This window comes from Petaurus breviceps, unplaced genomic scaffold (genome assembly GCF_028583685.1).
Source record: "Petaurus breviceps papuanus isolate PSGF00001 unplaced genomic scaffold, PetGlider_PUasm1.0 80, whole genome shotgun sequence".
In the NCBI taxonomy this organism is placed as follows: domain Eukaryota; kingdom Metazoa; phylum Chordata; class Mammalia; order Diprotodontia; family Petauridae; genus Petaurus; species Petaurus breviceps.
The window spans coordinates 5412825-5484913 of NW_027186540.1; the positions used below are offsets into that span (position 1 = coordinate 5412825).

General features: G+C 39.0%; 1 protein-coding gene across 2 annotated transcripts; it reads right to left on the bottom strand.

Annotated features, from left to right (window-relative positions):
- Window positions 1-16047: 16047 nt before the first annotated feature.
- On the bottom strand, window positions 16048-31970 carry LOC138175998 (phytanoyl-CoA dioxygenase, peroxisomal-like). Of its 2 annotated transcripts, none has more exons than XR_011172140.1 (9): window positions 31745-31970; window positions 28230-28288; window positions 27577-27687; window positions 26933-27101; window positions 23809-23890; window positions 22469-22650; window positions 22036-22217; window positions 19553-19684; window positions 16048-17339 (listed from the first exon to the last, which is right to left on the bottom strand). XR_011172140.1 is itself a non-coding variant. In XM_069106669.1 (9 exons), the coding sequence occupies exons 1-9, from the start codon at window positions 31853-31855 to the stop codon at window positions 17286-17288; spliced, it is 1050 nt and encodes a 349-aa protein (XP_068962770.1). In that variant the 5' UTR covers window positions 31856-31966; the 3' UTR covers window positions 16048-17285. The 2 variants fall into 2 exon arrangements, 1 of the variants encoding a protein (XP_068962770.1); XM_069106669.1 differs by having other exon boundaries at window positions 22068-22217; window positions 31745-31966.
- Window positions 31971-72089: the final 40119 nt, after the last annotated feature.

Genomic DNA, 72089 nt, shown 5'->3' on the forward strand with positions numbered 1-72089 from the left:
AAAACATGTCTCAAATCTCCGGGATTTAAGTTTGAAGATAGTTGGAAGAGGCAGCATCTTAGTTGAGTACTCCAGCTGAAGCCAGAAGTGGGAAGCAGAGAGGAGTTCTGCAACCCGAATGTAGAAAGGACCAGCTGAACACTGTTAAGCAGATAACAGCAACAAGAAACATCACTCAGCGGAGACCATATGCCCAGAAGACATGAGGCTGACAGGGAATGGGACCAATGGGAGTAGTTCCATGACATCAACAGAAGTTATGATTGGTCCTTTTGCATCAGAGTCTACATGTGTGCCCTAGGCACGTGTCTTTTTCCTTTTATGTATAACCCTCTCCATGAGTCCCCTATGTGGGTCCATTCTTCCCAATGGTAGTGTGTTTGGGGGGGAGAATGAGGCCCAGGTTGATGGGAGAAAGGTTTCACTGCTACTTTTTTAAACTCTACTATTTCATAAGTTCAGGAAACATAGCTGAGGGCAGCCTGCATGTGAAGTGATCTACTAAGAGGGAGACTTTTGAGAACAATAAATATCATCACCTTAGAGTTCCCTAAGAAAAGCAAAAAAAGGAGGTCACTGTGTTAATTGTATTATTATTTAGTTGCAAAGTGTGGGAGAAAAAAGGTATCATGCTGCCTATCAAACTGAAGGTCTACTGAAATGTGCTGACCTCATTGTTGGGTGCCTGTGAAATCTGGACAAGCCAGGAATCTAAATCGCTTCCATTTGAATTGTCTTAGGAAGATTCTGAAGATGACCTGGCAAGACAAGGGATTAGACACTGAGCTCCTTTCTTGAGTTAAACTGACAAGCATTCAAACTCTACTGCAGAAAGCACAATTCCATTGGGCTGGCCATGTTGTTTGAAAACCAAACATACATTTGCCTTAAAGATTATTTTATGGAGAACTCATACAAGGCAAGTGCTCAACATGGAGGTCAGAAGAGATACAAGGACACTCTAAAGGTATCTCTGAAGAACTTTGGTATCAATTGTGAGACGTGGGAGATACTGGAAAAGAACTGCCCAGCATGGTGTGCTTGAATCAAAGAAGGTACTGTGCTCTGTGAGCAAAGCAGAATTACAGTAGCTCAAAAGAAATGTGAGATGCTCAAATTTAGAGACATCACCACTCCAAATGTTCACGTGGACTATTTGTGCCCAATCCATGGTAGAGCCTTCTGAGCTCCTACTTGTCTGATCAGCCACAGTCAAACACACTACACCTTGACTCCAACATCCTAAAGTTGTTTTGGTTCTCTTACAGAACGGACAACAACCAATTAATTTAGTTGCATATCTCTAAAAGGTGAATGTTGATTAGACTGATTAAGACTAATTCCAGTCTGTTCAAAGTACTACTGGCAAAGTATTGTAGACAAATAGCTAAGGCTCAATATATGGACTTCCTGACATTCTAAGCCTCCTGTGCAAAAGTTTATAAGAAGACAAAGGCAAAACACTCTGTGCTATTGGATATATCTATGAACTGGTTCAGCCATTCTGGATATCGGTTTGAAAATTTGCAAGTAAAGTGACTAAATTGTTTATCCCCTTTAACTCAGTGATCTTACTCCTGGGTACATACCCCCAAAAGATCAAAGGCTGAAACAAAAATCCAATATATACTATTATATTCATAGTAGTATTTTTGGAGATCCAGAGAATTAGAAATAAAATGTATGTTCATCAATCAAAGAATGGCTGAACAAAGTGTGATATATAAATGCCATATTGTGCAGAATAAAAAAAACCAAGATAAAACATTTGGAAGAAAAATCAAGAAGTATAAATATTAGATTAACCAAAATACTCAAGGGTCTCATTCAGCACAGCACCAGCCTTTATGGCATTTTTTTTGGTCAGCAATAACCCTGACATCCCAGTAACCATGTCAGAAGGAAGCATAGGTGGCACTGATCTTGGTACCACATATTCCAGTGTAGTAGTCTTACAACATGGGAAAGTGGAGGTTTTTGCTAATGACCAAGGAAAGTGGACCACCCTGAGCTAACACAGAATATTTGGTCAGTGATGCTGCAAAGAACCAAGTTGCCCACTAACCCGTTCTACAACATAGTGTTTGATGCCAAGGATCTTGTGATCTGATGATTCAGTTGTACAGACACAAAGCATTGGCTTTTCATGGTGGTGAATAATACAGGCAGGCCTAAGATCCAAGTGAGAAAAAGAGGAAAAACCAGAAGCTTCTATCCAGAAGAAGCATTATCTGTGGTCTTGACAAAAATGAAAGAACTTGCTGATGTCTTGAGAAGATTGTTGTGAATGAATGGGTGTTTGCCTCAGACAAACTGAGACCTGGGAAAGACCTTTGCTTAAAAAGGCCAAAGTCTGCCACTGCATCCTGGGTCACGGTTTGTCTTCTAGACTTCTGTTTTGCCACTGGACTCTAAAGGACTGTGGAGGAGAGAATGAGGCTGATGATTGTGCAGCTCTGCCTCACTTAAATCCAACTCATTAGTTAATCAAGACATCACTCTCATGATGTCATTGGTCCTTTTTGAGAACGAAGGATGAAAAACCACAACAACAATCAACCTACCGTGATGATCCCCAACATCAGGCCAGCAAAGATGCTGGAGCCTTTGCTAGATTCAGTGTGCTCCAAATCAACAATGAGCCCATTGCTGCTGCTGTGGTTGCTGCCTATAGCTTGGAGAAGATACTTAATACCAAGAGGAATGTGCTGACGGTTGATGGTTGATATTTGTAAAGCATTTAACACAGTGCCTGGCACATCATAGGAGCTTGATAATTGCTTTTTTTCTTTCCCTTCCTTTCCCCCTTCCCCTTTGACCTCACGCGTGATTCTGTCAAGGTCTCTGTCTTCACCAATGAAAAACTTTGAAGTTAAGTCCACAGCTGAGTATGTTCATTTGGCAACCACAAGGTCAACCTTTTAGTTGCTGAGTTTAAGTGCAAGCACTAGAAGGGTATCAGTGAAAACAAGAGGGCTGTCTGCCACCTTCACACCTGTGAACGTGCAGACTTCCTCCTTTCTTCCAGTACGCAGGCCAGTATTGAGGCTGACTCCCTCTAAGCTTCTATGCTTCCATCACAAGTGTTGTTTGGAATACCTGAATGCCAACATTTATATGGCACACTGAACCCAGTAGAAAAGGCCCTTGTTTTCTAGTCATTTCAATCATGTCTGACTCTTCGTGACCCCATCTAGGCTTTTCTTGGCAAAGATACTGGAGTAATTTGCCATTTCCTTCTCCAGCTCATTTCACAGGTGAGGAAACTGAGGGTTAAGTGACTTTCCCAGGGTCACAAAGCTGGTAAGTGTCTGAGGCCAGATTTGAACTGAGGAAGATGAGTGTCTCTGACTCCACTCTATCCACTGTGCCACCTACCTGCTCTAGAAAAGGCCCCAAGGGATATCAAAGCAGATAAATCACAGATTTGTGACTACATCATCAAGATCCATAAATGTCCATAAAACTTCTACAGTGGGCCAAGCAAGATGGCACAAGCCTGTGATCTCTACTGTTTTAGAGGCTGAAGATGGTTGGTGGATGGCTTGAGTTCAAGAGTTCTGACCTATAGTAGGGCTAAAGCTGATCAGATGTCCACAGTAAGTCTAGCACCATAAGGCAAGCCCACAAGAGCCATGGGGCTGCCTAGGGAATGGTAAATTGGCCCACTCAGAAAAACAGAGCAAGATCCTTGCCAATCAGTAATGGGATCGAGTCCATGAGTGGCCCGGCCACTGAACATCCAGCCTGAACAAGAAAGAAGACTTTGTCTACCAAAAGAAATATTAATAAATTCTTTGCAGGAGGATGTTCTTTCATAGTAAACATAGTAAAGTACATGGAGTTTTTTGTAAAGTTCAGTCAACAGATAAGAGAGCATATTCTAGGGTACAAAACACTGAACTATGTCCCCACTCAGGACTCGTCACGTACACATGAAAAAATCATCCCGTATAAGGCAGTGCATGGTGCCAGATAAAAAAACACACATAGTTAATGCAGAAGAGAGACATCACTTGGCCTAGCTGGTCAGTTGAGTCTTAAAAGATGGGCAGGCTCTTGATAGGTAGAAGAAGGGCATTCCAGGCAGAAAGAAAAACGAGTAACCTCAACAGAAGCAGCTTTGACTTCAAACAAAAGCCACTGATTTTCTCCTACAGTTTTAGGTCTCAGAAAGAATAATAAATGCAGAGTCAGAATGTCTTTAGGGGGTATAATATAAACGGTGTGCCCGACTTTGTCCTGATGTATCTGTAATTCAGTGGAGTTTCTACATAGTAATATTTACTTCAAAAAGCATGATCACAAAAATTAAAGATATCTATAATCACATAAAAATACTCTAAATCACTATTGATCAGAGAAATGCAGCTCAAAACAATTCTTAGATACCACATCTCACTGGTCAGATTGGCTAACATGACAAAAAAGGAAAATATCAGATGCTGGAGAAGATGTGGGGAAAACTGGAACACTAATGCATTGTTGGTGGAGTTGTGAACTGATCCAACCATTCTGGAGAGAAATTTGGAACTATTCCCAAAGAGCTATTAAAAATGTGCAAACCCTGGGGCTGCTAGGTGGTGCAGTGAATAGAGCACCAGCCCTGGAGTCAGGAGGATCTGAGTTCAAATCCAGCCTCAGATATTTAACACAAAACTAGCCATGTGACCTTAGGCAAGTCACTTAACCCCAATTGCCCTACCTCCCCCCTCCAAAAAAAGCAAAAAAAAATGCGCATACACTTTGACCCAGCAATACCACTGCTAGAACTGTAATCCAAAGAGATCTTGCAAGTAGAAGGACCTGTATGTACAAAAATATTTATAGCAGCTTTTTTTGTGGTGGCAAAGAATTGGAAATCAAGGGGATGTCCATTAATTAGGGAATAACTGAACAAGTTGTGGTATATGAATGTAATGGAAAACTATTTTGCTATAAGAAATGAGGAGTAGATGAACTTCACAATAACTTGGAGAGACTTCTATAAACTGATGCTGAGTGAGGAGAGCAGAACCAGGACAACATTGTACCCAATTACAGACACATCATATTTGTGATGACTGACTTTGATAGAGTGGGCCCCCCTCAGCAATGCAAGGTTATAGACAACTCCAAAGGACTTATAATAGGAAAGGCTATGCACATCTTGAAAAAGAATTACGGAGTCTGAATGGAGATGGAAGCAAACTACTTGCTCTCTCTCTTTTTCATTTTGTTTTGCTTCTTCTTCCTCGTTGTTCACTCCATTGGTTATAATTCTTTACAACTTGACTGATGTTTAATGTGAAGGTATTTGTAGAACCTATATCAGATTGCATGCTGCCATGGTGGGGGGGGGAGGGAGAGGGAGAAAATTTGGAACTCAAAAGCTTGTGGAACTAAATGTTGTAAACTAATAGTAAATTTTAAAAAATCAGGAGAGCAAAAAAAAAAAAGCGTGATCACAAATATAGAGATTTATTTCCCCCAATTAGTAGGAAGCAAAATCCCCTCTCCCCACTACCACCACTACCACCACTACAGCAGTCTCTGCGGAGGGGAAGGGGATTAGGGTCATACCTTTTTTCTGTTCCCATAGAGCACAGTCCCAGTTCCAACTCACCAAACCCTGTGGGGCTCGAGTCCCAGGCATCCTGGCTTCCATGCTGAGATGGCTGGCTACTGTGCCCTTTCCTGGCCACCCTGCAATTCTGGCTCCAAAGTCACTACTGCTTGAACTCTCAGGCCTCCTAGCCACCTCAGGCACCTGAACCTGAGGAGGGCAAACAACACAAAACAAAAACACACTCGAGCCCATTTCTTGGAACTGAGGCAAAGGCCAGGTAAACAGTAGGGGAAGACGAAGCTCTCCACTCTCACAAGTTCTGCTGGGCACCACCAAGTAGTAGAGAAGGGCCTGGCAGAAAAGATGATTAAGAAAATTGCTGCTGGCTTGGTCTCCCCAAGGTAGGCAACCAGCCAGGGGGGCTCCCCCCACCCACGTGGTAGGGGACACAGTGAGCTCCATGTTAGATAAATTGGGCATGCTCAAAGGCAGTTATATGGGTTAAGTGAGGAATATTTTAAAAGTTGAATTTGGTGAGCAGAAATAGAAGCTGTCCCACACACTTGACCTCTAAGACCCAAACACTTCGGTTTACTGGTATTGTATAGTGACCCCTTATAATATACTACTTGCAAATGTCTGGGGAAAATTAGGTGAAGAAAGGGAAACTGAAATGAAACCAAGGTGAAGGTTAAGAAGAAACTAGGTGGATATGGGCAACTTAGATTTCAAGTCTCCTGGGCCAAGCTCTTCTGCTTGGAAACACTAATCCTATGCTATCAATTTTAATTCTGCTTTTGTAAATATACTCTATATGAGAGTACATAATACTTTCATCCTCAAGGAATGTTGGGAAAGAGATTAGAATCTCAATGCAAAGGAGATAAATAACTGGAGGTTTATAAATTAACATTTTAATTATTCATAGCCTTAGAGAGATCAGGGGAAGAACTGGGAAAAGCTGAAGTCGACAAAAACTGGAGTTCCCGATTAAGATGGAATTTAGTACAGATAAAGTCTTAAGCTTAGGTTAAAAACAAATCAACTGCACAAGTATAGGACAGAGGAGACCTAGCTAGGATTCATGGGGAAAAAACGCTGGGCTTGGGGAGTGTGGAAGGTGTAAGTCAACAGTGCAATAGCCAAAGAAATGAATGTTAATCATAGGCTGCCTTGACAGGCAAATGTCCAGAACAATAGAGAGATGGGACTGTGGCTGGTATGCTGCCCTGGTCAGACCACATCTAGAATGCTAGAGTACTGACCACAGCTAAAGTACTATACATTTTGTCAGTCAGTCAACAAACTTTTATTCCATGCCTATACTGTGCCAAGCATTGGTTTTAAAAGAACACCGAGAAACTGAATCAGCTCCAGAAAAAGGTGAGCAGGATGGTGAGAAGTCTGAAGAGCATGTTCTATGAGGATGTACATTTTGGAGAATCAATCAACATTTCTTAAGTGCCCACTATGGACCAGGAATTAGGCGAAGTGCTGAGGGAAAAAAGAAGAAAAAGATGGTCCCTGCCTTTAAGGAGTTCACAATTTAATGGGAAGAAAAGACAGGGGAGACATATCTTGAATGCAAGGATGAGGAGACTGAAGTTTATCCCGTAGACAATAGAGACCCATATAGATTGTTCTGTGAGAGAATGCCTTTTTCTTTTTTTTTTTTTTGACAACTGAGCAAGTAAAGCACAGATTTGTCTTGCAAGAGTTGTCAATTTTCCACAAATCGATCTATAGTGGCTGCTCCTTTTCTTTCCTTTCCTATTCTACCGCCCCCCCCCCCATCTCTCTCAGGAGCATTCAGTTACATCCCCTACAGAGTACACCCTGTAGTACAGGGTGCACCCAAGTACGTATTACCTGTTTAGGGAATGAAAGATTAAGGAAATGTTCAAAATTGGGAGCAGGCATGATTCAGCAAGGGATAATCCCAGAGCCCACAAGCACAAAATGCTGGCATATGCCATCTCCACAATACTTGTCTAGAGCGGAGGAGTGCCAATTGTTCAGTCTTCCAGGCTGATTTTAACCTGATTATTTCCTCCTTAATTTTAGCCTCAGCCTCTTCTATGTCTCTGTCTCCTTACATAGTTCAGAGCCTGGAGTTGGCCCCAACCCTTGATGCTACTATGACTCTGATGGGGCCCATTCAGATGTCATGCCTGTCATCTGCATGACCCTAGGTGCTGCTAGCCCTTTCTTCCTGCTGTGGCTCACAACTTCTACAATATTAATGGAAGTTTTCTCAGACAATTCTGGACTGCTTGTCATTTCTTCTGGTACAAGGTATTACATCACAATCATTTACCACAATTTCTTTAGCTATTCCCCATATAATGGACATTCCTTAAATTTCTAATTCTTGGCCACCACAAAGAGCTGTTATAAATATTTTTGCATATGTGGGTTCTTTTCCTTTTGTGCTTTTGGAATATACATCTAGTTGTGTTATTGCTAGATCAAAGGGTAGGTGTTGTTTTGTAGCCCTTTGGGCATAGTTCCTAATGTTTTTCAGAAAAGTTGGACAAGTTCACAACTCTACCAACGGTGCATTAGTGTCCACATTTTCCAACATCCCCTCTAACATTTGTCACTTTCCTGTTCTGTCATGTTAGCCAGTCTGATAAGCATGAGGTGGTATCTCAGATATTTTTATTTGCATTTCTCAACTCAATAGTGATAGAGTATATTTCATATGTCTATAAGTAGCTTTGATTTCTTCATCTGAAAATTGCCTCTTTCATATCCTTTGACCATTTGTCAATTGGGAAAGGACATGTGTTCTTGTAAATTAGACTCAGTTCGCTATGTATTTGAGAAATGAGACCTTTATCACAGACATTTGCTATACATTTTCCCCCCAGCCTTCTGTTTTCCTTCTGATCTTGGAGCATTGTTTTGGTTTGTGAAAACCCTTTTTAATTTCATGTAATCAAAATTATCCATTTTACTTCCCATGATCCTTTCTATCTCTTGTTTCATCATAAACTCTTCCCTTATCCATAGTTCTGACAGATACATTTTTCTATGTTCCCCTAATTTACTTATAATATCATCCTTTGTGTCTAAATCACTTATTTTGATTTTTTTACCTTATTTTGGTTTATGGTGTGAGATGTTGATCTCTGTCTAGTTTCTTCCAGATTGCTTTCCAGTTTTCCCAGCAATTTTTGGCAAATGCTGAGTTCTTACCCCAAAAGTTTGGATCTTTGAGTTTATCAAACACTAGATTACTATAATCATTTATTGGTGTGTAATTGTAATGGAAATATAAATTTTTAAGATCTTTCCTGCCCTGAGGCTAAAGTGCACCTGGAGCCTGGGGTGGGAGGCAGAAGGTTGTTACATTCTCTGACCCAGGAGAAGGCTATATAAACCCTGATTTGAGGATTTGTTTTGGGGCTCACTTGAGAAGTGTCCTGTGATTTGATCAGATGAGACTATGGGAAGCCGTTGTTGAGAGCCCCCCAGCTTTGAAAAATCCAGATGTTGATTTGGTATGGATGTAATGGTTGGACAGTTTGGAAACCTGTCTACTTGATCTGTTTCTCTGCCTTGATAATTCTGTCTGTATACTCTGAAGTTTGGGGTGCTGACCTTTTTCCCCTGAACTAGGTGAACGATACATATTTGACTGATTAAAGTAAGCTTGTTAACCCATTTTGAGTTGCTTTCCTTTAACAAAGCAGATCTAAGAACCTGTGTTGGCAGCCACCCTGGAGACTCTGGGGTCCTTGCTACTACAGTAATCTATTCCACTGATCCACCACTCTATTTCTTAGCTAGTACCAGATTGTTTTAATGATTACCACTTTGTTATATAGTTCAAAATGTGGTACTGCTAGACTGCCTTCCTTAACATTTTTTTCACTGAATTTCCTTGATATTCTTAACCTTTTGTTCTTCCAGATGAATTTTTAGATGATTTTCTCTAGCTCTATAAAATAATTCCTTGGTAGTTTGTTTGATATGGTACTGAATAAGTTAATTAACCTAGGTAGAATTGTCATTTTCATTATATTGGCTCAGCCTACCCATGAGCAATTAATATTTCTTCAGTTGTTTAGATCTGTGTGAAATCTTTATTTGTGTGAAAAGTGTTTTATAATTGTGTTCATATGTGTTTGTCTTTGCAGGTAGTTACATTCAAGTATTTTATACTTTCTGCAGTTATTTTCAGTGAAATTTCTCTATCTATTTCTGCTGGGTTTTGTTGACAATATATAGAAATGCTAATGATTTATATGGGTCTATTTTATGTCCTGCAACTTTGCTAAAGTTGTTTGTAGTTTTTTTTTGTTTTGTTTTGTTTTGTTTTTATATTTTTAAGCAATTGGGGTTAAGTAACTTGCTCAAGGTTACACGGCCAGTTATTTCTGGGTGTGGTGCTGAGTGTCTGAGCCCAGGATTCGATCTCCAGGTCGTCCCAACACTGGAGCCGGTACTCTTACTCGCTGAGCCACCTGGCCTCCCCTAAGCAATTGGGGTTAAGTAACTTGCTCAAGGTTACACGGCCAGGTGTTTCTGGGTGGGTGCTAAGTGTCTGAGCCCGGGATTCGATCTCCAGGTCTTCTCAACACTGGAGCCGGTGCTCTTACTTGCTGTGCTACCTGGCTGCCCCAGTTGTTTGTAGTTTTAACTAGTTATTTAGTTGATTCTCTAGGGTTCTCAATGAGATATTTCACACTGCCTTCTAGTTTTTCATTTGGATCTGTTTTATAGTATCTTGATTTCTCATAAAGTCACTAGCTAGGGGAAACTAGGTGGCACAGGGAATAGAGCACCGGCCCTGGACTCAGGAGGACCTGAGTTCAAATCTGGCCTCAGACACTTAACACTTGCTAGCCATGTGACCTTGGACAAGTCACTTAACCCAAATTGCTCTGCCCTTCCCCTCCAAAAAGCAATAGATAGATAAATAAAAATAAAGTCATTAGTTTCCAATTGCTCCAATCTAATTTTGAAGGAATTATTCTCTTCAGTAAGTTTTTGAAATTCCTTTTCCATCTGGCAAATTTGGCTTTTTAAGGCATTCTTCTCCTCATTGGCGTTTTGTGCTTCTTTTGCCATTTGAGTTAGTCTATTTTTAAAGGTGTTATTTTCTTCAGTGTATTTTTGGGTCTCCTTTAGCAGGCTGGTGACTTGCTTTTCATGATTTTCTTGCATCATTCTCATTTCTCTTCCCAATTTTTCCTCCACTTCTCTTACTTGATTTTCAAAATCCTTCTTGAGTTCTTCCATTGCTTGTGACCAATTCACATTTTTCTTGGAAGCTTTTGATGCAGGAGTTCTGACTTCATTGTCTTCCTTCTTTTCCATGCTTTGATCCTTTTTGTCCCCAAAAAAGGAATCTATGGTCAGATTGCATTTCTTCTGCTTGCTCATGTTGCCAGACAATTACTTGACTTTTGAGCTCTTTGCCACAGTAGAACTCTGCTTTCAGAATGGAGAGAGCTTTGTCCCAAATTTCTGGGGGTTTTGCAGCTGCTGGAGCTATTAAGAGGGTGCCCTCTCCACATACACCTCAAGCTCTGGCACACTGGCCACACACCCCAGGACCACCACCCAAGACCATGATCCAGATGCAAGCAGGTCAAAGCAAGAGCTCTTAGCCTCTGAATGGTTTCTTGGTCCCCCCATGACCCGCAGGCCAGGACCTCCTGAGGCAGCCACGTCTAGTCTCAGCCACTTCTCCCCCAGGGGCAGCCCAGGCTCTTCCATCCACCCCTGTTCCAAAAGAGTTCCCAACTGACCTTCTACTTTGTCTTTGGCATTTATGGGTTGAGATTTTTGGAAACTGCCACAGCTGCTGATGACTCCCTCTCCTGAAGTCTACTCATGCTGCTGCTGATTGTGGCCACCCTGGGGCCAGAACTGTGACTCAGGGGAGACTGTGCTCAGCTCCCAGCATGCTGCGATAGACCTTTCCTGTTGGCCTGCCAGGCTGCCTCCAGAGGGATATTTGTTTCTCTCTGTCACTTTGTGGGTTCTATAGCTTTAAAATTTGTTTAGAGTCATTTTTTTTTACAGGTATTGGAGGTGGTTGGAGCCAGAACCCACACCAAGTTTGTGCTTTTACTCTGCCATCTTGGCTCCGCCCCCCTTCAGGGTTCCCTAAGTAAACTATCATATCATCTGCAAAGAATGATAGTTTTGTTTCTTCATTGACTATTTTTATTCCTCCTATTTATCTTGTTTTATTGCTATAGTTAGTATTTCTAATACAAAATCGAATAATAATGTTCTTACTGTGAAGGCTTCAGGTTTTATTCCCATTACAGTTAATGCTTGCTCTTGGTTTTAGAGAAATACTCCCTTTATTCCTATGCTTTTTAATGGCTTTTTTAAAAACAATAGGAATTAGTGTTGTATTTTGTCAATTGCTTTTTCTGCATCTATTGAAATAATCATGATTTCTGTTGTTTTTGTCATTGATATGGCCAATGATAGTTTTCCTAATATTGAACCAGCCCTGCACTCCTGATATAATCCCACCTGGTCATAGGGTATGTATGACCATATGGGTGACCTATGGCTGTAATCTCCTTGATAGTATTTTATTTAAAATTTTTACACTGATATTCATTAAGGAAATTGGTCTATAGTTTTCTTTCTCTGTTGTTACTTTCCCTGGTTTAGATGTTAAAATCATATTTGTGTCATAAAAGGAATTTTGTAATACTCCTTTGCTTATTTTTTTTTGAAATAGTTTATGTAGTATTGGGATTAACTGATCCTTAAATGTTTGGTAGAATTCACTTGTAAATCCTTGTATCACTTGAAATCACTTGTAAATTTGGTCCTAGGGATTTTTTCTTAGGGAGTTCAATTATGGCTTGTTCAAACCCTTTTTCTAAGATAGGGTTATTTAAGTATTTTATTTCTTCTGTTAATCTGGGCACTTCATATTTTTAATTATTCATCCATTTCACTTAGGAAAGTAGCCAGCTTTTATCAGGTGTATTTTAATGTGAAAGCAGTAATACTTGTATCAGGAATGTTTTAAACTTTTATCGAGTGTTTAAAAGCAGTAAACTATTATCAGATGTGTTTGTGGCTTCGCTTGAGACATCTAGGAAAATGATGAGGGCAGTAATACAAGAGACCAATAATATATTTGGATTATAGTCACTGAAAAAAACAAAGATATAACTAGATCTCTAGAGGGGACGGATACTTCTGGGACTCAGCATACAGAGGGTCGTATTGTTTACTGATGATCCACTGAGAGATAGGTCTCCTAACTTGCCACCCAGGTTCAGTGCTAAAATACTTGGGTCAGTCCATATAACCATCTGCCCAAAGATGTAGAGGAGGAAGAGAGGTTATGTGCAGGGCTTCTACTATGTGCATTAATTGGTTTCGCTATTTTCTCCTCTTCAGTAATATTTTACTTTTTCCCCAGATGCATGTAAAAACAATTGTTAACATTTGTTTGTTTTTTTAAACTGAGTTCCAAATTCTCTCCCTCCTTTCTTTCCTTCCTCCTTCCCTAAGACGGTAAGCAATTTGATATGGGCAATGGTGCAAAACGTATTTCTGCATTAGTCATGTGAAAGAAAACACAAGACCAAAAAGTGAAAAATAGTATGCTTTGATCTGCATTCAAACTCCATCAGTTCTTTCTCTGGAGGTGGATAGCATTTTTCATCATGAGTCTTTGGGAATTGTCTTGGCTCACTGTATTCTGAGGATACTAAATCATTCACAGGTGATCATTGTATGATATTGCTATTAAGTCTCTCCAGGATATTCCTAAAAGCATCCTACTCATCATTTCTTATAGTTTAGTAGTATTCTATTGCAATCATTGGTCAATCATTGCATGATTGATGGACATCCCCTTAATTTCCAGTTCTTGGCCACCACAAAAAGAGCTGCTATAAATATTTTTAAAAGAGATATAGACCTGGTCGTGGTATTGCTGACTCAAAGAGTACGAATAGTCTTATAGTTCCAAATTCCTCTCCAGAATGGTTAGATCACTTCACAACTACACCAACAGTGCATTAGTGTTCCAATTTTCCCATATTCCATTCAACATTTATCACTTTCTTTTTCTCTCACGTTAGCCAATCTGATATGTGCAAATGGGTACCTCAGAATTATTTTAACTTGCATTTCTCGAATAGTGATTTGGATAATTTTTTCATACTAGTATAGATAGCCTTGATTTCTTCTGAAAACTGCTTACTCATATTCCTTTGCCCATTGGGAAATGACTTGTACTCTTATAAATTTGACTCAGTTTTCCATATGTTTGAGAAATGAGGCCTTTATCATAAACACTTTCTGTAAAAAAATTTTTCCAGTTTTCTGCTTTCCTTCTAATTTTGGTTGATTGCTTTTATTTCTGTAAAACCTTTTTAATATAATCAAAATTATCCATTTTACATCTCATAATGCTCTCTATCTCTTGTTTGGTCATGAATTCTTTTTCTTATTCATTGATCTGACAGGAAAACTATTCCATGATCTCCTAGTTTGCCCAGGATATGATCCTTTATGTCTAAATCATGAATCATTTTGACCCTATCTTGGTATATGGTATAAGATGTTGATCTATACCTAGTTTTTTTCCAAACTGTTTTCCAAGTTATCCTATTTTCATGCCATGGGCAGGAAATTTCCATTGATTGATTAGGACAGAGCAAGTATATGGTCCTTATACATCTTGTCCACAACTCTCCTGAGTGTGGGCTGAAACCAGATGACAGTGTAATTGGGAATTATTTAAGAAAAGAAAAAAAAATATGACAAAACATTATGTAACTAAATAATATTATAAAAATAATATTTGCATTTTAAAACTAAGTCACTATGTGACCCACAGGAATCTTTATATATGGTTTAGTAGTCTCTTTTCTATTTGAGTTTGACACAGTTGGGTCAGGAAGTTGTACATTTTTAGTATGGGAGAATCTGGATATGGAAAGTTGCAAAGAAATGAAAGGGTATAGCTATGAAGCAGGGAAGACAAGGCAGGTCTAGAGCAGAAACAACAGCCGATTATAACACGGGCCTAGAAAACAGAAAGTCTTGGGATCTACCAAAGAGGTGCCCTTTGAGCAGTCAGCCATCCCCACTTTTCAGATCCTCTTTTAACTTCAGCCTGTGGTGATATGCTTTTATTCACACTGAGGTAGCCTAGAATTCACAGCAGAAAGTGAGGTACAAATAGCTGTTTCCCAGCTGTCAACAATTTAGGCCTATCCTGTCCATTTTTGCTTCAAAATTCTTTACCTTTACCTATGCTTATTCAGAGGGACATATACCCTAATTGAAGCTGCAATGCCAAAGGACCTAGTGTTCAAGGAAGACAATCTTTGTGACTTTGTTTTTTACCACCAGTGTTACACACAATGTGCAGATGTTTATTGATAAAACAGATTTCAAATATCCAAGATATATAAATAATGCACAAAAACATTTAAGATTATGAGTCATTTCCCACTGAAAAAGTGGTCAAAGGATATTAATAGTTCTCAAAAGAATTATTAACAACTATATGCTCCAAATCACTAATTAGAGAAATTCAAATCTAAACTGCTCTGGAGTTTCACTTCATTCACAGAAAATTGTCAAAAATGACAAATGACAGATATAGATGTTGTATGATGGCAGCAGTGCTGGACAGACTATGGAAAATGGGCACATTAATACACCGATATCAGAGCTCTGAGTTGGGGTAAGCATTCAAGAAAATAATTTAAAGTTAGGGTATGAAAATGTCTAAAATATCCATATTCTTTGACCCAGGGATCTCACTGTTAAGCATATAGTCCAAAGAGAAAGACTGAAAGAAATGCTCCAGGTATACAAAAATACTCACAGCATGTGCTTTTTTTTGTGGTAGCAAAAACTGGAAACAAAGTAGATATCCATCACTTGGTGGAACTGCTAAATATAGGGATAATGATTGTATGTAAAACTAATGAGATATGATATTTACAATAAATATAAAGAATATAAGATAGAATGTGAAAACTTCTATGAATTGATTGAATGGAAGAAAAGCAAGTGCAATCAGGAAAATAATCTATGCAGTAGCTAAAAAGCTGTATGTGTACATGGAAAGAACAAAACACAAAACTAAATGCTATGTAATTAACATGATCAAGCTTCACCCTGCAAGAGCAGAGAAAAAGAACCTCATTCCCTTCTCTGAAGAAGTGGGAGATTGGGAGTATGGGAAATTGCATATATTATCACTTGGTTAATGTGTTTATTGGTTTTATTCAACTGCCTCCCCCTCCCCTTTCTTTTTTATTCTTTGTTACATAAAATGGCTCCCTAGGGAAGTGAAGGGGAGGAATATATGTGGCAATAATAAAGGAAATAAAAGCAAAAGATAACAATTTTTTAAAATTTGATTTTGACATAGAAGAAGATGCTGATAACCCAGCTCTGCTCTCTAAGCACCTGGAGCACCACCATGTAGCAGGCCGTCTTCACATGTATAATGTAGTCTCATGAAAAACAACCACAACTTGTTCATTTGTTTTTGTCCCCCTACGATTTAACTTTATTTAAAAAATATCTTTGTTCCAAAATTGGCATAAACTGGTTGGAGAAATTCAGTATTCCAGAGTGAGACATCAGTCCATCTAGCATTCCTCATTTGTGTTCTCTTACTAGTCTCTTCCATTGCCCAGCTCTCTCATACCGACTCACAACACTTTAATGCCATCATCCATTGAAGAGCTGGGGCGGGGGGTACCATAGGTCTAAATTAGGTGCATTTACAGTTATTGTCCATTAGGAACTAGAGAAAAGCCAAGGAAACATGTCTTTTACTAACATGGCAAGAAAGGAGAGGACAAGAGGAGTGCTGGGAGGTCCGCCATATTTTTCTGTTTCAATACTAGGAAATTATCCTCACCCTGATTGGAAAATGAATGTGAAATAAGGCTCCTTACTACTTTGACCTGGTTTTATAAATGAGGAAGGAAATGGAAACTTGAAGATCAATTCCAAAAAATCGCCACAGGTCATGTTTACTCTGAACTAAAATCAAAATGATCTGATAAGCTCTCCACCACCTAACCCTAACATCAGTCCTAGGTATGAAGATTTTTAGTTCTCTTGACTGAGAAGAATACAAAAGTAATCATCAGAGGATATTACCCTATTCTTCTTCAGGGTCAGAAAAAGAGAAAGGGATAAATGAAATCCAGTTTTTTAAGAGGTAATAGGGGTGTGAGGATGTGCTGTCGGACTATAGTCAGTTGTGAAACGAGGCAAGTTTTTCCTTTCTTTTATTCCACAATCTTCCACTGATTAAAGAACTACCTGCTTAGAACAAGTTCTTATTCTTTGTCTCCCTAAAGAAGCACCTGCAATAGACTTCCCCTAACTATAAAAGCAATCAGCCATCACTTTTTACTGGTACCTACGTAGTTTATAATTATAAAAATTCTGAACTCAGTAGGTTTTCTTTTGGCTAAGAAGTGTTTTGATAGTTCTTCCCCCTCCCACTTTTTTTTTTTTTGAAGACTTGGATTACTCCAAAATTATACAAGCATTTTTATCAGGTGTGACAGTAAGTTAAGCTTTCTATACATTACACATTTTAGTCTTTGTATCTGTCAAAACAGTTTAAGTGCAATGTGCACAATACTGCCTACAACAAAGCGCTTTTTCATATTAATATGTGATAACAAGGATCACTACTTCTCATATAATAACATTCTCCGTAGGCACCTGGTGTTGACTTTTGAGAAACATGTCAAAGATTCATTCTTTCTCCTTTCACAACCCGTGCTCGAAAACTCCAAAGATCCTAAAAATAATCCCAAACAGAAAGAGTTTAAGTTCTTGAATAGCTGCACTGGTTAGCAAATAAAACAAACTCTAACTTGGTCAAGAGTTACAAAGGAATTTAGGATTCATCTAGTCCAACCTGCTCATATTAAAGATGAGGAAAGAAAGGCCAAGAGAGAAAAAATAATCTGCCCAAGACCACAGAGATATTAAGTGTATTAAGTGGCAGGTCTTCTAACTCTTCTAAATTCAGAGATCTTTTCACTGGACCACAACCAAGGAAGGATAAAGTGAAGATTCAACTATACATTGTGAAGAGTCAACTATAGGACCAATATTGAAGAGAAAAAAAGTGAAAGCAAAGAAGGGATAATTAATAGGAAAAGGGATAGAGAGACTAAAGGTTCTAGTGAGGATGAAGAATAGCTTTAGGAAAACAAAGGCAGGCAGAGTTGGAATGATAGGGGCTTTTGATAAGAGAGAGAAATCTCAGTGTTCTTGAAGGGAGTCATGGGTGAGGATGAGAACAATGGTATGGCCATCCCTGTAGGTGGAGTGGGGATATAGGACAGAGAAATTGAGGGGACTGATGAACCAGAAGGCCAGAGTATTTGTGTATACGAAGTCCCCAAGCTTAAGGCAGCAGCTGGAATGGAGAAGAATTTGTGACTCAGATAATGAATTCCTTGAGAAAGAAGAGAGGCTCTTGATAACTACAGCAAGAATTGAGATGCCGTGATACAAGTAGATGGAATAAACCTTAAAGTGGGGAGACTGCTGACTAATGGCAGTAAAGAAAGGGTCTAAAAACAGAAGTGAGAGGGCGGCTAGGTGGTGCACTGAATAGAGCACTGACCCTGGAGTCAGAAGGACCTGAGTTCAAATCTGACCTCAGACACTTAGCATTTACTAGCCATGTGACCTTGGGCAAGTCACTTAACCCTAACTGCCCTGCCGTCCCCCCTCCAAAAACAAAAAAGAAAAAAATTAAAAATGGAAGTGAGGGGCGAGGAATTTGCCTTTTCTTCTTCCTAGCTCCTTTTGCTAGTGGACAAGACAGAAAACACATCCAAAATCTGGTAGCACCTCAATGGCACAGAGGGTAGAATACTGAATTTGAGTTTAAACCCTACCTTAGATACTTAACCAAAGGCATGATCTTAGGCAAGCCATTTAAACTTTATCAGCCTCAGTTTCATCATCTCTGAAATGGGGCAATAATAAAACCTACCTACTTCAGAGGATTGTTGTAAAGATCAAATGAGATAATATATGATCTTAAAGGGCTATAGCCAATATTAGATGTTATTATCATTACTAGAAAGGGTGACCAGGAATCTAATATCTTCTGTAATGAGCCAAGTCTCCATGAGCATTAGAAGATGAGAGAAATATAAGCAGGAAAAAAAAATCTAGAATGCAGAATGGATTAAAAACCAGAATCCTACAATATGTTGTTTATAAGAAACACATTTGAAACACAGAGACACACACAGAGAAAAGGTAAGGGGCTGGAGCAGAATCTATTATGCTTTAGCTGAAGCAAAAAAAGCAAGGGCTATCATGATCTCAAAGAAAGCCAAAAGCAAAAACAGATCTCATTAAAAGAGATAAGGAAGGAAACTGTGTCTTGCTGACTGGAAGTTTGTTCATGACTGAAAGGCAGAGCTAAAGAGACTTGGAGGACTCTCAGGGTAGAGGTAGATGGGAATGAGAAAAATACAAGTTAGGTGAAACGACATTGCGGGGGCAGTTCCACAGTTTGGGAGTGGGAATAAACCTGTGATTTCATTGATACAGGTAACTTCCAGATAAGGAAACACCTTCTACCAAGGCAAGTCAATATCTTCTCTAGAACTTACAGTCTTAGAGAGTTACCTAGAACACTGAAAGGCTAAGGGACTTGCCTGGACTCACACAGCTAGTAGATGACAGAGACAGGACTAGATAGAACCTAGGGCAACTTTTTGCCCCCTATACTATACTGTCACTTCTATGAGAACAGTGTTAAAAATTATCCCAAGAAAATCACTTTACATCATGCTTCTTCCATCATCACAATTAGATTTGGCATCAGAATGTATTAACAATGTTACTGTAAAAGGACAGGGCATCTTAATGCAGGGTCTACCTATATCTAAATTAAATGCCATCAGGAATTACTTTCCATTAAAAAAAAAAAAGAGAAAAAACAAACAGAGTTTTTCACCTTTTCATTTCATATGAACCTACCTTTAATTCCAAATCAGTGACACCATACTTTCTTTCTACTATGTCTCGGAGTTCCTTCTCAATGTTTTCTTGACTGGTTCCCTTTACATCAGTGTAGTAGCAATTAGAACTGGCATAGTGACAGGAAATCGCCTGTATACATTGAGCCAATTAATATAAAAAGAAATCTGATTATCACTAGCCCTAAGGGAGCAAGAAATGAATTATACCACTGTACTTAGCTGCTCTCTTGGACTATGATTTAGCCTGCCCCTGCAGGGGAATTTTAAAAGTACAAGCAGTTCTAAACTATCTAAGTCATTCTTTCCTAAAAAAGAACCCAAAGGGTTGTTAACCACCCACACATCTTGTTCATTCTTAACATTTTTCACATCTCAGTGTTCTCAATCTTCAAAAGATTACTCCATCTCCTTGAAACACTTACCAGTAGAATGGAAGATCTTTGAAGGCATTTGCATTTCTAAATACTGAGCACAGTGCCTGTACAATGCCAGTGTTTGATCGGTATTTGTTTTATTTTTGAGTTATGGCTTATTGCAGTGGGAAGAATGCTGGAATTGTAGTCAGAGGCCCTAGGTTTGAATCCCAGTTCCATCACCTACTACCTGGGTGACCTTGAGAAAGTCACAACTGTCTAGGCTTCAGTTTCCTCATCTGTAAAATGAGGAGGTTTGGCCTTGATGGCCTCTAATCTCCTTCTAATCTACAAATTATGATCCTATTAGCTTAGCCATAGAAGTTATCTCATTGAGTTTACAACAAATTATTTATTTAAGTGGTAACAGTATAATCAAGGTGCTCTATTGGAAAATAATAAACATACCACCAGATTAAAGGAATATTTAAAGGTCTGTTACAATCAACACATACTAATGACTCCTATATTGTTTCTCTCTGGCAGCAATAAATGCAAATTCTGAACTCTTGCCTACACCTAGAAAATGGGAGTGGGAATCTGAATTCAAGTGACTGCAATTAAAATAGACCATTATAAGAATTTTTCATAGTGTGGTGAGAGTAATCACAACCTTCAGGATGAATTTCCTCTCTGCCAGAAATGCTTCAGAGACCTACAGCAAGGGTTATTCACAGAACTTTAGGTAGTGGTTGGCATTAATAACACCTTTTTTCCCATGGTGAAGACAGTTAAGTCCAGCTCTGATGTCTCACTGTGTCATTTAAGTGACCTTGGGGTTCTTGAAGTTCATACCAGGAGAGTACAAGGTAGAAAAATTTCAAATAAGGATCCAGGAAGAGGCTGGTTGAGGACCAGTCTAGAGCTAAGCTCAGAGAAGCTCGTCACCACAAAGTGGGCCAGTAATGAATTAAGCGATAAAATAGAATTATTTTTGACCACAGAAAATCATAAATACCATCTACTAAGGCACAGAGGAGTTACAAGTCTACACCATTGGAGAGAGAGGGTACCCACACAGATCTCTTAGAACATTAGAGGAAGACGCTGCCCTCTCTTTTGTCTTTGGTTAGGTCCACTCAAGATGCCCAAGTCAAAGAATTAATCAGCAAGTATTCATTAAGTATCTGCTACTTGCTGGGACTGTCTTTTGCTTTTTTTTTTAATCCCCAGTTTAGCACAGTGCCTGGCATAAAGTGGGTACTTAAGAAATGCCTCCTGACTATGGTAGGCACTAGGAATACAAATATACTCGAGAGCAGCTTACAATCTAACAGGAAAAATAACAAGAAGGATGTTTACAGGATGTCCCAAAAGTCTTGGTGCAGTTCTATTCCACTTTCTAAGACTTTTGGGATGCCCTGTATAAGTGTGCCTGCATGCAAGTGTATATATATGTATACACAAGGGAAACATGTGTATAATACAAGTAAATAATAAAAAATAAAATAATAAAAATATAAATACAAATAAATTCAATATATATTAAAGAGAATACATTCAAATTAGTCAAATACAGGTGGTCTGAGAGGGAGGACAGTAGTAGTTAGAGGGAGGGGTATTCAGAGAAAGCTTCATGTGGAAGACAGTGCTTGTCTGACATCTTGAAGGAAGAGGGATTCTATGAGGCAGTGGTGAAGAAGGAGTGCATTCCAGGTATAGAGACTGATCCATGCAAAGGCAAAGACAGAAGATGAAATATCAAGCATGAGGAGCAGAGAGAAGGTTCATTGGACTAGACCACAGAGTGCAGGAGAGGCAGTAATGTCCTATAAAAAATTCCAGATTATGCTGTCATGTTTTGGTGATGACGTCATGCATTGTTTGCAGCATATACCAGATATTAAAATGCAAAACAAAAATAAAGTAAGATGTTTTTTCCCCCTGAGGAAATGAATGCCTGCCAATCAATGGGATATCCATATAAGTTGGTTCTTTATTGATAAGGGTAAGGGAATAAGCTTCCTTGTTAATAAAATAGACTAAAATATTCACTTATTGACACCCTGTAATTATAATCAGATTTTATATAGGTTTGGAATGTTATTTTAAAATCTGATTTACAAACCTATTTGCAGTTGGGAAGGAAATTATTGTTACCTTCCGGAACCCTTCAGTTCTATTTCTTCCAGATCCATGAATGAGCAGAGGATGGAAAAAAACAGTATCTCCCTTCTCCATCACAAGGTGAGTTCTGGGTTGGTTTAAATCATAGTCTTGGATACCGTGGAACATAATATTAACTCCCTCCTAGAAAACAAAACAAACAAGCCATATTTTAGACTTAGAAGAAGTAAAATAAATCAAACCAATGACTTGGAATGAGAAAATAATAGTCTTCTAATGTCTTCTCTTTATCCAAATTTCAAAATACAGAATAACACTTTTGGCCAGGAAAGGTCTTTCACTTGTCATGTCTTTCCAAAGAAAAATATCTTCTGAGGAAAATTCTAAGAACCTTTCTTGCTCTATTTTTATACGCTCTCAGCAGGCAGACCTACCTCCCATTTAGGATAGTCATGAGGTTTCAAGACGGTCTTGTGTGTGCCTGGTAACACAACCAGGCAGCCATTGTTTCTATCAATGTGCTCCATGGCAGTCCAAGCACAGACAATGGAATCGGAAGGCCTGAAGGGAAAGTAGTGCAGGTCCTGATGCAAGGGATGGCGTGAAGTCTTCTTACCTGCAATGGAACCCAACCCATATGTTAGAAGAAGCTCTAATCTCAGAATTCCTTTGCTTTCCCTACGCAAACAGCAATATCCACTCCTACAAAGAGTTTATATTATAAAGATATATATATATATATATATATATATGCATCCTAGAAAAAACAGAATATAAAGAAATATAATAATGAGAATAACAATCAGTTCAGCTCCAAAGGTTAAGTATTCTAGTGAGACTTGACTTCAAACACCATATATGACAGTAAGATGCCAAATAGGGAAACATGGCCAGGCAACACCAGATTTAAAGAGAATGTCACTTGATGGGGAGGCACAGAAACTGTTATCAGTAATATTGCACACCTGCCTCTGGGTTCAGCATAGCAGACCTCAGGCCCTTGGCTAAGTTTCTCCTCAGCCTCTGGTCTCTTCCTTCTTGGGACACCCAATGTCCTTGGATAGCCCCTGTAGTGATGATTTGCCTGTTCACTTATAACTCTTTGAGCCATCTTCTCAGAGTCTAGGTTATTAATAGCAGTGGAATATGATCTATTCTTCTACTTTTGACCTACTCCAATGCCTCATTATAGTGTAGCAAGGAGCCTGGGTTCTAAAAAGCAATGCCAATAGAGTACACACTCTAACAATTGCTATCAAAACATGAAAGGCTTTGATTATGGGTCTAATGATGGCCTATGTGCCTAGCGTCCAGAGACCAGTTTTAGCTAGGGTTAGAGAGCTTCGGTACTAGGTCAATCACAGGACAGATTTCTGGCCACAACAACTCCCCTGAAAACCTATGAAGTTATATAAACGTTGTGATCTTGCCTTGGGTTGGAGGCAGCATTTATTCCAATGAAATCATAGATCAAATGAGTGGGTTAGATAAGCACTTAAAGTACTATGAAACCTAAGGAAGCAATAACAGCCATGGTCAAATATCTGAGACTGTCACACTTCGATTTGATAACAATGCAAGTCATTTAAACTTGTATTTAAAAGGACACATCTATGCCTCCAGATTACTAATTGTTAGACTGCTTGCTTCAATTCGTGGAGGTCAGGAAGCTGATTTTACCTTAATTTTTACAATACAACCAGCATATCTTTCCTGATCCCCGTTGCACAAGTCCCCCACCAACTAGCCCCTAATATAAGTAAAAATTCTTTACCAGAATCTGGAGGCTTGTTTATCAGCATTGTATGCATAGCCATGATATTGGGTCCAGTGAAACACTCGACATATTTAACAATCTAAGACAGGAAGAGGAAAAAGCTCATGAGAAATTAGGGGCATAGATCATAGCACAGAATTAAGTTTCAACTATCTGCATTAAATCCAAAATAACAACAGTGTTAGTAGCCCATATTCCTATGGTGCTTTATGGTTCCTCACAACAGCCCAGTGAGTTAAATCCTATTATTATTTCCATTTTACAGATGAAGAAACCAAGTCTCAGAGAATCTGAATTACTTAGGATCACAGATTTAGATAGGAAAGGGACTTCAGAGACCATGGAGTCCAACTCCCTCATCTAATAAATGAGGAAATGAGAGGAGTTAAGTGATTTGTCCTGGATCACACAGATAATTAGTCTTTAAGTTAGGACTTTAACTCAGGTGTTCCTGACTCTAAGCCCAGCCTTCTCTCCATTGTATCACACTAGGTCACAAAGCTTGTAAATGTCTGAAGTGGATTTCAAGTCCCAATTAAAAAAAAAATGATTCCTCCCAAAATGTGTATTTGGCTTTAGGATGTCTTTCTATGACAAGCTATGGGTAATATAAGCAAGATTTCAAAAAAGAACTCAAAGTGGAAATAAGAGTAGGCTGGAAGGGGCAAGGATTTTTACCTTCATTTTAAAATGAATTTTTATTCACATCTTTTGTTTTATCTCACCTCTTTCTCACTGTAGTCTTCTCTCTATCTCATTAGAGAGATTGATCCCTTATAATAAACTATGAAGGATGGAAAATAATTGCATAGAACAACTAAATAAGGTGGTAAGAAAGTCTGACATGATCCACAGTATATCATAACCACAGAACAGGGAAGAAGTGTCATCTCATATCTCTTCTTTGAGGCCAAACTCAGTCATTAAAATTATATAATGAATATGGAATTGTTGTTGTTCAGTCATTTCAGTCATGTCCAACTCTCCATTACCCCATTTTGGGTTTTCTTGGCAGAGATACTGGAATGGTTTTCCATTTCTGTCTCTAGTTTATTTTTACAGATGAGAAACTGAGGTAAACGGGGTTAAGTGACTTGCCGAGGGTTAGTGTCTGAGGCCAGATTTGAACTCAGGAAGATGAGTCTTCCTGATTTGGGGCCTGGCACTCTATCCACTGTGCCACCTAGCTGCCCTGAATATAGAATTACATAACAAAATTAAATAATGATGACAAAATCGGTTTCAATTGTTTTGCTGCTATGGCATAATTCAAACCCCATCATTAAACAATTAGCATATCATAATGTATAATTACTTGTTAATCTTTCCATTCACATTTTTGGTGATCATTATGCATATTGTTTTCCTGGTTCTTCTCATCCCACTTTTGAGCAGTTGTATTTTTACTTTTTAATCCTTTTTAATGATGCAAGGTTCTTCTTAAGCTGGTTATACAAGATGGTGATGTCAAAAAGCAAGGAACTTTCCTTAAGCCCATTTTGGTAACAGTCAGAGTGAAGCAGTTATTGTTGTCAGTCTTTACCCCATGATACACAGACTTGGTTTTGTATCATCAAGAGCACTTGCAGTTATTTTAAAACCTATCATGTAATTCTGAAACCAAATCGATGTTAATCTTCTAACGTAAGAGGAGAAGAGAAGGATGGAAGAGTACAATCAACTGATCAAAAAAATGAAGATGGGGATGGCTAGGTGGCGCAGTGAATAGAGCACCAGCCCTGGGCCTGAGTTTAAATCCAGCCTCAGACACTTAACACAAAAACTAGCCATGTGACTTTGGGCAAGTCACTTAACCCCAATTGCCCTCCAAAAAGCAAAAAAAAAAAAAATGAAGATAGTTCTGAGCAACTAATAAAGTATCAGGGTTGTACAACTCTGATGTGTGTCACAGCTTAGATGTATTGCTTTGTTCTTTACTGCAGGCAAAGGGTTTTTTTACACTACCATTAATGACTTCTCATTATTCTGACAATTAATGCATTTCTCCTCAACTCACTTCTTAGAATTCAGTTTCCTTCAAAACTCACCTGAATGCCATCTGTAGTAACAGACCCTTCTGAGTTTCCTTCACTCATTCTGTTGTTGTGGCTACTGTCCCTCTCCAAAATTACCTTGTATATACTAGTAGATGTACATGTTGTCTCCCCTGATAGAATATAGAGTTCTTGAGAGGAAGAACTGGTTCTTTTGTGTTTGCTTCTGAATCAGTATGTACCTAACAAATGCTTACTAAGTAATGGGAAACTTGAAGGATTATAAAGCACTTTCCTGACAACACTCCTGTGATATAGATAAAACAAATAGCATTGTCCCTGTTTTATAAATGGCGAAATTCAGGCTAACAAAGGTTTAGTGACTTGTCTATGGACATTCTGGTTTTAATTCACAGTTAGACCTCCTGACTGGCAGGAGACAGACTCAAAATGAAGAATGAGACAAATATTTTTTGGACACCATTGAAGGAATTTGTTTTGTTGGTCTATACATATTTGTCAGAAAGGTTTTGTTTTTCTTTTTTAAATGGGGAGAGAAAGAAAATAAATGCTTATTAATTAAAAAATAAAAATACATAGCAAATATTAGGCTAATCATGCTTACTCAAGTCAAACCATACCCTTTTCTCCTCCTTTAGTGACAGTATTTAGAAAGTTAGAGAAGTTCCTAACTCTATAATAAAACCTGGACTTTTAGTGTTTTAAAGTTTACAAAGCACTTTTTTCTACTCCATTCCTGTGAGTAAGGAAATAGAAGTATTATTTCCTCCATTTTACAGAAGAAGAAAGGCTCAGGGAGACTGAGCACAAAGCTAATAATATGATAGCTGAAACTCTAACCTAGGTCGTTCCTCATCCCAGGTCCAATATGCCTTCCGAAATACCACACTGATCTTCAACTTATCATGAGTAAAAAAAAAAGTCTATTTTCCTCCACCACAGAACATTCCCCCAGCACCAATGAAGTCTAAGGTCACAGGTTTAGAGAGTTTCGGAGCCAGGAAAAGATAATAGATCACAAAAGTTGTAAACAACACAACTGTCACTTTAAAAAATAAAATCTGGGTTTTTTTAAAATAAAAATAAAACAAGGCAAAGCTTTTAACCTGAGGCAGTGTGCAGTAGCTGAAGAGTTCTTCATCATTCTGAAAATCCTGGATTTTTGTAATTATTTTCTCATCTAAAGAAGGGGTTGCTTTTGCAATGGTTACATCCTTCATGATCATTAATCCTAGGGGTTTCACTTCATTTCTGCAGATCTTTTCAAAGTGATCCCTGGACAAATCAAATTGAAAATGCCATCACCCTTTGGAACGCCACAGAATTGACATCTTAACAGCACAACACTGCTTGCTGACAGCATCCATTCAAAGATGCCATTGCAGCAGGTACACTTAGGAAATTTTCAAGGGGCCTTCACAGATCTCTTCACCTAGAGTTGATCTGTATTCAACCCCAGAAAGAAATGGTACAAAGATTGGAAAAGAAAATGGCGGATGACTTTGCTGCCCCCTGCTGTCGCACTGATTTAATAGAATCAGGGCTGAAATTCACCACCAGGGCCAAAATGCCTGAAGATGCAGGCGGCAAAGTACTTACATCGGTGTTACCGAGTGACATCTCCTTCCACTAAATGCTTAGAAATCCCGAGATATAAGGAAGCCTCAGAAACCCTAGACAAACTACTGTGAATAATCTTTATTCCATTTGTGTTATATTATTTTTTTAAAATAAAATGGCGATACTGTACCTATAGCGTTGAATATCTGCTTCAGATACTAGTTTTTTTATGACCAGGAAACCATTGTCCTCGTAAAATTGCCTCTGTTCTAGGGTTAAGACGTTATTATCCAGTGTGTACCTATGGGGGAAAGTGGAGAGAAAGAAGAGGTGGTGGGGAGAAGATGACATGAGAGAACGGGGAGAGAAGGGTGGGGGGGAAGCACATCAATAATTTTGAAGTTGATGCATTTTCATTTTGGCTGGATGTGAATTACAGGACTGCATTAAAATGTACTCCATAAACATCAAGAGATCCCCTTTTAAAAAGTAATTTAAGAAGGACAGAATAAAAATATTGCTCAGTGCACTAATATAATCAAGACACAGACTAATTTCAATATCATATTCATCAATCCTGATAGATATAGTCACCATACTACATAGTTGGTGACATTTTCTCTTCCTTCTGAATTATAAGCCATTTCTTGGCAACCAAACTGTTTCTCTAAAAGAACTGCCAGAATACCATATCAATTAAAACATGTCTGATGAGCTGAGATTATGTATAATAAAAATTCTAATCAGGCAAGGAGCTACTTATTTCTCCTAGCATTAACTAATACATAAACTGCAATTACGCACACAGCATTATTTTTAAAAATTAACTAAAACAGCACTTACTGGAATTTCTGAGGATGGAAATTGAGAGGTACAACAGCAGCTGAAGTCGAGTTAGCTGACTAGTATACACATTAAGTTAAATAAAATAATACTCAAAGGCAAAATCTTTCCCATTAACAACATATGCATTCACTTTATCTTTAGAGATGGAAGGGCCTGAGAGATCCTTGAGTCCAGGGCTCCAAACCTTTTTTGTGTCATAGTCCTATATGAAAGTCTGCCAAGTTTATGGACTCTGTCTCAGAATAAAGTTTTTTAAATGCATAAAATAGAATACATAGGACTATTAAAAAAAACAAAATGATATGAAGGTGCAGTGAACAAGATATTTTTTAAAAACAAGTTCATCAATGCCAAGTTAGGAACCTCTGATATTCTATTTCACATTATTTGTTGAACTGATGAAGGATCTAAGGCCAAGAAATGTGAACTGAATAAAACTAAGTCACACAAGAGAGTTCAAAATAGATATTCGAAGCTCCAGTTACACCACATTCATTCTCCTACATCATACACTCCCTCTTCAGTCTGGCCTTGGGTTGGACACAGAAAGATTGCTCTCAGTCCACATTATCTAATCTACCTTTGAATAACCCGAAGAATATAATGTCCTTCCCAAAGTTCCAAATGTTCGACTTTACATACAAGGAGGCATAAACACTCTCTAAATTTGTTATCTAATTTAGTGGGAGTCTAGAGCAAAAAACTAGGAGTAATTAGGCAGGGTCTGAAAAAATAAAAAGTAAACAAGACAAAGATAAACACTCAATGCCAGAACACAATCTAGCATCAGGGAACAAGGTTCTATTTCCAGCTTTATGACTCAATCACTAAATAACTTTATAAAGGCAGTCTACATATTGAGATTTACAAAGTTTTTTGCATTAAATAACTCCTTCAACAAATTCAATTCAGGGCAACTGTATTCAGGGCACTGTGCTAAGTACTGGGAATACCTAGAGATGTGATGCATGCATCGTTCAGCTATAAAAGTAGTTTGAAGTTAGACTGTGGTCAGTCTTGAATGCCAGGATTAGGAGTTTTATACTTTATTTTGCAGGCAATGGGGAGCCACCATAGGTCTTTGGGTAAGGAAAGCTATTTAATCATACTGGTGCATAAGGAAGATTACTTGGGCAGTAGTGTGAAGGCTAGATTGTCAAGGAGGAAGACAGGAAACACAAAGACAACATAGAAAGTTAATCTAATATTTTAGTCAAGTTCCTGAATTAGGAAGGATTCATTGAGAGTATAGAAGAGGAGAGGATAGATGAAGATACTTTGGAGGTAACATGACAGATTTAGGTGACTGTTTATGTAGTGTGAGGGAAAGAATAGAGTCAACAATGACTATATAGTTATGAAGTGGGGTGACCAAGAGGACTTCGACAGAAATATCTGAAGTTAGTCAGAGGGACAGGTTTCAGGCAGCAGATGAGGAGTTTAGTTTTGAACAAGGTTAAATGTGAGGTGGCAGCAGGATAATCTGTAAGCAATATGCAGCTGGTGTTCTGGGGAGAGATTGGATGGAAGTATCAATTTGGTAGTTGTCCATGGAAAAGTGAGGTCAGCATGCTGCAATGGAAAGGGTATTGACTCTGGAATCAGAGAAGCTGCTTTTGCCTTCATGACCTTAAGTAATTTCATTACCTTGGGTCAAAGTTCCTCACTGAAAAATACAGGACGCAGCAGCTATGGCTCCTTTCAGTTCTAGATCTATGAATCTATGAACAAGAATAGAGAAGAGAACTACAGACAGAAATTGGAGGATGGACATTCATGTTGAAGAAGTGGAAGAATGAGGAGCTATCAAAGCACAGAGAGTGAAGGAGGAAGGTAATGTGAACTAGCACATGCGAGCAACAGAGTATGGAAGATAGAAGAAAGCAACAGTGAGGTAGTCAGGAGACCTGACCTCTCTATTTTCACTTACACCACTAATTATTATATAACTTTGGGCACATCATTTCAGCTATTTCCTCATATGTAGAATGAGGTGACTGGCCTATCTGGCCTCTAAGGCTTTCCAGTCCTGAATCTGAGGAAAAAATTTAAATGCAAAATCCATACATGTATATCCTAGAGCCACTATTATTTTGAAAGTCAGTTGTAAAAATATATTCAGGGAAGGTTAAAGAAACAACTTTACCAATCTTGTGAGAGAAGTGGGATTTTTTTCCTAAATCCAAACAAAATTTCAGGAAGAGTTATCAATCAGACTTTCCAAAGTATACCCTTAATACTAGAGCCATGATCTGGCAGAATAATCACAGAACCACAGAATTTCAGCTTTGGAAGGAAGCTTAGAAGTCGACTGATCTTTGGTTCATAGACCTAGAGTGAGAAGGGTCCTGGGCCAACTATTCCCTTATTTTACAGATGAGGAAATTGAGGATCCTGGAAATTAAGTGACCCAGACATCTGGGCAAACATTCCATTTATTCCTTCTGGTTCAAATTTTCCCTATTGATAATAGAGAAACAAATGATTTTAAGTGGGTAACTTTTCTTTTACTGTGAAACAATATTTCTTAAATATTACACAGAATGAGCCAATGGAAACTAGTGAAGTACATATACTTCCTTTAAAAAATTGCTAAGGCTAAACCTTCAACTTGAGATATCCACATGGGAGGGAAATACATAAAATCTTTAAAATTGTGTGACTTTGGGAAAGTCACTACACTAATTTGGGCCTCAAGTTCCTAGAGAAGATACGTAGGAAAGGGAACCATCTAAAGGAGATCAACAAAAGGACTGGGGATTGACAGAGGTTTTTTTTTTTTTTTTCTGCCCTGGAACCAACGGAATCTGAGATCACATTAGTAATCTTGGGGCACTCTAATCTGGGAACAGTTTAGGGTTAGATGCTCACTCCCCTGACTATTGAAAGTATAAACCATTTATGACATTCATTGGCTTCAGCCAACCAGGAAGGGAAACTAGAAGGCGCATCAACAAAGGGACCGAATCCAAAGAAGCCTATGGACCAGTCTACTTACAATGACTTGGCTTCCTAGTCTGTGGGCAGAGAGGCCTACATGATGCCTATCATTTAACGCAGGGGAAAAGAGTACGGAAAAAGATCTTGGAGGAAGAAGGCATGCAAACAATCCAGGAAGTCAAGGGTAAGAGAGTCAGTCAGAAGACACTAGTAGAGAGGGAAGGAGGTGGCCTAGAGGCCCTCGGGGCAGCACCCTGTGGCCTAAACAAATTTTCTAAAACCAAGCGCCACAAGATAAAACAAACCCGGGCAGAAGAGGCGGAATGTGAAAGGGGAAGGGCACTGGCCACGAATTAACTCATCCCTTGGCCTTTGGGACGTCGGTCAAAGAGGCTCCTGGGCTTCAGCACAGAGGCAGGGGAAGAAGGGGGAAGGGGCGGATGCTGCCCCAGCCGCCCTCGCTTCCATCCACTCTGGGCCAGTGCGCGCATCTGCGAAGCCGTGCCCCGGCTCCAGCCCACCAGTGGGCCGGCCCCGGGCCCGGGCGCGCGCTGCGAGCTTTGGAAGGATACGATCGCCGGGGCCGCAGGGCCCTGAAGGTGTCCCAGCAGGATCTTGAGGCGGGCTGTGGCGGTCTCGCCCGCTCGCCCCGGGTCCTTGACGTTCAGAGCAGTGGCGGCCATCCCTGCTGCAGGAATACAGTGAGGGGCGTAGAGGACAGAACTAGGATGAGGGCCCAGCCAAAGTCCTACTTAACCTGCTCCCCAGCTCCGCCTCCCGGGGAGAGAGGAGCGCAGGCGCAGCAGCCCTCCCTGAAGCCGCTCCCGAGCCTGAGCTGGGGGGGGAAAGGGGCGAAGGGCGGACCGGGAGGTTGAAGGGGCTTAGCCAGCTGGGCTGGGGCCTCTCAAGGTCAGGACGAGCCACCTGGGAGACTGCATGCGGCGCGCACTTCAAAGTGCTAGGAAGTACGGTGTGTGAATAGAAAAGAAAGCCGCCGCTCGCTGGTCCCTGCAGGTGGTGGAGTCAGGGTACGGCTTCAAATTCTGGCCCTGTGCCACTTGCTAGCTGTGTGTGGTTGTGAGCTGCTCTGGGCTTTCCTTTCCTCATCCGGGGTCGGACCAGCTCTGAAGCTGCGACCCGTCCTCCACCTCTATTACCTTTAGTCCTGAATGCAAACGGGCAGAGGTCGGCTGGAGAAACTCAAGGTTTTTGGACCCTGTACGTCACCCTTTGTCAGAAATGTATATACCATTGCTCACTTTTTGCCATGACCCACATTGTTCTCACAAGGGCCAGCAACTCAGGAGGCCCCTCCTCAGGCCTTTTTTCATTTTCTACTTTCCCCCCACCCTCCCAAAAACTTCAAGCCACCACTGGAACCAGAGATTAACCTAGGGAATACAGATTTCTCAGGACAATTAGCCATTCCTTATGGGCACAACAGAAAAGATAATACAAATGTCGCCAGCATGCAGCGAGAAAAGAATCTTTCTGCTTACTATTTAAGACCTGAGAGAAGATTGTGGAACTCCTTACTGCCCTCAACTGGTAGTAAGTGACTAGAGAAATCTGAACAATTATAACTTGTATAGTAAAGCACAGTTCTTTGAGACAGGCAGTGAAAGTGTTATTATACCCATTTTACAGCTAAAAAAAAAATGAGACTCAGGGAGTCACGGAGTCGTAGAATCTCAGAGTTTGACGGGACCTTAGAGGTCCATTAGCTCAACCTGTATCTGAACAGAGCTCCCTTCTAATAATGATAATAACTCATATATATCTCTAGAGATGAAAGCGTTGCACTACACTGTCCTCAGAACAACAATAACTAGCAAGTGGCTAATATTCTTAATTCTCATAATAACCCTGAGAAGTAGGTGCTATTATCCCCCGTTTACACATGAGGAAACTGAGGCAGTCACAACCAGTAAGAGGTTGAGTCTGGATTTGAACTCAGGTGTTACTGATTCCCAATTTAGTGATCCACATCACTTCATTTCAACAAGTATTAAGTGCCTCCTATGTACAACAATGACAACAGTGTGGTTGGCACTGGAGATAGGATAGATAGGGCATCAATTCTAGTCTTAAGAAGTTTATAATTCAACAGAGGAAAAGACAAGTACACAAATAATCTTGATACAAGGGAGAGTGAGGTAAGTGCAAAGGAAAAAAGTTTGAGGAAAAGTTTCAGGCAAAGTTTGAGGAAGGATGAGAGGGTCGTAGATTTAGAAGTGAAAAGAACCATAGTGGTTATCTAGTAAAACCTCTTCATTTTGCAGATCAAGAAACTGAGATTCGTTCATGGATTAAGTGAATTGCCCGCAGCCAGACAAAGAGTGAAGAAGAGCCAGTGTTGGCATCCAGTCAGAACTTGTAGCAGCACTATTGTTTTTCTTTCATTCTCAATTGGGGGCAGGGAGCTGGCGTTTGAGATGAGAGGGAGAAAATGATAATTTTTGCTGATTGAAAATACATACACATATATATATATGCATATTTATATACACATATGTATGTATATAATTTTTTAAAAGGCAGTTGCTTGCTAGTTCCTAGGTCCTAGTTATTATTACATATATGTAATATACATATGTACATATAATTTTTTAAAAAGCAGTTGCTTCCTGGTTACTAGGCCCTAGCTACTATTGAACAGATAATACAGGGTCATACAATCACACTTTGTTCTGACTTGTGATGTAAAATGATCCCTCTAAAAAAAAGGATAGGGAACATGAGGATTATATTGCTAAATGGAAGTGGTATATTCAAAATCGTACTTGTCTGAGTCTCTCCTGTGTTAGTACCCTTGACAAATGAAGTCACAGCTCCTCCAGAGAGTCTGTGGCCTCAGGTCAAGGCCTTCCTTCTCCTCTAGTTCAATGGGTCCCCACCTAGAAGGATCTGACTCCTGGGGAACATCATTTTTCTTGGTTTAGTGATGGGTCCATCCACTTTAAGAGAGGCATATACAGTTAGAGTACTGGAACTCAAAGGGTTAAGTCTTCCAGGGCATAATCTCTGGTCTATTCAGTAAGGCAGCTGGAGAGAACAAAGTGTTAACCCCCTAATTGCCTCAAATCTGTGGTAGTTTTCTGGGCACTGTGTGTGAAGGACCCCAGGCATTATATACATTATGAATTGTTCTTCCAGATCCAAAGGATCTGTGATCCTGGGCAAGTCACTTAACCTCTGTCTCAATTTCCTCTTCTGTAAAATGGGGGTAATAATACCACCTACCTTCCAGGGTTGGGAGGATCAAATGGGATAATATTAAAGTGTTCCATAAATGCTAATAATAATAAATAATGATAGAAATTGTTTATCTTTGACTAGTATGTTTAGTTTACAGTTAAAGGGACTCTGGGCTAAAATGTGTTTCCACTTAAATCTACATGGGGTTTTATATTATGGGTTTCTACTTGGGTAAAACACAGATTTAATTGAAGTCAAGGTTCTTTTTTTTAAGGAACTTAGATGATTTAAAAATCACATGAAGACATCTTTATTAGTTATGACAACGAATAAATTAATTTACTTTCCTCTCAGACCCAACAATAAATTCTAATTTTATTGCTTTCATAACCATCAAAAAGGAGCATTAATGCAATTATTACAACAAGAATCAACATTTCTAATTAAGAAATTCTCTCTTTGAGGACCTAGTAGTTTTTAATTTCTTTTTTTAAAAGAGGCTTTTGTGAAATACTTAGAAGTTTGGTTCTTTTTCTTTTAAAAGAGTTGGACTAATGATTTGCAAAATTTCTGAAAATAACACCAAACTTTGATTTTCAAATCATCTAATGATCAACAATTCTTTGAATTTCTTAGAAAATAAAAAAAGTAAACATCATAATAGTTATATTTGTACAGTCACGAAAATCCTGATTAATTTTTGAGCAAAAAAAAATTTAGATAAATTGTTTACAACTATTGTATACACAAAATCACAGGGAGTATCACAGAATTTTAGAGTTGGAAAGAACCAGAGAGAGTGTCTGGGTTCCTTGCCAAGTGATGATCAGCTATTCCTTGAAGACATCTAGTGAAGGAAAACTATACCCCATCCTGATACAGTTCTTTCTACTTTGAGATAATTCTAGTTGTTAGAGCACTTTTCCTTACATCCAACCTAAATGAATGTCAATACAAAGTTCTGACCTTTGAGGCAATGAAGAAAAGGCCTAAAAATAACATCTGACGTTTGTATAGCACTTTTAAGTTTTCAAAGCATTTTACTTACATCATTTAATCCTCACAACAATGCTGTGAGGTCGGCATTTTATACCCATTTTAGAGATGAGGAGGCTGAGGCTGAAGGAGGATAAGTGACTGTAATGGAAATGTAAATTTTAAAGATCTTCCCTGCCCCTAGGCTAATGTGCACCTGAAGCTTGGGGTGGGAGGCTTGTTTTTCAGTAGATACTTCTTGATTGGCCAGTGAGTCAATAAGGTTGTTACATTCTCTGAGCCAGCAGAAGGCTATATAAGCCCTGATGTGTAGCTTTGTTTTGGGGCTCACTTTGAAAAGTGTTCTGTGATTTGATCTGAATTCTGGGAAGCCATTGTTGAGAGTCCCCCGGCTTTGAAAAACCCAGAATGTGGAAACCCAGATGTTGACTGGGTATGGATGTAATGGTTGGACAGTTTGGAAATCTGTCTACTTGATGTTTCTGTCTTGATAATTATGCCCGTATACTTTGAGGTTCAGGGTGCTGACCTTTTCTCCTGAACAAGGTAAACGATATATGTCTGACTGATTAAAGTAAGCTTGTTAACCCATTTTGAGTTGCTTTCCTTTAACAAAGCAGATCCAAGAACCTGTGGTAGCTGCAAACCCTGAGGACGGTTGGGGTGCTTGCTGCTACAAAATGGCGTCACGAACAGGATCTGCAGAGTAAAAGGAAAGTATGGGGACTGGGATAATTGTTTGTTTCCCAGTTGTGGTAGCTGTGATTCTGTGGAGCTGTGGAGCAGGAGAGAAGAATGGCCTGCATGCGGACTTCGCTGAGCTGAGAGCAGGAATAGTGAGCTGCCTGCATCGGGACCTGGGCAGAAGCCAGGAGTGGCTGCCGCCTGCGGGAGGAGATGGAGCCCAGGAGTTCGGAATTCAGCCACAGGAAAAGATAAGAACTGAGCAGCAAAGCAGGGGCACTGAGTGTGTTTCCTGGCTGCATCCCACAGTTTGGGACCCAGGGGGAGGATGGACTTGTGACTATGGTGGGTGGGATGAAGTGCCTTGGATCCCCAGGGACCCCACCTTGTTGGTTTTGTTGCCCAGCCCCCTCTCTGTACTTGGAAGCTGGGGCTGGAGCTGTGTGAGGGGAAGGACACTCCCCTCCCCCCAGAACTTTATTTGAACTCTTGTTCTGAATTGAAGTGATAATGCTGTGTACTTTGTGTTTGTTTAAGGCCCAGTGGCCACTTTGGTAACTTTAGTTCTGTACCTTGAAAATGTAACCTAAGAATGTACTTTGTGTTTGTTTAAGGGCCAGTGGCCACTTTGGTAACTTTAGTTCTGTACTTTGAAAATGTGACCTAAGAAATGTTCAGAGCTAATTCAAAAGTAAATTGTCTATGCTATGGGCATGAAAGATCTTGGGGCCGAATGTAATGGAAATGTAAATTTTAAAGATCTTCCCTGCCCCTAGGCTAATGTGCACCTGAAGCTTGGGGTGGGAGGCTTGTTTTTCAGTAGATACTTCTTGATTGGCCAGTGAGTCAATAAGGTTGTTACATTCTCTGAGCCAGGAGAAGGCTATATAAGCCCTGATGTGTAGCTTTGTTTTGGGACTCACTTTGAGAAGTGTTCTGTGATTTGATCTGAATTCTGGGAAGCCGTTGTTGAGAGTCCCCCGGCTTTGAAAAACCCAGAATGTGGAAACCCAGATGTTGACTGGGTATGGATGTAATGGTTGGACAGTTTGGAAATCTGTCTACTTGATGTTTCTGTCTTGATAATTATGCCCGTATACTTTGAGGTTCAGGGTGCTGACCTTTTCTCCTGAACAAGGTAAACGATATATGTCTGACTGATTAAAGTAAGCTTGTTTTAACCCATTTTGAGTTGCTTTCCTTTAACAAAGCAGATCCAAGAACCTGTGGTAGCTGCAAACCCTGAGGACGGTTGGGGTGCTTGCTGCTACAGTGACTCACAAAAGGTCCCACAGAGGGATCTGAAGGAGCCCAGGACACCTAGGGAAGGGAGACCTCTGGATTCTGAGCATTCTCGGATAGGGGATGGAAACTGACTGAAAATGTTAGGGGTTGGAGTGAGAGAGGGAGAATTCCTGACTTCTGAGCGCATTTTTTTTTCCGTTAAGCCCAAAGTATGGCTGAACTGTACCTGTGCCAAAGGGATAAATCTGCAATAAGGCCCCCTTTTTTATGCTGCAAGATGCCTCTTGCAAAGACATTGGTACTCTGAAATGGACTTTACTGTTACATCGCCCGCCACTAGCTAGAATACAGCAAGCTAAGAGATGCAGAAGCTGATCGGTGGTATCTATTGGAGAGCTGCAGGCAGAGTGGCTCCTCCTGCAGGGCAGTGGCGGAACTGCATACCAACTGGCAATTGAAAAGGATGACCCTTGCTATTTGCTGGAAACGAAGTATAATTATAGGTAGTACAAAGAATGGCACTGCCTGAAGAACTACAGGGGGGAACTCCTAAGCAAAAACAGGCAACCCTGCTGGGAACATGGAGTAAGAAACACATACTGAAGAGCAGTCTTCTGGGAATCCTACCCTGGGCATGACTATAGAAGCTTCTCAGATGAGGTTGCTTATGCAAACAGGCTGTTGTATTTTTCCATAAATTCTAGTGAATCCCGCTTCCTTTTTACAAAAAATTCAAGTGTAAATAAGCCTGTTTTGTCTTTGAGACTTGTGAACCTGCATTTCCATGAAAAGTTGGTGATAGTACACTGGGGTGGTTATCTGACAATGAAGTTCCCAGATTGTCTGGGTAAAGACAGTGAACTAGAGGAGTAAGAAATTTCCCAAGGTGAACCTGGAATGTTTGTCAAAGTCAGACATTCTGATATAAAGATCATAGGATAGAGAGTCAGACCTGAAGTTACAAAGATCTGAATTCAAATCTAGCCTCAAGACACTTGGTAGCTGTGTCACCCTGGGAAAGTCACTTAAGTTCTGTCTACCTTAGTTTCCTCATCTATAAAATAGGGATAATAAGAACCCCTCCTTACAGGGTTGTTTTGAGTATCAAATAAATTAATAAGCTGGTATATTGTAGATATTATGTAAATCTTAATTATTATTTGTTATCATATGAATGAATCCCACATTTACTCTGTTACCTCTCCCGAGCTCTAACTGCTTGCTGGACATTAGCATTTGGATATCCCAACATCATCTCCAAAACAACATGTTTAAAAAAATATTTCACTACTATAAATGGGCTCTCATCCACATTTCCCTCTTTCTGTCAATGATACTATCATTCTTCTAGTTCCCAAGTTCAAAATCTTCAAGTCATTTTTTTTACTTCTCCCCAACTCTGGGATTAGGGATTGAGAATAATGGAACTAAGGTGATCAGAGGCTCAGAACTCATGCAAAACAGCTCATACCTGACCAGGAATCCCCTCTATGACATATTGACAATGGGCACCACCATTTTAATCACCACTTGAATGTATTTGCACTGATAGAGAACTTATGACCTTTGAGGCAGCCCATTTTGGATAACTAATCGTTCAGGTTTTCATTCTATTAAGCCTAAATCTGCGCGTCCACAAATTCTACCTACTGTTTCTCGTTATGTTCTTTGGAGCCAAGCCCAAATCTAAGCCCAAATCCAATCCACTTTCCATATGAAAACATTTCAGATACTTGAAGACAAATACCATGAACACACCCAGTTCTTACATGCCACGATTTCAAGTCCTCACACCTTTGTGGTCTTTATCCTGGAGATGTTCACATTTGTCAACACTATCGCAATACTCCAAACAAACATTTCCTAATAAAGGCAGACTACAAGATTATCACCTTATTCATTCAGGATATCACTCTTCTATTAATGTAGCCTAAGAACAAATTGACTTTTTTCCTTGCCACATCACACTTTTAATTCTTATTGACCTTGTTGTCCACTAAAACCCCCAGCTCTTCTTCAGATGAACTCTTGTTTCTTTCTGCTTTTCCAATTCTATATTTATTTATTAGGACTTTCTCTTCAGATCCCATTGTATTACTTCATATATACTTATATATGCATATTTGGGAATACCCCAGTATATGCTCCATGAGGGCTGGGCCTATTTTATTGTTGTTATAAGTGTTTATTTTTCACATTGCCAGTGCTCAAAATGAGACCTTGCACATTAAAAAAAAATATATGTTGAACAGCAAAGGGCCAATGTCATCCCTCAGGTACCCTTATTAAGACTTCCCTTCAGGTCACCATGGATATATAACATTGTTCATCCGGTTCCACATGCATCTAACCATGCTATCATCTAATCTACATCTCTGTTTTATCTACAAAAATAGCATGGAGAGACTTCACTTTGTCAGATGTTTTGCTGAAATCCTGGCATGTTACATCTTCATCAATCTCCATAGTTAGAAACCCAAAAATTACCGTGTTGAAGAAGGAAATAAGTGTATTCTCATGTAACCTATTCTCAGTGAAGCCATTCTAGATCCTAGAGATTACTATATCCATTTCTAAGCACTCACAAATAATTTCTTTAATGATATTTTCTTAAATTTTTTATCAGAAATGGAAGCCAAGGACAGAGGCTGTAATATGGAGCTCTATCATCTTCTTTTTTGAAAATCAGGACATTTGGGGTGGCCAGGTAGCACAGCAAGTAAGAGTACCGGCTCCAGTATTGAGAAGACCTGGAGATCGAATCCCGGGCTCAGACACTTAGCACCCACCCAGAAACAACTGGCCATGTAACCTTGAGCAAGTTACTTAACTCCAATTGCTTTAAAAAAAAAAATCAGGACATTTAACATTCTTCAGATTTTTGATCATAGAGAGCTTAGAGGTGATTTACTCTATCCTCTTCATCCTACAGAGGAGAAAACTGAACTGAGAAAGATTAAGTGGTTTTATGCACCAGGTAGGCAGAGTATTAGGTTTTTGTTATATAAAAACAAAAGTCAGCTCCTGCTCTCAAGTAGATTACAATCTAATGGAAAAGACAATATGCACTGACAGGTTGTCCCCAAAGTCTCAGTGCAGTTTTAAGCTTTAATAACTTCTGAGGTATAAATGTTACAAACTTTTTTTAAAAATTGTTTGAAGTTTTAATTTTTAAAATTTATTTTATCCTTATTTAATTTTGTGAATTTTGAATAATAATTAATGATTAGAGGTGATGATGAGACCTGATAGGTGATATTTACCATGGCAGTGGAGGGGGATTCATTGAGAGATGTTGTAGAGGCAGAAATGACAAGATTTGCAAGTGTTTAGATATGTGGGGTAAAATGAGGAGTCTAGGAGGACACTGAGCTTGTGAATCTGGGTGGGATTTCTCTACGTTACAGAAATAGTAGGAAGCAAACTGGGATTTGATTTCAAGTTCTCTGTTTCTAAAGTGTTTTCCCCATGATACCACCATGCCCTTTACATGTCTGGTACTTCTGCTCCCTTCCACAAGTTTTTCAAGAGGCCCCAACTCTTTGAGGACTGCTAGGTGCTCTTTTTCTCTCTTCTCATTTATCTTGAGTAACAGCTCTGAATTAGTTCTTTTTCTTCTATCTTTTCCAGAACAAAGATTGTTCTAATTGCTGGAGGAAGTAGAAATAAAATAATGACTCTGCCTTTCCCCTGTCATTCATTATTGACATTCCAATCACCTCCAAGTAGTAATTCTATCCTTTGATAATCTCTTTCCTTAACATAGCTGTTTAAAAAAATCCTCCTTTGGTGTGGCTAGATGGCACAGTGAATAGAACACTGGCCCTGGAGTCAGGAGGACCTGAGTTCAAATCCAACCTCAGACACTTAACACAAAAACTAGCTGTGTGACCTTGGGCAAGTCAATTAACCACAATTGCCCTGTCCCTCCCCCCCCAAATCCCTTTTTGTAGGCAACCTCAGACTATTCTGAGTTTCAGGATTCTTGACTATTGTCATAGTCACATGCCTTTCTTGTATTAAATATTAATTACCTGCCTTTCCATATTCTAAACATCTTTTTAAAAAAATCTAAATTGGTTAATGAATTCTCTGCACATTCACATGAGTCTCTGTAGATTGAATTCTCTTTTAATTCTCATCATAATTGCTTATATCATCAGAATTTCAGTCCTGAGAGCTTCGAATATCTCATGGACTGACTTTCTCAGTAGAATTTTAGGCAAAGAAATGCTTTATATTCTTCCTCTAAACTCTTTGGAATCAGCACATTGGACTATGCCTGGCCTTTCTTTCTACTATCACAAACTCTAAGATAAAATGATTACTACCTTCCAAAGTTCTCATCATTTCTGCTTTAGTAGCAAGTTCCTCCCTTTATCGGACAGAATGATAGTTTCCCTCTTTCCCTTCTCTATTTTTAAAGAAATGCAAGAATTTATCACCTACACTGCTTTTGGCAGAGAATGTAGCAGATGTCTGGCTAGCTGAAATTTCCCATCACTACTACATCATCCTTCTGAGTTGAGTATATAAGCAGTTTCCCAAACTCATTATGTTATGACAGTGCCTACCCTGGTCTCAGCTTCTTAAAGGCCAAGAATGTTACATTTCATGCCTCCCCTAAGGTCCTCTATAACCTGTAAGGGGAGTTGAAAGTGTCTATGCCATTGACTCTATCAGGGGTCTCCTGCACCCCAGTTCCATTTAACTACTAAAAGATCAGCTTTTACTAAGAAATATTTACTCTAAAGCCATAGAAAGAACAAACATATAACCCCCTTCCAACACCTGGGGGTCCTGGTAATCCTTCTTACACCACCTTAGTATCTGGAAGGATTGGGGAATTAGGTTGATAGCTTAACTTAGTTCCTCAAAAAGTTTCAAGTTCAAAGCCCCTGTGGGCTTGCATCCTGGCATCCTACCTTCTCAAAGCTTCCCCGTGGGGCTGACATCCTGACTCTAAGATAGCTATGGCTCAAGTGTCTAGGTCCAAAGACTCTATCACTTGTTCCTAGAACTGAAAACAACCATCACAACAGATTGAAATTCCAAGCCAGATTCTCAGGGCAGGGGAGTGGGAGTCAGGGAGCAGGAAGGTAACTCTTTCTGCACTCCCAGCATAGTAGCTTAGTTCAGGGGCCGCATGCTATAACCTGAACAGGACCTTCACTGCCTAGATGCTGCCAGAAAGAGAGAGACTGTCCCAGACTGGTTGTTTTAAGACATGGTGTCTTCCATCTATGCAGCTAACAGAAATAAGCTGCTCCTAGCTATGTGGTAGGGGAATGCAGGATGTGTTCTCCAAGAAGGAAGACTTTTCTGTGTCCTGCATGGGTACCTCCATCTTGGTTGATTTGGGCAAGCACAACAAAACTCCATTACATTCAGTTGCTTTCTTGTGGTACTTGGTAGTCTTGGTCTGTATTCCCATTACAATATCCCTTAAGGTTTTTTTTCATTGATTCTGACCGAAGGAGGCTCCATTCAGTTTCCTTCTTCTAGTTCCTATATTTCCTCATACAATATATTAAGCTTACAATAATATTCTATCATCTCTTATGTTTTTCTGACATATACAATAAGGGTATATTGTGACTCAGTCACATTCTAGTCTAAATATCATCCCTCCAAATCTCAGTTATATTTAAGATGTTGAACTTCTCTCCACACATTAAGCTTTACCTCTGTATTTTAGGAACTAACTTCACAGGCTATGCAAAGTGTAGACCAGTGAACTCTGCTAAGAAAAAACAATCCTGTTCATAGACTTGGCTTCTCAATGATCTAAGACAATTCCAAAAGACTCATGATGGAAAATGCTATCCACATCCAGAGAAAGAACTATGGAGTCTGAATGCAGATCAAAGCACACTATTTTCACTTTTTTTTTTTTGGTGACTTTTCCCTTATGTTCTGTTTCTTCTTTCACAACATGACTAATGTGGAAATACGTTTCCATGACTGCACATGTATAACCTATATCAGATTGCTTGCCATCTTGGGGAGGGGGGAGGTAAGGGAGGGAGGGAGAAAAAAATTGGAACTCATAATCTTTTAAAAATGAATTTTGAAAACAACTAAAAAAGAGGAAAGATTCAGAAGATAATCATAACTGAATAAAGTCATAAAATCAAATGTTAATTATTTTTTAAAATGTGTGTCCTTTAGCCAAGGGGAGGTTAAGGAGTGACATAATTAATGATTTTCAAGTAAAATGGAAGCTATCATTAAAAAAGAACAATCTAGAGTTTAAGCCACGGGGATGCTACCTAGGGTTAGGATAAATGACACTGGCTAGATGGTTCTGCTGAGGTGGAAGAGATTATGATCCTCTTCCCTACTTTTTTCTCTCTCCAGGACAGTGAGTTTCTATTTAAAAGTTTTCTATTTTTTTAAAGTCATATTATTACACTTCCTGTTTTAATTAGTAGTACCTAAACCAAATTTCCCTATGTAAAGATAAAATTAATCTTAATTGGTCTTGAATTTTTAATCAACTACAGAGATTATAAATAGGAGGACTAGCAGTGCCTAGTTTAAATACACAAGAATGTAAGTAGGTCAGGGACTAATACCATTCTAGAAATCTAAAGTTAATTTGATCTGAGGGCTTATATTTGATGATTTTATTAATAACTTGTATTTTCTTGAATTCCCCAAAATATCAGAGAAAGAGAATCCATGTGGACCTGAGGGTCATTACTTTATTTTGTTTGTAGGCCAACAAACTCATTGTTGCAGCCAGGTATGACTAATTCATGGAGGGTGTCTTGGGCAAGAATTTCCAACCTCAGCGGGAGAGGAATGAAGAGATGGGAATGGTGGACAATTTGACTATAAGGATGCAGGTGCGGTTTGGAAGGCATCAACCCCTCCCCTAACTAGAAGGGAGGAGGGAAAATTCTACTTGGTCAAACAGTCATTTACAGTGACACCTGCTGGTAGTAAGTGGGAATCTCCTCTTTTATCATGACATTCTCATTTTTTATTTTTTAACTTATTTCTAAAGCAGTATTTCCTGAATTGTTACTACATGTATTTAATTCTAATTTCCACCAGAATTTCTATTTCAATTTTTCTGTTTTTTTTCCTTTTAAACTTGAATTTAAAGTTAAATTTAACCATATATCTTAAGGCAGATTGTTGGTTATTGAATTTCATTTTTAATTTTAATTCTTCATTTTACTTCAATTTGGTGTGGGATTTCCCCATGAAATTCACTTATTTCTTGTTGCAATATATGATTTTCTTATGTCTCTCATAAGTTATCATTTGAATTTTCTTTTGTTTTGAATGCTATTTTGTTTTGGCAGTATTTCCTTTACTTTTATGAATTGTTTGCTTTTTAGTTTTTCTTGTTTATGTGTCATATTCCATTGTGCTAAACCTATGCAATATCATATTGCATGTTGATATTAATTCTTATTGCTTAACAATGTTAAAGTGCATGTTTATATAATTCTCAGTTGACATGGAATTAGAAGGGCATTGTTGTTATAATTCTTTGCAGATTTTCTTCACTGATAATTTGCTGACATGTTTTTGTTGATATTACTGCAAATTTACGTTTTTGGAATTTGCCAAATTGGTCTGTTAGGGAATTACTTTTTGGTAATTGGTTAAATATATTGGTGTTATGGACTCAGTACTATGAATGCTGTCATGTTGAGAATGGTGATATTCACAAGAGATTACTGACATTTGAAATGGAAACTATTTGGGGACTATAGATGTTATTAAAAAACTTTTTTAAAGGACACAAATACAAGAGTTGGGGGATTGTAGAAGAGTCTATGCTGGGAAAAGGACAGGAGAATCCACTAAGGAATTACCAGACTCATTTAACCCCTTTAAAACACCTGACAAGATCCAGATTGAGGAAGATACCTGGAAAAATATTAAAGGATTAAAGCATAAAGGTAAGGATATTATTGCACAGCTGTTGAAGTCCAGGCTTGGAATTACATTTCACCCATTGTTTTCACCTATTGTTGCCCTCAGAATCAGACTCTTCTATTGTGAGTGATATTGATTCTGTATTCTATCTAAAACATTGATGAGAGCTTTACCTATGCCTGTATGACTGAGTGACTTTTAAGTCAGATGGCATTGACACCTGTGATAAGGTCCAAAGCCTGATCCTTTATGGTGGAAAGAAGCACCTCACTTTTATGGAGAGAGGGCTAGTTCCCCTTAGCAGCACAGGGAAGCCTCCCCTAGATAGCTTGTAATGGATAGTAAAGATAAGCCCAAGTGAGGAAAAGCTTCAGGAAAGATTCCCTAACCCTCCTAAGGAAGATTCCACAGTGATCTAAGCCGTTTATACAGCAAAGCTCCTGCATGACAGGTGAGCTCGTGACAATGACAAGGTTCATTTTTGAGGGAAAAACTTAAAGGTCTTGCTTCTGAACATCCATGGAGGTTAAGAAAAGAAACCCTGATTTACTTAAGACTTAGAATGCATATAGAAACTCAAGCTGTTCTACAAACCTGACTAATTAGCTTCAATGGTGTTAATTCAATTTGGCAAGAATATTCAGTGGAAAGGGAAGCTGTCAGCCCAGTTCTTGTTGTGGGTGAATAACCACTTCTCTAAACCAGTAACAAGAAGTCTACAGTCTTCTGAGACTGTAGATTTGATCAGAATGATGTAAGTGGGAAAAGGACTATAAAGTTGTCTTAAATTAAGGGGATCTATAAAGACTGTAACAGCATTGAAATGAATATTGACCAATGACAAATTAATAGAACATGTGAAATTGTTTAAAAGACTGTGGTTACTAGGGTGTCTCTCTAGTGCTGTCCACTCAAGTCCCTCTTTCTAGTATATTCCCCCAAATGTTAACCTCCAGTGATTAATATCCCAGCTCCATTTAACCAATTAACATGGATTGTCAGATATTTCTTTCCACCCCCTCAAGGGCACACTCTCTCCTACACCTCAGTCTCTGGAGAGAGTATGCTCAGACCAGACATCATTTCTACATAACATTGATCCCATATAGTTCATGTCCAAACGTGACCGTCGCTGCTCCATGCCCGTGTCTCAGCTACTGCTGGGCAGAGTCCCAAAGGCTACTCCTTCAGACCTCAAAACTGGAGCAGATGACTGAAAAACCCAGCACAGAGACCACTCCTAGAGCTCCTAATTGGCCTGTTTTCTAAGCTTTGGAAACTCACGAAGGTCATAGCCATCTCCCTCTTCTTCACATAAAATGAGAAAACAGATGCCAGGACCAAAAAGAACCTCAGTCCAAATTCAAAGGCCACATGTTGGCCTCACATGGAAAGGGCCGGAAGTCACTTCCCTCATAGAAGCCATCTTTCTTCTCTCAATAGATGCCATCCTCCAGGAAGAAGTCACACAAAGAGAAGGAGTAAGGCTCTGGTCAGCTAGTGTCTGAATGTACCACCAGCTGTCAAAAAGTTCCTATTTACCCCATTGCTGGCAGATCAGAATCAGTTGGTTCCCACAGTGAATGTCAGATCTGCTAGCTGATACCTGTTCCTGCAATGTCTGTAATTTTATGCCCCTCTATACCAAATCTAGGACCTCTGCTTGCCCTGGGGCATGGCCTCTCCCAGTACTTAGATGCTCTGCTCAGCAAGCTGGGGGCAGACCCCATCCCCGGGGTCAACAGACATCTTTGTATGTTTCCCTGTGCTGACCTGGGACAGAAAACCAACTCACTGATTTTTTTCTTTGATTTCACGTTAGGATTCCATCTGGTTCATTTTCTAGATTTATTTGTAGGAGATTGGGGTGGGGGAGAAAGCTCATAGTACTTCTGTTTATTCTGTCATCTTGGCTCTGCCCCATTAGTGATTCTTAATGTGTCTTTTCCATCTGGACTCATAGGACTTCTTCACATGGAAGTTTCTCAAAATTGAGGATGCAGACTGCATTGCTGCTCTGAATGGTGGAGCACAAGTCGCTTTCTTAGTGATTTGTGAGAGGTATTTGAAAAAAAAATAGTTTCATAACCTCTTAAAGGTTTTGTCCTTGGAAGACTGAAAACAAAAACCATTTCTAGTCGGGATATATTAAAGTGACCTTGGAACTTCCTGAAGAAATGTTTGGTGTTAACAATGCAATATACTTCCTGGCTCTTGTGCATCTAGAAAGACCCACTATGTGTCAATAGAGTATCAGCTCTCATTATAACTATCTAATAAAATATTTGCAGAATACTTAAAAACAAACTGATACTTGGTACTTGCAAACTCTGACCATCCATGCAGCCTGTAAAAAAGCATATAGGAGCATGGAATCAAGCAGTAACCATAAACATCATAAAAACATTAGCTTTTAACATGTGAAATGGATCCAGAGGAATGTAAGGGGCACTTGGGGCAGAAACTCATCACAATGACCAGAATGTTGCATTCTCACTAAATAAATGGGATATATGATGTGCCAGAGGACCAGCCCACAAGATCCTGCTCTTTGACTCCCAACCATTCCAGGAATGATCTATCAAAATTGAGTTGTCTGTGCTGGATGACCTCAGAGACCATCTCAAAAACCTGTTGGCTAATGGCAACATCATAGAATCAAACAGACTGCATGTGTCATTCATAGTTGTAGTACTAAAGAAAGGAAGGATGTGTGTGTGTGTGTGTGTGTGTGTGTGTGTGTGTGTGTGGAGAGAGAGACAGACAGAATGAGAAAGAGGGAGAAGCAGAGAAGCAGACTTTGAACCAGAGAACTAAAGTGGTTCAGTTCACTATGCCAGGAGTTCAAGATTCCCTGGATTGCCAATTTATCAGCCCAGGTTTTCTATTTTAGATTTGTGCATGACTATTGCCATATTCCTACAGCAGAAGAAAACAAAGAAAAGACTGGTTTCATGTCCATTAATGGATTTTGCCAGTTTGAGTGCAGGTCCCCAAGACACCACAAGATCACCTACCATTTTTCAAAGACTGACAGAGAAAATAGTTGGAGATATAAACTATGTTCAAGTGTTTTGGTGTACCTTAACATCATTGTCTTTGGGAAGATACTGGAAAAATGTGAGGAATGACTGATGAATGTATAGGAAAAGCTAGCACAGGGATTCTTAACCTGGAGTGTGCAAACTTGCTTTTTTTATTTGATAAATGTATTTCAGGAATTGGTTTCCTTTGTACTCCTCTGTATTTTGTTTTATGGATTTAAAAACATCATTCTTATAAAGGGTCCATAGGCTTCACACCATACTGTCAAAGGGTTATGTCACAAAAAGGGTTAAGAAACCCTTGAGCTAAGAAGTACAATGGTGGACACTTCCAATTGCCTAGTGTCTGTTTTTAGAGCATCTGTCAAGTATGTGGATTTCATAGTATGGAAACAAAGCATGAACACTGGAGAAGATAGAGGCACTCTTGACTTTGATTATTTTCAGAAATTTGTTGGAAACTGTGCTGCTATTACTAGGTCACTGAATGACTTCACTCAAGCATATATGATTGAAGAGACCCAGGGAGCATACAGACAAGAAACACAAAGTTGTCTTAAAACCAGCAAAGCTGTAGACAAACAGATACAAAGAAGCTTTCAGCCACGTGGTCCACTCTATCACATATAAACCAGTGTTGGCTTATACAGGCCCATACAAGCCTTATATTCTACATGCAGATGCCAACTTGGAGGCCTTGGGAGAAGAGATGTACCAAGAGAGTAATGATCACCAAAAATCAGTTGTGTTTGTTGGCATTGGCTTGAGTGACAGCAGGACTCATTTTCCTAATTTTAAGCTGGAGTTCCTGGCTTTGAAGTGGCCACAGTTAAGAAATTCAAAGACTATGTATATGAGGTAAAGTTGCAAGCATGAATTGACAATGTATTTGGTAGATTCTGACCAGTGCCAAGTTTGATACTTTTTGCTAGAAATGGATGGCAAGTCTAGCCAACTATAAATTCAGCATTCATTGCTGGCCAAGAAAGAGTAATGCAGATGCATGTCCAGAATGCAGTGTGGCACCAAAACTATGGTGATACCTAAAGAAAGGGTGAAAGTTATATCTAATGTGCAAAGGATTGGATTACAGGTAGATGGCAGTATAGGTGAAAGTTTGGGACTTTCACTATTTAGCATATGTGAATCAATCTCCTTTGCTTCTGTTGTCTGTAGGTGACTAGCAAAGAGAGCAGATGGCTAATGAAAGACTGAGTGAAGTGATATAAACTAAGATGGGATGAATTGATGCTGGAAGTCTCAGGTTCCAAGTTCTCGAAGGGACTTTGCTGTTGAGACAATGACAGAAATTGGAGGTTTGCCAAACTTCTACACCAGACTCACTGGTCCTACAGATGGGAGCAGAAAGCAGTTAATGATATGCAAGGCATATCACTTTATGGCCATGAAAGGTTTACATGATGACTTTAGACATATGGACCAAGAAAGCTGTTAAGGAACAGATTCTTCTGACCTAAGAGAGCTGCAGAAGTCACTGAGAAGTGTGAGATATTTTCACTGTACACAAAGAAAAGTACTACCAATTCATGCTGCATATTTAGAAGATATAAGTAGTGGTAAATCTTTAGAGCTTGTCAGCACTGACTTCCTACCTCTGAAAGATGATTACAAGAACAAAGATCATATATATTAATGGCAAAGAAAGCTTTATGAAGTATGCTCAGACATACCCAACCAGGAACCACAAAGCCTCCTCAGTTGCTTAAATATTTTGGGAGAAGTTTTTCTCAGCATATGGATTTTCTGCCAGGATTCATTTGGACCCAAGAAGATACTTTAAAAGCACACTTTCCAAGGAGATCTTCGCTTTGGCTAGCACCAAAAAAGTTGGAGCAGCACCTAGAGAATCTATAACCTGAATATTTCAACATTAGCAAAACTGAGACCAGAACAAAAATCTCAGCAGAACCAACATAAGGCTTTCCTAGCCACATGTATATAATTCCAGAGGAATGATGCTTTGTCCTACCTGGGTGCGAGGCACACTTTTCTACTGATTTGTGCTTTGTAGCCTCAGAGAATGAGATGATGCTGCAGCTACAACAGGTCTATTTCTTAGCCAAAAGAGAAGCTGAAAGAAGTTTACCTCCTAGCTAAAATTTCAGCCCAGAAAAATGGTGAAAAAAACAAATGGCAGTATGATGCCTGAATTTATTGTTGAGCCCTTCAATAAGGTGACAGAGTTTTGCTAAGAGATCCTGGTGTTCACAGGACACAGAGGTTAGCAGATGAATGGAAAGTGATTCCATATCTAGTTGTGGAGAAACAGCAATTTGCCAATTAACAAAATAGCCCCTGAGCCTGGAGGAGGACCTATAAAGACAACCCACAGTAATCTCTTATTGCTAATAGGTGACTTAATTAGATTTCTTAATGAAAAAGTTGAGACTAATGGACATAGATTTCAATGAACTCTAAGAGAAACAGAAAAAAAATCAATCTCCTTTGCTTCTTTTGTCTGTAGGTGACTAGCAAAGAGAACAGATGGCTAATGAAAGACTGAGTGAGTGATGGGGATGAATGGATGCTGAAAGTCTCAGGTTCCAAGTTCTTGAAGGGACTTCGCTGTTGAGACAATGACAGAAATCATGCCAGTCAGAGACTACCCAATATAGACTAATTTAAAAGTCATTTCTTTTTTGGTAAATATTTTTAAAATAAAATTTTATTGATATCTTTATTAGCAATAACAAATTTTTCCCCAGTGTTTCTCCCCCTTCCCTTCCCAGAAACCCACCCCATATAATATTTGTGGAATTTCTTTTTTTGCATTTCTTAGAGGTTTATTTGGACATGTCTCTCACTTGGACTATTGCAATAGCCTCCAACTTGTTTAATATTTCTTAAAGATTTAATTTTTAGAAAAATTATAAAGAAAACAAATCAGCAAAACTGATCACCGCATTATAAAAGTCTGAAGATAACATGCAATGTACTACTGTTATGTACCTCTCATCTCTACAAAGGGGTGCAGGTGGGGGTATCTTTTTTCATTTCTTCTTTGGATTCATACTTGTTCTTTGTAATTTTGCAACATTTACTTTTGATAATTTTATATGGTTATTCTTTCCATTTACATTGCTGTTGTTGTTACTTCTTTATTGTCTTCTTGGTTCTGTTTACTTTTCTCTACCTCAGTTCATATAAAGATCTGTCCATGCTTCTCTGTTTTCATCATTTCATCGTTTTCATCATTCATCATGACTATCTTCATCAAGATATTTATCATTTCTTATAGCACAGAAATATCTCATTACACCCATGTACCACAATTTATTTAGCAATTCTCTAATCTATGTGCATCTACTTTGAGAAACAGGCATTTCACGTGAAAAAGATTGTATATTATACCCCCCAACAATCAGTTCAAATAATGGAAGGGGACTGAATTCAGAGACATCTTTTCTGTCTAGTACTTTAGCCATATATACTTCCTTTTCTTTCTTTCTTTTTTTGGAGGGGGGAAGGCAGGGCAATTGGGGTTAAGTGACTTGCCCAAGGTCACACGGCTAGTAAGTGTTAAGTGTCTGAGGCTGGATTTGAATTCAGGTCCTCCTGACTCCAGGGCCTGTGCTCTATTCACTGAGCCACCTAGCCACCCCCACCATATATACTTCTAGGGTATACATATATACCGCTGAACTTAGAAATACTGTTAGTCTTCCTGGGCAATCTACTAATTTAGATTTACACAGGCAAGACTATAGTTTCAACGAGGATTATGATCAGCTCCTACCATTGTCTAGCTCAGGTCAAGAAGGAGATAGGTCAGCAGGCTGCAGGGGAACTGAGACCAACTGACCAGTGACCATACTGACTTATGATGTGCTGGGTAAAACTGATGAGTTGGTTGCACACATAGCCAGATGATAATGCTAATGCTTATGCATGTAGGGTGTGCCTTGAATATTTTTACATACAATCATTGATATAGTTAATTACTGCCTATTTGAGTATACAGAAGTTTTATTATTATTTTCTTGCTAATTTGCTCTTGTGCTATTATTATGCTTATACTATAACTACCTTAATCTGTTACCAATACTTAGTTTTGTTGTTAGCTATATGGATGTAATTTTTATGTTTGGCATATTTTGTTAGTTAGTGGACCAACTGATGTTATCACTGCTTTAATTTTTCTTGATGTTATGCATATTTGTTTGTATTCTATGGATATTCATGAACTCCTATGACACGTACATGGATTGTGTCCTGCATGTAATTTAGACCAGTAGTCACTGAAACACTCTGTCAAGTGATGTTTTGCATTGTACTATATCTATTGAATATATTGCTTATGTATATTTGCTGTGAAAAGCACCCCAAGGTAAAATTACCTGGGATACTGGATTAATCATATTTATTCTGTTAAGTGCTGATATGTATTTTGATGATACTCTGTAGGATTCCAGGTGCTTTTGTAAGCCACTGTAAAATATACAAATTACTATAATAAGGCCTAACATACATATGGTGTTTGAAAGCTTTCAAAGTATTTTCAAATATGTTTCCCTGCTGATCCTTTGGTACAACCTAGTGAGGTAGACAGGAAATTTTTTTTTTTTTTTTTTTTTTACAGATGAAGAGGCCGAGTCTCTCAGAGAGTGAGCTCAAATAATTAGCTAGGCCTAAAGTTAAGGTTTTCTTTTTTATTTCTGTGTTTTTTACATTTTATTTAATTTTTTCTCAATTACATGTAAATAAAATTTTTAACATTCTTCGAGAAGGCAAACAATTTGATGTAGATTATATATGTATAGTCATGCAAAAACATTTCTATATTAGCCATATTGCAAAAGAAAGCAAAGACCAAAAAAACCCAAACCTAAGAATAATAAAGACAATTTTTTTAAAGTATGCTTCAATATGCATTCAGACTCCATTAGTTCTTTCTCTGGAGATGTATAACATGTTTCATCCTAAGTCCTTTGGAATTGTCTTGGATTGTATTGCTGAGAATAGCTAAGTCATTACAGTTGGTCATCATACAATATTGCTGTTACTGGGTACAAGAACTAAGATTTTCTGACTGGTCCAATAGTCCTTTCACTCTATCATTTTATGACCCCACCTACAATATAACCATCAAAGAATTGAGGTGAGTGGCAAAATGTGGCTCTTCTTAGGAATCACTTAGAGTTTTTCTTTTGCCTTCCTCACTTTTCATTTTCTTGGAAGGGGAAATAATTTGAGGAAAGGGCTATGTTAGCAAGGGGAAACCATAGCATTTGGGATCCACACAACTCTTGTACAGTTTCTTTGACAGAACCCTTCATCCATAAAGTGGATGTGAGGGCAGAAACTTTCACAACAGATTAAGAAGAATTAGAAGTAATATCTACGCCTAAGTTAATTGGGGGGTTTAGATTAAGATATTGCCACTGTGAGCATGAGAGCAAAGTTCAGTGCCTATTAGTCTATTGAGCCAGTTGTTTGTTCTGTTCCAAAAGATTTGATTCCTTAAACTAAAGGTCCTCCTTCTAGAAAGAAAAGCTTCTCATAGTTAAGACACCAGACTGAAAATCTCTCTCTCTCTTTCTGCAGAAAGAAGCAGTGAAGAGCTTGTCTCCCTCACTAAAAGAAATAAAGGATAAATCCTTGGATTCTAAACTAAAAGAGAGCCCCCTCCTCTTTTTATGGGAGAAGAGGCAGTATCTTAACTGAGGACTCCAGCTGAAGCCATGAACTAGAAGCAGAGAAGGGCTCTGGAACTAAGTGACCATATAGTCAACAGAGCATCATCTAGCATTAACCCTTGAGACTATGGGGGAGAAGTTTCTGACAGAGACTACAAACATAGGAGAGATCACACACCATGCCCAGCATGGAGAGGACCCAATGGGAGCAGCATGATGACATCATCAGAAGATATCTCTAGCCCTTATAAGTCAGAGGTAAGAGATGAGCTTCTACATGAATCCTCCTCAGATGTTTCCAATCTTCTTAGTGATGGTACATGTATTTGTGGGAAAGCGTGCCTCAGATTTATGGGGAAAATATTTTTATTACTACTTCTCTTATGATGCTATTTTATTAAATGCCTTAGGTTTTTTTTTTAACTGTTTGCATCTTCTGGTTGACTAGTAAAAGTAAACATATCAGTGGGGGCTCCAAAGCTACAGTTTTGAAAAGTTGAAGTTCTGTGGAATACTTGGAATGTTAGCTACCTTGTCTGAGGCAGGGGGTGTGTGTGTGGGGGGGGGGGTCCATGTGCAATTGAGGATGCCACAAGTGCTACTTATCTGCTCTACTTTCCAGTCAAATTAGACAACCCACAGTTCCTGGTTACTGACCTAACCCTCCTGCCTGTTTAACTCTCTACCTTCTTTTACTGTCAATTGCCACTTCTTGCACAAAGTTTTCTTTGAACCCCCACCCCACCTCTGCGCCCTGCTAAAAGTAGTTTTTCTCAGTGCATATTGCTCATTACATTCTGCCTTGTATTAAAGTTATTGGTAAATATCTTATCTTCCCTGGTACACTATAAACTCCCTGAGGCTAGGGAGCATAGTGTTTTGCACTTTATAAATATTTGTTGAATTGAATGAAAGTCCCTACAATGTTCTTTGAGGCAACACTGAATAGTAAAGAGTATTGAATTTGGAGTCAGAAAACCTAGTACCTCTGCTGTTACCTTTGTGATTTTGGGCAAGTCCCTTTACTTCTCTAGACCTTAGTTTTCTCATCTCTAAAATGCGGCATTTGGATTAAATAATCTCTAAGGTTCCTTCTAGTTCTCAATTCTATGAAAAAGTGCCATAGAAATCTTCATTTCCAAGACTTGGGGAACTAGAAATACAGATATTTTCATCAAAATTTACAGCCAAACTTCACAAAACATCAACTTATAACCCAACAACTATTTGTAAGCTGTAAAACAGGAAAGTGAAACTTTGTAAACCATGAAAAGTGATGACATTTTAAGAACAAGTTAATTTTATTTTCTCAGGTCTCTGAAGCTTAAAAAATAGATAAATCTTCACCCCTGTCCTTCTGTGTTGACAGCCTTCAGTTGGTTATGTGATTAGAAATTGTCCTTAATGTAACAGTTTTTCTTTTAAATTTATAATTGTGTAATTTTCTTCTTAACCCTTTCTTGGAACATTCTCTTCATAATAGTGTAGAAGCATTGGCCAACAGTAGAAAATCACCTATACAAATTCAGATAGTATAAAATGTAAAAGCCATTTATCTTGAATACTCCAATGTAACTGTGTTCTACTAATGATATAGTGATATAATGATATCCTTTCAATGATAAAGATCACAGGTCATCCTTACCTGCCCATACTGAGTGATATTTATCCATGCCATTCCACAAATTCACTACAGGTATATTTATCCATCCCATAAATTCACCACAGATAGGGGTCCAACCAATGTTCTTGGGCTCTCTTGAAAGCACAAGAATACCAAATGAAGCATGTAGGCTGCCCATTGGTTATCCATTGCTTTTAATATGTGACTGGTCCATCTTCTATTTTGATCACACATTTCTTTGATAAAATCCTTTATATCATTTCTCCTATATAATTCCTCCTTTAACAATGTACTGCTGCCAGCTCATGCCTACCATAAACTTCTCTATTGCTCGTTGGGTTATACTTAATTTAAAATCTTTGGACACTGTCATGTTCTATGTCTCACTACCATACAGTATCACCAGAAGAAAATTGGTGTTAAAAAGATGTGCCTTTGTTTCAGGGAGCTCAAGACCATTAAAATAATTTTCCAATTTCTCAAAGGAAATTCAGTCTACTTTCCTCTTTCTGCTCAATTCTGGCCAACTGTAGCATCTTTTAAAGGTGTGTGTGTGTGAAAGCATACATGTGGGATGACTAGATAGATGGTACAGTGAATAGAGCACCCAGCTTGGAGTCAGGAAGACCTGACTTCAAATTCAGCTTCAGACACTTGACACTTACTAGCTATGTGACCCTGGGCAAGTCACTTAACCCCAATTACCTCATCTTCCCCCCTCAAAAAAACAACATACGTGTGTATACTGATATATGAACCCTATCATAGTATGGAAACCAGGTATTCTGGTATTCTTCAACCACTTAGTATTATTAATAATCATAATAATAGTTTGCTTTATTTATTAATAGCTCATTATTCATAATAATAGCTTACTTTATATATTTATAATAATCATAATGATAGCTTACTTTAAAGAGTATGAACCTGAAATTTCCTCAATGTGGGGAGAGCTCCCAAGCATATGAAAATTTCTGCAGGTACTAAGAGACTGACTTTGTTGTGGACATATAGCTACCATGTTTCCCCGATAATAAGCCCTCCCCTGAAAATAAGCCCTATTGAGATTGCTACTGTAGTGAAGGTGATCCCCTGCGCTACACGCTACATTACGGTACCCTCTGTATGCACCGTCCCCCCTCCCCCCCGGGTGAAACGCACGCCGCGCTCTGAGCTGCATCCAATCAGAGCTGCAGCAGTGAGCGCATCATCCTGTTCTTCCCCAGTGATTTGCTTGCTGGCGCCATTGAGAGCAGTGCCACGGAGGAGAGCTGAGGCAGGACAACATAAAAACCCGGCATGTAAGCGGGAGTGAGGGGGCATGATGGAGGATAAAAAGGGCATGATGGAGGAAAAAAGAAGAACTCAGGGGGCATGATGGAGTGAAAAGAAGGACTGATGGTCATAATTTTATTATTCTGTCTGTTTTGACCCCCAGACATGAGTACATAAAGGAAGAGCTATACTGTTGAGTATAAGAAAGCAATTGTAGAGGAGTCACATGGCAAGAATCTTGCAGTTTTCTATAAAGAAAAACTTTTGGATCTTCTAATGGTCAGAAAATGGAGAGCAGATTATAATAACCTCAATCAACAGGTGGATGAGGGAAAAGGGAAAAAGCTCAGGTCTGGATCAGGTCGGCAGCCCTTGTATCCTGGCTTGGAGATCCTCATTGGTGAATGGATTGCTGACAAGAGAGCAAAGGCCTTGGTTGTGCACAGGGCTGATACGGCATTCAAGCATTTGCCCTTTCAATGGCACCAGAGTTTGAAATGGTCTCAGAAGGATTCAAAGCATCACAACACTGGTTGGATGGTTTCCTTCAATGGTATGAACTGTCCCTTAGAAGATCAACAACACTGTTTAAGCTGAAAGATGCTGAAGTTATTAAACGTGCACTTGCATTCAAGTCCTTTATGATAGGATCGACATTTCCAAGTACCAAACCTGCAATATGATTGCTATGGATGAAGCTGCAGTGTTTATGGGACAAGGATCTCAAACAACAATTCATCACAGGGGTGCAACGTCAATCTACATTCCCACCACTGGCTATGAAAGTGCATGGGTCACCTGTGTTTTGGCAATTCGTTTGGATGGAAAGAAAGCCACACCTCTAATCATCAGTAAGGGCAAGAAAGATAAGATTGAACGTGTATCTGGCATTTATGTTCTTGAAACTGAAAAAGCCTGGTGTACACAAGCCATTATAAGAAAGTGGGTTGATTTAATGCTGCTACTTGTTATGCGAGGTAACCAAAGAGGTCTGATAGTCTGGGATTCAGCCAGCACTCACCGCGCTAAAGAAATGAAGAACTTCCTTGCAGAGAGAAGAATAGATCAAGTAATGATTCCTGCAGGAATGACTGCCTATCTCCAGACCCTTGATATTGTAATAAACAAGCCATTCAAGGACCATTTGCGCATGCAAGTCAATGACTACATTAAAAATAGAATGGAAAGAAATCAGCGTGGAAACTTTGTGAAGCCCTGTCTGCAAGAAGTCGTGACTTGGGTGAAGAAGTCATGGGATAAAATTACTGACAGCTGTGTCGCCAAGGCACTACGAGCAGGTTACCTGGACAAGACATATTCATTTAAAGAGAGCTATATTGCTGGACATGACAGATTGGGTCCACTTCTTCTGAAAGAAATGGAGGCGCAAGACATCCAGGACGGAATTCAGGGTATAGACACTTATGACGATGTTGTTGAAGAAGATGACATGATCATTATTGAATAAAGGTACATTTTTTTGTTCACATTTACCTGTTTATTAAAATTGCTGTCAATGTTCATTAAAATAAGCCCTCCCCTGAAAATAAGCCCTCTGGTGTTTTTCCGTCCAAAAAAATTAATAAGACAGTGTCTTATTATCGGGGAAACACGGTAGTATATGTCAGAAGCAGAACTTGAACCCAGGACTTTGTGACTCAGAGGTCAACCTTTAACTCACAATGTTTCATTGCTTCCTTACATTTTATTTATTTTTTGAAAGGCAACTGGGGTTACTTGACTTGCCCAGGTTTACAGCTGTCAGTGTCTGAGGTTGGATTTGAACCCAGGTCCTCTTGATTCCAAGACAAGTGTTCTGTCCACTATGATGCCAAACTGCCTCCTCCCTACATTTTTATAGTTCTTTGATATTTTCAAAGGTTTTTTTTTTTTTTCACATCCCTAATCATATTTAACCCTCACAACAAACAAATCTGTGAGGGACAGAGGAAAATTCAGCTGAGATGGTAAATGACTAAGCAGGAATAATGGTAGTAAGGAGGAGATGGATGGTTAAGTGAGGTCTGGACTGGGAGTCCTAAGACCTGGGTCCCTGTCCTAGCTCTATCACTTGTTTACATCTGTAGCATCTTCAACAGTCACTTTATCCCCCTGGGCCTCAGTTTCTTTAACTTTAAAATAAAGAGCCTGGGATGAATGATCTCTAAGGCCCCTACCAGCTCCAGCACTTAGTGGTGATTGTTGTTGTAGCAGCAGCAGCCACAGTAATAATAATAATAATACAAAAATTAACAACCTGGTCCAATGAAGACACAGAAAAGCATCTCACAGAACAACAATGTTAATGACAAAACATTATATCAGTCAAAGCCACTGGTCAAAGGACTTTTCTGCTACATAGAGAAAGTAGCAAGGGGGCATAATTAGCATCAGAAATTGGTCTGGGGGTGGCCAGGTGGCTCAGTGAGTAAGAGCACCGGCTCCAGTGTTGGGATGACCTGGGGATTGAATCCAGGCTCAGATACTTAGCACCACACCCAGAAATAACTGGCCGTGTAACCTTGAGCAAGTTACTTAACCCCAATTGCTTAAAAAAAAAAAAAAGAAGTTGGTCTGGATCTTAAACTACAAAGGTGAGGGATTATTTTTCACAGCAAGTCTGACTCCAACCTATATGAACTGGTCAGCATAAACTGGACCATGTTTAAAATGTGAGATGGAAAATACTCCAGGGGAAATTTTATAAATAAAATTAGTGGCCAGTTCAGGTGTGGAAACAAAGCCAGTTTCTCCTATCATCTTAGCCAAATTACATAGACAAAACTATATCTAATGTATTGTTTTATGTAGAAAATTGTTTGTTGAGGGTAAAGGGTTTGTATAGTTCCAGAGGACCCATGATAAAACATGCTACCCATTTTCTTACAGAAGGGTAATGGATTCAGGGTGCAGAATGAAACATATTTTTTGGACATGACTGATATAGGAATTAGTTTTACTTGACTATGAATATTTGTTACAGAGCACTTAATATATCTAATCTCATTTGATCCTCATAATAATCCTATGAAATAGATAGTATTATTATTCCAGTTTTACAGATGAAATTGCAACTAAGAAGCTAAGTGACTTGCCTAGGTTCACACACTGAGTAAGTGTCCAAGGCAGGATTTGAACTTGGGTATTTAAGACTCCAAGTCCAATACTATCCACTATGCTGCAATGTCTATGAATAATAAAGAGAAAGTAAATTGCTTAACATAAAAATTCACATATATCAATCAAAACTTGGAGTGGGGGTTTGAGTGCCTCCACAGTACTTACAGATAATGTATGTGTATGTATGTATGTATATATGTATGTATGTGTGTATGCATGGGTAGCTAGGTGGCACAGTGGATAGAGCACTGGACCTGGAGTCAGGAAGACTTTTCTTCAAATCTGGCCTCAGATACTTATTAGCTGTGTGACCCTGGGCAAGTCACTTAACCCTGTTTGTCTTAAGTTATCCCATCTGTAAAATGAGCTGGAGAAGGAAATGGCAAACCACTCCAGTATCTTTGCCAAGAAAGCTCCACAAGGGATCAGTAAGAGTCGGACATTTACTGAAATGACCAGACAACAACATGTATTTCTCAGAGTGGGGAAAGACAAATGCATGATCCAATCCAGTCTAATCCATTCCAGTAAACATTTATTAAGTTCCTACTGTGTGCCGGGTAACGTGCTAAGGCCGGGAATACAATTTTTAAAAAGAAAGACAAACTCCTCCTCCAGGAGCTTGTTGGTCCCTTGTTTTCAAAGACCAATGACATCACAATACTGGAGTCAGGATAGAGTGTTGGGTTGTGGCTGTTCATCCAATAGGAGGTCAAAAGTCACTACCACAAATTGAGCATAAGTGGTCCATTAGAACATGTAGAGTGGAAGTCTCTGGATTTGCACAGCTCACGTTGGACAGTCCTGTGCTAGCATTTCCCATTTCTCACAGTCAATATTATAGTTCTTTAGAGATACTTTGAGAGTGTACTCACATGGCTTCTCCTCACCATGCCAAGACCAAAGGGAAGGAGTTTGTGGGCAACTTTTTGCTTGCAGATGATTGCATACTCTGAGGCTGAGATGCCTCTGCTTGTTGTACTAATTTGGGTCTGACAGTCAACACCAAGAAAAAAAAGATCCACCACCAGCCAGCACCACTCCATCCATAGGTGTAACCTTGGTCACAGTAAATGGAGAAATTTTGAATGCTGTCAATAAGTTCACTTACCTTGGCAGTTCTCTCTCTCTAGGGCTGCCTACATAGATGGTGCAGTTGATGCATGTATTGCCAGAGCGAGCTCAGTGTTTGGGAGACTTTGAAAGAAAGTGTGAGAGAGAAGAGGTATTAGGCTGCCTACCAAACTGAAGGTCTACAGAGCTATCGTGCTGACTACACTGTTGCATGCCTATGAAACCTGGACAATCTATTATCACCATGCCAGAAGACTGAACTGCTTCCACTTGAATTTTCTCAGGAAGATCCTGAAGATTACCTGCAAAGATAAGATACTGAACACTGAGGTCCTCTCTAGGGATGAACTGCCAAGCATTTAAACTCTGATGTAGAGAGGGCAATGCCAATGGGCTGGCCATGTAGCCCAAACGACAAACTCATGCTTACCCAAAATAGTATTTTATAGAGAACTCACACAAGGTGAGTGCTCACATGGTGGTCAGAAGAAATAATATAAGGCCACTCTCAAGATAGCAAGGAGCTCACACAAGGGGAGGAGATAATACACAAGAAGAAGCAAGAAGGCCTGGGAGAGGAGAGAGAACAGAGAGGACTGGTTTGGGAGTTGAAACTAGGCAGAGCAGCAGAGTGGGAATGAGCCAAAGTCCAATTTCTGCCCTCCATAAAGGAATACATTTGGAGGAGTTTGGTACTCCACCTTTAACCCTCCAATCAGAGGGGAAAGGAAGCTGAGGGAGGTGGTGTCATTCAAGGCTTGAGTTAGCAGCATGGAGAGGAAATCAGAAGTAATGAGGTTAACCTGGGAGGGGCATCTTGTTTATGAAACCAGGTAGAGTAACCAGGTATGGTCACAGAGAAAGGAAGGCGAGATGAAAGTGGATGGCCAAAAATGCAGAGTGCTTTAATCCGTTGAGCAGCATCAAGCAGCTTTTCACAAATTGAATTATTCCTATTTCACCTTTGACTGGGTGTGACAGGTGCCTGTTTCTAAGTGTGTTCCATTATTTTGTTATAAACTATATTTGACAGAACCAGTTTTGCTCCTAAACTCCAGTGTTTAACCCAAGCATATGTATTTCCTTGTGTCCGTTGGTTCCTGGTATTAGGACATGTGGAGGGCATTCCTTTTTCCTCAGTTACATGTAAAAACAATTTTCAACATTGATTTTTTTTAATTTTGCTTTCCAAATGTTTTTTTTTCCATTCCCCCTCCTTGAAAAAGCAAGGGATTTGATATTGATGTTGTCAGGCAAAACATTTCAATATTAGCCAAATTCATTAAATATTTAACTGAGTTTCTACTAAAGCACCAGAACTATTGTGGGAGAATGAAAAGAAGTATGAAATAGTTCTTGTCTACAAGGAACTTATAGTCTGGTTAGCAAGACAGGATACACACAGGAAACAGATAGATAACAATATAACAAAGCATATGTCTTAAGCGTCAATAGCCTCTTCTGACATTTAGTGCTCCAGGAACTGGTGGATGTATTAGGGATATTTGGTTTAGCATCTTTGACTTAGCCAGGCACACAAAAATTATGAAGTGAATACAATTTACCTTCAGGACCTTCAAGTATGTTTTAAAGCTCTGATGTGAAAATTTCAGGCATCCACCAGTGTGAGGGGAGAATTTGGGGAAGCATCAGAATCTTCCTATTGGCCATGAAATCGTTCTCATCTGAACCAGTCAAGGAAGGAAAAATATAAACACAAACAAAGGTGGAAAAATACACAGAAAAACAGGAGTTACAAAGGTTCGGAGAAAGAGGGAAATGAGGGAGGGTATATTAAGGGAGTGATTAAGCAAAATAAACTATAGGCATGAACAAAAATATTTATAGCAGCTCCTTTTTGGTGGCAAAGAATTGGAAACTGAGGGGAAGTTCCCATCAATTGGGGAATGGTAGAACAAGTTATAGTTTATAAATGTGATGTTTTATACTACTGCGCTATAAGAAATTAAGGGGAAGGCTTATATGAACTGATGGAGAATGAAGTGAGCAGAACTAGCAGAATAATTTATACAATGACAGAAGTATTGCAAAGATGAATAATTTTCAAAGATTAAAGATCTCTGATCAAAGAAATGACCAACCACAATTCCAGAGGGCTCCTGATGATACCCACCTCCTGGTAAAGAGGCGAAGTACTTAGAGTACAGATAGAAACATAGATACTTGTGTGTGTGTACACATATAAATCCCTGTATTGGGGATATTATACATATTATATTATGCATATTCCCATATACATTTAACACAGCTAATGCAGGGATTTATTGGCTTGACTATATATATTTGTAACAGAGGTTTTGTTTCTTGTTTTCATTTTCATTTACAGATAGGAAAGGAGATGGGATGGAGAGAAGGAAGATTTTTGCTGATTAAAAAAATTAATTGAAAACACAAAGATAGAAGTGCCTTAAAAAAATGAGCCACATATGAAATAAACAAAGACAGCTGAGGTCAGTTCCATCTGTGTGAACAATGTAAGCAAAAGCACAGAGACAGGAATGATCATCTTCTGTGTGATAGGAAAGAGGCTAATCCTTTCCCTAGGGTACATTCTCTACAACACCAGCAGGGAAGGCTCAGAGCAATCAATTCAAGCATGTGTTTGCTAGTGGTAGCCTGCAGTCAGCTGATGAGTGCAGCTCTTTCTTGAAAGCAATACCCTGATGCTAGCCAGCTCCAGCTGCCTCCATTCTCCTAGAGAAGACTACCGACTGAGAGCCTTCCTCCTTAAGAGATATAGTGGTCAGAGAGATAGTAGAGGGATCTCCTCCAAGGACTAGAATCATAGAAGCATTTTTGGTGGTTCATGTGGGAACACACGGCGCTGCCAGGAACCATTTGGAAAGAACCTTTAGGGATTAGGAAGACCTGGACAGAAAGCAGAAGGACTTAGGAAGCAGGTGGTGTTTTCATCACCGTTGCCAAATGATGGTAGGGAAGTTAGAAGTGAAGGGAAAAAAAGGATAAGAAGATTGGTGCTGCAGAATGGGATTTGGCTTTCTGGACAATATCTTAAAATAAAAGAATTAAGGATGGGCTCCAAGCCAGGAATGGAGTACATCTAGTATGACCTGGGGAGGATATATTTGCCTGGAGACTGGCTGATCTAACTATAAAGACTTAAAATTGAATAAGAAAGGAGAAGAAAAACCTCAGATAACCTACAGAGCAGCAGGTTAATAATAATAATTAATCATAATAACAAAAGGGGGTCTCAATTCATAGGAGACAATGAGCAGGAAAAGAAGCAGAACCTAGACACATAACCCTGGATAGTTAGACAACAGTGTGCAGAGCATGGGTAAACAAATCCAGTTATAGATCTCAAGGGACAGAGATACAATCACAGACGCTTCAAAGCTAACTCTACAGGGAATATTGATTAGTATACAAACCATCAATGGTGCACACACAAAAGATACAAGTAATACTTGTGCTAGTCAGGCTTGCTGGGCATCCTAATCTCAGACATCTATCCTGATCCCCAAGAGGCAAAAAAACCCCACATCTGATAAACACAGGCAATCCTAGATCTGTCCAGGACACAGGCTAGGCCCAGTCAGCATCAAAGATTGCATATTACTATTTAATACCCTGGAGAACAGGGGCAACTGGAAACTTTTTCAAATGTACCAGTATGCCCTAGGCAACTCCCAAACAAGCTACTTACAAATAAGGAAGCTAAGGAAGCATACAGGGAGTATGTAGAGTTCCTTCAAAGTGAAGGGGGTAGGGGCCAATCCCTGTACTTATAGATCTATTAGACATCACGACTCTTTCTGTCACTTGCTTGCTCCTTTCAATTCAGGAAGGGGCAAGGTCTGGCAGGCCTGTATCAATGGGTAATAAACCAAGTGAGCTAGAAATCTTTGTAAAAAATAAATGTGACCTTACAGGTACCATGGAGACCATGGAGACTTGACAGAATGCAAATCACAACTGGATCAGAACAGATTGTATAAAAGATGGATAATAGCTAATATTTACATATTGCTTTAAGGTTTGCAAATCACTTTACATGTTATTTCATTTGATCCCCACAGTAACCCTGGGAGATAGCTGCTATTATTACCCTCATTTTACAGAAGAGGAAACTGAGACAAACAGAAGCTAAATGACTTGTTAAGTCACACAACTGGTAAGTGTCTGAAGTCAGGTCTTCCTGACTCCAGGGTCAATACCCTATCTACTATGTCCCCAATTGCCTTATGGGATAGCACTGTAGTATTGTAGATTTAAAAAATATCATCTTCTTTGGAAATTCATGAATCTGACATTGAGAAAAATGGTGGAGAGCTTTTGAGTAAGGACTAAAGGAAGGCAAAGCAGAAGTGATATCATGGGAGCAATGTATGTTACTCCCTACCCACCCATATAAGCAAGCTGGAAGAAATTAGATAACAAATTTCCTGCTGAATAAGTGAAAGGAAGGAAGGAAGGAAGGAAGGAAGGAAGGAAGGAAGGAAGGAAGAGAAAGAAAGGAAGGAAGGAAGAGACAGAGGGAGGGAGGAAGGAAAGAAGGAAGGAAGAAAATGAATTTATTATATAATATACGTAGTATATATGACTTGTATATGCATAAACTAATACATAAAGTAGGGAAGGATATGGTGGAGAAAAAAACTGTAGGCCAATAACATCATAATCAGCTCCCATGGATTTATTTATCATCTCTATTCTGATTCTCAGATCTACTTACCCAGCCTTAACTTCTCTGCTTACCTCCTGTCTTGCATCTCCAACTGCCTTACATACATCTTGACATGACTGCTCAGGTATCCTCATCAAAATGTCTTAAACTCAATATGTCCAAAGCTAATCTCATCTTTCTCCCTAACCTTCCCTCCCTCCTAACTTCCCTATTATTGTCCAGGCACCACCATCCTCTCGATTCCCCAAGCTTGCAATTTAGATGTCATTCTTGTCTCTTTACCATCTCTCTCAACCCCCTCTCCCCCCCCCACATGTCCAATCTGTTGCTAAGACCTTTTGATTTCACCTTTGCCCTATCTCTCAAATACACCCCTTCTCTTTTCTGATACTGCCACCACTCTGCTGCAGACCCTCATCATCTTATGCTTGGAATGTTACAATAGCCTGCTGGTGAGTCTGACTACCACAAACCTCTTCCCTTTCTATTCTGTCCTCCTTCAGTCTGACCATCTCACTCCCACACTCAGTGAATTCTGATGGCTCCCCGTCACCTCCAGGATCAAATATAAAGTTCTTACATATTCCGTTCCCCCACATGCTCTTTGATCCAGTAATTCTGGCCTTCTTGCTGTTCTGTGAACGACCCTCCTCTCAGCCCTGGGCATTTCCTTTGGCTTTCTGCCATGCCTGGAATGCTCTTCTTCCTCTTTGTTTCTCTGCCTCCCAACTTTCTAGGCTTCCTTCGAGTTCCAACTAAACTCCTAACTTCCACAGAAAGGCTTTCCCAATCACTTAACTTTAGTGCCTTCCCTCTGTCCATTATTTCCCATTTGTATAGTTTGTACATATTTGTTTGCTTGTGTCCTTCTATTAGCTCCTTGAGGGCAAGAACTATCTATTATCTCTCTTTGTATTTCTAGAGCTTAACACAGTTGCTGGCATAATAGTAGATACTTAATAAATGCTTACTGACTAACTAACTGAGTGAGGTGAAGGAGAGATAATCTAAGAATTATTGGAGCTACCAGAAAAGGCCTGGATATTATATTTCAAAAAATCCCAAGTCAAAATAACCCACATCTCTTTGAACCAGAATGCAAGTGAAAAATAGAGAGAATCTACCCATTATTTCCTGAAACCCTAAAAGGAAAATACCTAGAAGTCATAGCCCAAATCCAGAACTTCCTGGCAAAAAAAAATAATTCAAGCAGCCAAAAAGATAGATTTTAAGTACAAAGGAACCACACTCAGGATTACATATGAATTGATAGTTACTACGATAAAAGGGAGGAGAACTTGAAATATGACATCCCAAAAGGCAAAAGGTAAAGCCGTACAATCAAGAATAATCTATTTGGCAAAATTGAGTGTAATCTTATATGGGAAAAATGTGGAGCTTTAATGAAAGATTTCTAAGCATTTCTGATAAAAGGCCAAAACTGACTGGACACTTTGAAATGGAAATGTAAGAATCAAAAGAAACAGAGAGAAGTACTCACATTTGATCAATTGGAAAGTACAATACAAGGATGAATTGTTCACAGGCCGATGTGGAAAGGAGAAACAGACATCTTTGCAGAACCCTAATGCTAAGTCAAGAAGCATTTATTAAGCATTTGTTACATTCTAAGCACTGTACCATGCACTGGGAATACAAAGCTCTTGTCCTCAGTACAAAGCTCCTGTCCTCAAGGAGTTCACTTTCTAATGGGGGAAGACCACACTTAAAAGGGATCTGAAAAAGGGAGAGAGAGAGGGAGAAGAAACTACTTGATGCAAGGGCATGATAGGAAAAGACCAGAAAGTCAAGAGTGCAATCTGGAGAGAAATGAATTCATGATTGGCCTGAGCATCTTCCTTAAAATGGAGAGTAATTAAAATTTGAGAGTAATCAGCCAGAGATGGGGAAGGGTTCAGGGTACTTACAATGTGAGAGGTAGCCAAGGGATGATGTGAACTTTCAAGGTGAAGGAGTTTTTATGGCATGGAAAAGAAAGTCCAGAGACTCAAGAGTGCAAACTGGAGAGGAATATCTTCAAGGATGGTTGAGAAAGTTAAATAAGATAATTAGAGATACTGGGAATACTTTGTTGGTTTTAGAAGGAGCTAGAAATGGGACAGATAGGGGACTAAGCTGGGGAGAAAAAGAGAAGGGGAGAAAACTAACAATTTCACATAATGGAGGTTTATTCAAAGAGAAGTATTCATATATAGAATATAGAACTCACTCAACATGAAAATAAATAGAAATAGGGAAAGGGACTTTAAGAGGGAGGACTGGACACAGGAAAAAATCATAAGAAATCCAGTCTTCAACATCAAAAGGAGGATTGTGGAGGTAGTATTCAAAGGAAAGGAAGAGGGATGGCTAGGTGGTGCAGTGAATAGAGCACCAGCCCTGGAGTCAGGAGGACCTGAGTTCAAATCCAGCCTTAGACACTTGACACAATGTTGATGTTAGCCACATGACTTTTGGCTAGTCACTTAACCCCAACTGCCCTCCAAAAAGAAGAAAAAAAGGTAAAGCCTGTGATTAGAAAAGAGACAAAGGGAAGAGTAGTTGAGCAGAAATGGTTGGCTTAATTTAATAAATGAAAAATATTAGGCAGATTACTCTTTTACTATATTCTTTTTCTTTGTACATGGGGGTGGGGCCAAAAAGGGGGAAAAGTATAAGAGGATAAAATAAAGGGAAAGAAACAAGTAATAATCATAACCATAAACATGAATGGGATGGACTCACCCATAAAATTGAAGAAGTTAGCAGAAGGGATTAGAAGGCAAAATCCAACATGTTGTTTACAAGGAACATGCTTGAAACATAAAGATTCACATGGACTTAAAATGAGAGGCTGATAGAGAATCTATTGTGCTTCAGAAGAATTAAAAAAAAACAGAAATAATAATCATAACTTTAACAATAAAAAGGGATCAGCAGAGAAACCACTATGAACCAATACCAGTACTTATTTGTATGTATATACACACATATATAAGGTATATGTATATACACACATAAATATATATGTGCCGAATAGCATACTATCTAAAGGAAAGTTAATTTTCAGGGAGAAAGAGAGTAAAGTCATAATATTGGGGGACCTCAGTGTTCTTCTTTCAAAACTAGACAAATCAAACAAAAAGAGAAATGAGAAAGAAGTTAAAGACCTGAATAGGACATCAAAATATTAGAAAATTTAGATCTCTGGCAATTTTTGAATGATAACAGAAAGGAATTTACATACTTCTTAGCTTATGGCATATTTACAAAAATTGATCATGTACAGGGACAAAAAACTTCACCCAAAATGCAAAAAAGAAATACTAAATATGTCCTTTACCATTGATTATAATGCAACAATCACGAAATTATTTTCTAAAATGGACCATTGAAGATAGAATTAAGAATTAATTGGAAATAACTTAGTTCCAAAGAATTGATAAGGCAAAAAACAAATAATAGAAAATATTTTTAAATCTCATTAAAGAAAAATTATAACAATGAGAATTTATGGCACTCATCTAAAGCAGTCCTTAGAGAAAAATTCATATCTCCAGATGAAGTAACAAATAAATAAATTGAAGATTTAACTAAAAAAATTAGAAAAGCAAAAAGTCAAAATCCCTCAACTAAATGCCAAAGTGGAAATTCTGAAAACCAAAGAGATGAAAAAATTGAACACAAACACTTATTGAATTAATAAACAAAACTAGGAAATTTTCTTTAAAAATTAATTGCCAATCTGACTTTTAACAAGAGAAGAAAGTCATATTATTCCTATCCAAAATTTAAAAGACATAACAATTGAAGAGGAAATAAAGGAAACTAATAAAAATTATTTCATCCAAATATAAAGCAACAAAACTGATAACCTGACCCAGCCTCAGGAAACTAAACCAAACAACCAATATATGAACTTCAAAAAACAAACAAAGCTTAGGACCAAATGGATTTAATAAGTATTTATTATTGAACATTTAAAGAACTATTCATTCCAATATTTTATAAACTGTTTGCAGAAGTAAGAAAAGACCCTCCCAAATTCTTTCTATGATACAAAAATGGTTTTGATATCTAAATCAGAGAAAAACAAACCAGAGAGGGAAAACTATACACAAATATGCCTAATAGAAATTGATGCAGAAATTTTAAATAAAATAGCTTGCAACACATATGACATGGTTGGATTTAACCATGAATGCTGAATTGATTTAATATAAGTTAAACTATAAATGTGATAGACCACATTAATAATAAAAATGGTGGAAAAAAGACAAATTTATATCAATAGATGTTGAAAAGGTTTTTAACAAAATCCAACTTGCCCTTTCTGTTAAAAACAATAAAAACCATAGGAATAAATGAACTTTTTAAAAAATATGGTACATATTATCTAGCTAATATCAAGAGCAAACATTATATTTAATAGAGAAAGTTCCAATAAGAAAAGGGGTAGAGGCAGCTAGGTGGCGCAGTGAGTAAAGCGCCGGCCCCGGAGTCAGAAGGACCTGAGTTCGGTTCCGGCCTAAGACACATAATACCCACACAAAAAAATACTAGCCATGTAACGTTGGGCAAGTTACTTAACCCCAATTTCCCCTCCAAAAAAAAAGCAAAAAAAAAAGGGGGTAAAGTAAGGTCATCCCTTATCACAACTATTATTTAACATAATGATGGACATGCTGACTACAGTAATATGTAATAAACAATGTAATAAACATAGGGAAAAGGGAAGAAAAACTATCAGTTTTTTTTCAGATGACATGGTCTATTTAGAAAACCCTAATGTTATCTAAAAACTAACTGAATAAGAAATTTAGCAAAGTCACAAGATATGAAATAAGTCCACAGAAATAATTAACATTCCTATATTGTCAACAAAACACAGCAGGTCATTCAGCACAGAGACCTCGTAACCCTAATACTGTAAACTACCTACCTGGTATATAGTAAATATATGCCTGTTGAGTGACTGGCTGATTAATATTTCAAAATATCTTGCTAGGTTAGGGTCTGGGTAAAATGGCAAAGTGCTATGATAGTGCTGAAACTGTTGTTAATGAGTTCCAAATCTAAACTGCCATTTCATGAGGGGCCCCAGCCGTGCTCCTTTCACTACTGGCTCCACTCTCTCTAGACTTCTTTGTTTCTTCTCCTCCCCAGCAGCCTTTGCATGATCTTCCTCCACCAAAGTCTAAGTTCTTTGCAGGGAGGGGCTATCATTTTTGCTATCTTTGTATCCCCAGAACTTAGCACAGTGAATAGTAGGTATTGTGCTAAAAGTTATGAAAATGCAAGGAGTTATCAATAGTATCATAATCTATATTCCTTAAAAATGATAAAAAACAACAAACAGAATTTGTTTCAAAGGTTGGGGGTGGTGATATTAAAGAGTGTCCTCTCCATGCCCTCACTTTTTTTAGGCAGGACTTAGGACTTAGGCCATAGGGATAAAAATTTGACCTCATCATAACACCAGGGAAAAGATGAGCAGGGATTAGATCGAGGTCGGGGAGGGGATAGTTTATAAGATAAGATTATTATCAAGTCTGGGGGCAAAAGGAAGAAAGACATTAGGGGCAGCCAGGTAGCACAGTGAGTAAGAGCACCGGCTCCAGTGTTGGGATGACCTGGATCGAATCCCGGGCTCAGATACTCAGCACCACACCCAGAAATAACTGGCCGTGTAACCTTGAGCAAGTTACTTAACCCCGATTGCTAAAAAAAATAAAAGGAAGAAAGACAGCTTTGCATGAAATACCTAAGTATTTTTTATGTTAAGCTTCAAACTAGCTTTTATACTCTTCTCTTCTACCCTCATCAAGAGGCTTCTTAAATCCCCCTCACTTTCTGCCATTCGAGTGGGATCATCTGCATTTCAGAGTGTAATGGGAATGTAAATTTTAAAGATCTTCCCTGCCCCAGGCTAAAGTGCACCTGGATCCTGGGGTGGGAGGCTTGTTATTCAGTAGATACTTTTTGATTGGCCAGTGGGTCAATAAGGTTGTTACATTCTCTGAGCCAGGAGAACGCTATATAAGCCCTGATGTAAGGCTTTGTTTTGGGGCTCACTTTGAGAAGTGTTTTGTGATTTGATCTGGATTCTGGGAAGCCGTTGTCCAGAGCCCCCTGGCTTTGAAAAACCCAGATGTTGAAACCCAGATGTTGATTTAGTATGGATGTAATGGTTGGACAGTTTGGAAATCTGTCTACTTGATCTGTTTCTCTGACTTGATAATTCTGTCTGTGTATTCTGAAGTTCGGGGTGCTGACCTTTTCCCCCTGAACTAGGTAAACGATATATGTTTGACTGATTAAAGTAAGCTTGTTAACCCATTTTGCGTTGCTTTCCTTTATCAAAGCAGATCCAAGAACCTGTGTTGGCAGCAAACCCTGGGGATGCTTGGGGTGCTTGCTGCTACACAG

Bases quoted from the DNA above. Each gene is read 5' to 3' on its own strand.
- LOC138175998 (XM_069106669.1), bottom strand. From the start codon at position 31,855: ATGGCCGCCACTGCTCTGAACGTCAAGGACCCGGGGCGAGCGGGCGAG. The intron at 23,891-26,932 runs GTTAAAAGCTTT...TTCCTGTCTTAG, and splicing joins GCTACTGCACACTGCCTCAG to ATTGTTAAATATGTCGAGTG. The intron at 17,340-19,552 runs GTAGGTTCATAT...GATTATTTTTAG, and splicing joins TCACTGATTTGGAATTAAAG to GATCTTTGGAGTTTTCGAGC.